The following is a 72,089-nucleotide window of genomic DNA, read 5'->3' as shown; positions in this document are numbered from 1 at the left end:
AACGCTCACGTATTAGAAATTTGCACATGAAAAAAACAAAAACACGTATTTTAACGCTGTAACTTTTGCGTGTGGCAGCTGCACACATCCATATAACCATTTGTGCCGCTCGTCTGTGATTTGTGTGCTTGCTGTCAATACTTAGTAAGGCGACTGAAAGTGTCATTCTCAACATTTTTCGCGTACGCCGCGTGCTTGTGCGAGTATTCACATGTGTGTGCAAGCACAACTACTCATGCAAACAGTTTATTTGCTTTTTTAGCTGACTTCTCTTTTTTCCTGATATTTGCCTACCAAATCACAATTGAATGGGATTATTTACGTGTCACCTATTACTAATTGGATTTGAAGCGTTTTAAATGCTTCAGTTTGCTGAAAGTGAATTTGTAGTTGTTGGTATTGGCAATTGCCACTGATGGGCTTTTTGCTGACATTACAGTAAATTGATTTCGCATGTACATACATTAGAGTGGCTTCACATTTTTTGCACGAATTTCCAAATTTCAAATCTAGAGATGCGAGTATATTGGCATAGATTTGGCGCAGAATGGGGGCAAAGTAGTGTTGATGAGAAATTTGTCCATCATCCCATCGTACATAGTAGTTGATAAATTTTAGTTTTGTGTTGTGATAATAGATATTTTTTACTGCACAAAATTTGTGCAGCTGTGTTGCAGAAAATGGCTAACAAAATATGGTAAATAAAAATGTGATGGTATTAAAATCCAAGCTTTTAAGTGACCATTAAATAATAGTTAGAAAAATAAAATATTTCGTAATAAAATTCATATTAACGGCCTTCCATGATTGGAATTTTGGGTTGTGTGAGTGATTGAGTTTGTATGGAAAAGCATGCTCAATATTGATAACTTCACGATTGTGAAAGGTAACAGACAAGCGAAGTATTTTGTTTCGGAAATCCAGAACACCATTTAAATAAATAAATAAATAATTGGCGTGTATATTTCTGGGAGGTTTTTGGCCGAGCTGCTTCTCCTATTTGTGGTGTGCGTCTTGATGTTGTTCCACAAATGGAGGGGCCTACAGTTTCAAGCCGACTCCGAACGCCAGATATTTTTTACCATATAAGGAGCTTTTTCATGGCAGGAATACAGTTGCAGGGTTGCCATTGTCTGCTAGGGTCGCCCATGTTCTATTATTGTATGTGCATGCATGGAGATTCGAACCTAGGTACTCTCGAATGGTAGTCACGCACAAATCCATTCAGTTCGGTGGCCGCAATATAAAACACCGCGCGTTCCCATAACAGTGGGTTCTATGCTATCTGAACGAACCGGATTTATATCCGGCCAAGAACTGTCACTCAATTTATGGGGAATGCTTGTGCCGTTACAACAACAACAAGAAATAGCGCCAGAGTAATCGCAGGCTATCTTTTTGGTAATTTCAAAGTATTGATGAAGCCGAGTGCAGATAGAGTCCAGTGCAGGTTTTATGCCGCAAAGCTAGAAGCAGCAGCGCACGTAATGGGTCGGCATGGAGCTCTTAGCAGGCCTAGCACCTACAGGAATAACCGGCCATACTTGGAAGCACTCGAACTGAATAACATCTCACAAAAGGTGCTTATGAGCTTCTTGAATGATGCGTGATTCAGTTAAGGTCTCTAATATAACCAGTAATAAATGTCGTTTTTTTCAATAATGTAATTCATATTTTTCCTTTTACAAGCGCACTTCATGTGTTGAGTGGCATCGCTTGATACTTTGATTTAGGATTCGCTCTTGAAATATCTCAATTTTTCTCTAAGTCTGAGTTCTATTACACTGCGCTACAAAATTGAACTTATTTTATTACACTTAAGGAAATCGTTATGCATGCGAGACTAAAACTCAAATATTATAAATTATTTCTCAGAATGTCTGAATTTTTTAAAAATACCTTAAAATTGTTCAACCTAATACTTGGTGGGAAAATCTTTCATCCTTATATATCTGGGAGTAATAAAGGAAGAGGGATGCAATTTTTGTGGGTATTAGTGCCTACAGCATTTCATAAAATATATTTTTGTTAAAGAATTTGAATGAAAATGGACGAAAGATGGAATGGATGGAAAGACATTCAAGAATAAAAAGTTTGGAAAACATTTTTGATGGCGTTTCTTAGGCTCGTGTGCACTGTGCTTTTTCGTTTGATACCTCCATATTTAATATTTCTATATTTTGTATAATTTTTAATTTATATAAATTTTTTATTGAACTTTGTTGAAAATTTAAGGTTCTTTAAATAAATTCTGATGTACTGTGAAAAAACTTTAATCCCAAATTGATTACATTTGAGCTTGGTTTCGTTCATATATCGATTTCTTTATCTATGATTCGGCCTTTCACCCTGTCTTGTAAGTAACTTTTCCATAAAACTTATTTTTCAGTCTGCAAGACTTATGTAAATATATAAAAGTTTATACGTGGAAAACGTAAATTAAAAGTTAATTCTAGTCGATCAGTGTAATCAATTAATTCGGAGCGACTGCGGATTATTTATGAAAAACGAGTACTTAAATCAAAATACACATTTTTCACGCAAAATAAAGTGTATTAATAGGCAAAATGTTGCGCTTGAAAATACGAAGCGAGCGCGAAGTGAACAGTGGGTAGTTGTGAACAAAACCACTGGCACAGCTGTAAGTAGTACTGATAAACTTTTTCTAGAAAAAAGTGAACAAATATTAAAAAATATCTACAGTTTGCATGGAATGTTGTAGTCGATGATACACCCGATTTGAAAGGGACACGCTTGTCGCTTAACCCGAGGTTCTCACTTTTGCCCAGAAGAAGTTATCGTTTGCCTGATACGAACTTTTCACTTTTGGCCAGAAAAAGTCAGAGCGTGTCTGATACGAGGTTCACATTTTAGGCACGGAAGTGGGATCACGTCTCCCACACGTTGTTTTAAGGCAAAGGGTTAAGGGAAAATCGAAAACCGAGCTTGCAACACAATGGGGAACTGTTCCTGAAACCGAGAACTCCACGGAAAGTAGAAAAGAAATAGTGTAAAAAAGTTATAAGACTTTTAAAATTTTTTCCAATACACACAAATCTTAGGGTGGTTTTTTTTTTAAAGAGATTAAAATTTTTATTTAAACATTAACATGTCTTTTTCAGTCCTAACATAGATATATAAAAAAATGTTAAAAAAATCAGAAAAAATATCAATCATCAAAAGCTTTTATTTCTGGTTAAAAGAAGCAAGTTGAATTAGATTATATGAGTTGTTATATGACTCCTAACACTTCTTGGCTTTTTTTCTAAATAGCTAAAATCAAAGCAATATGAAAAGCGCTCAATCTTACTTTATTGGTATTTGTGACGGATTTTTCTCATAATTTTTTCGTTTCAATTTTGTATATGACCCATATTACTATTCGAAATTTCTTTTTTACTTATTTACTTATTTATTATACTTGTGAAACAACAATACAATTGTTATTGCCAGTGCCTATGGCTGCTCGACAATTATACAACATATTTCAATTTAATTTCCCCCTCAACCTTCGGGCACTTTGTAAATGTCTCGTCAAAAGTAAATGCTCGCTTGCCTTTTGAGCCAATTTCTCACATTTTCATAAGCACCGCCGTGCTTCTTTGCAAGCGCGTGTCTTATCAGTGTAAACAAGTGCTAATCAGATGAAGCTACTTGCCCGCCCGATAAGCTTCTTGTACTCGTACAAGTTGCATGGGGCAGTGTCACTCAGCTAAGCGGATTTACCGTTTTCTTGGCACGCTTTGGTCGGGGAAATGGTGAATTTGTGAATTGGCATCAAAGAAAATCACGTCGTATTGCCGCTTTTTATATTTTGAACGTTTTTTGAACAAAGCACAGCTCAATTCGATTAATTGCTGCCAGATGTGTTGACTGTTGGCTTTGCATTACCATCACAAAAGGTTTGCTTATCGTGAAAGGGAGTAATTCTTTTATATTTATTTTAGAAAATATAAAAAATCGCTATGAAATTGGCAGGGAATGTCAGTCTATAATACTGCGGTAAGAGAAAGGAGGCTTCTATTGTTTGAGGGATATAATACTGCTAGTGTTCGTGGGTCGCAGACCAACGGGCCTCAACGCCCCCACGCGGATGAGCCACTCCAACTTTTTAATTTATAAGATGCATTTAATTAAATCAGAGGTAAACAGTCACTATTTGGCATTTTTTCACATATGTAGTTCACATTACACTATTTTTGTAGTTTTTAAAATGAGTGATTGACCTTTAGCCTTCGATAAAACAATATTTCGTAAATAGTGAAAATTTGGACTAAGAAATCGCGCGACTAATGGAAAGTTTAGACGTGTTGACTTGCAACACCTGATTATAGAAACTCAAAATGGATTAGTTTAAAGGCACACAATGTCTGTCACAGGAAATATTGCAAATTGTATGCTGTTTGCAGAGTTCAAAATCATAAAAAAATGTTCTTGATGCAGTTCGAAAGGTCGTACATTTGTAGCTGGCAACATTTATGCATAAATTCCGGTTTCATAGGTATTGTGTAGATAATACAAGCCCTAGATTATTGTCCTATTATCTACGCTATTTCGAATATAAGTTAAAAATTAAATTATAGAAATCTGATTTGCTCTCTACTTTCATTTGCCTTGCCTGACTGTTTGCTACTAGAAAATTGTGCGACTTTTCTGCTACTACCTTTTATGTTTTAACTAAACTGAAGTTTTCAGATAGCCAAGTAGCTCTGAAGGCACTTAACTGTATGTCCAAGCTGCGGCGGTTTTAGGCAGGCCACTCACAACCCTACACTTCAATATGAGTGTGTTAGCTGATTGCAGTGCTTCCTTAATAAGCTCTGAGTAATCAGTTAGCAGTAGTAGCCTAATTAGTCAAACCCCTTTAATTCATCATCCGCACTCTATTTTGCATAGTCTATTCACTGTATCTTTAATATCTTTTGATACAAATTTTTTTTTCCGATTTGTGGTTTCTCAGTTGTAGTGATTGAGCGACACCGCTGCTTGAAATGAACACCTCAACAAACCTCATCGCGATCCATTTTAGGCCCGTCGTTACTCGCGGCTTGTATTCCATACCTGAAAGTTCATATCAAATCCGAAGTTTACAACCTATAGTCCGTTATTTACAATCGATTCTTGTCAAAAAATAATAATCTCTTCATGTTTAGATCAATAGCAGTCAAGCGAAAGGTAATTATGAACACTTCTGTTGGTGTGGCTGTTAAATACCGAAACAGTTGCTAGGAGAAAAGTAATTACTCATGGGCCAAATACCAGTGACCACATATGTTATGGGAAGCCATTTCTTTCAAGCAAAACAATCCCTTCATTCGCATAGAACTGCGTTATTTTTTTGTGTTTGAACCTCCTGAAAAAGGCTTTGTGTAATAAATATAGAGTAATGAACTGTTGTGAAACTTCACATGAAACTGAAAATCAAAACAACACCACGATACGATACGAACAATACTCAACATTATTATTGTCAAGCCCCTGCTAAGCTAGGTGAAAGAGTAGGGATAAAAATTGTCATAATTTGTCCAAATCATGGGCTCCCTACTATGACAATACCCCAGTTCATTTCACATAGTCTGTCAAGAAGCTTTCAGCCAAGTACAGCATCCAATGTTAGATCATCCTCCAGATGCTGCGCCGTGAGACATATATTTTTTTGTAGTAAAATGCGCTGCAGTCTGCGCCCATTGAAGCTCTGCACCACGGCTGTCAGGTCATGCGTCCTAAAATAGTTTCGAACAATGGAAGTTTTGAGCAATCACACCTATGGTCGATTGCTGCTATTAGAGCCTTTCGGCAGAGATCTATTTGCCTTTGACTGCAAGATTCAATATCTTATTTTTATAATCGAGTTGCATCAAATGGCAACATGCCTATGAATATTACTTTCAATTCTACATACCTACAAAAGTATGAAAATGCAGTATATACTTAGAACTAATTTATAAAAACTTCAGCTGGAACTTTCATACTTTTTTAATAGGAGAATTTATTCGAATTTATTTGAACGCTTGAAGATATCAGACACGGGGTGTTCTTTGAGGGCAAAGCTATCTAATTTGATGTAATTTTTGATCAGCGTAAAGCAAAAATTCCAAAAGTAAACAAGAAAATGTATACAAAAACAAAGAAAACAACAACAAAAAGATTTGGGAGAATGGGGGAAAACAAATACATATATCACAGTGTTTAATCGCAATCAATCGACGTGCACTAACAAAAAACGAAACAAAAGAAATTTTCAACGATGCATGACATGAAAAATGACGCACTCAAAGTTTGAAAGTAAAAATCACTGGCAATCACAAATAAGCAGTCAGCCAGTCAACCAGTCAGTCAATAAACAATAGAAGAAAATTCTTCAAAAGTCAAATGAACGATTGATATGTGAACAACAGGGGCGGGAGCGGCGAGAGTGAAGTATTAAAAGAAGAGAGAGGCGGCGACGATGGATATAGGTATGTTTGAGCGGATGGTAAACAAATTTAGTTGCATAAATAAAACCGAATTGGTGTGAAGTGCCTGTTGGGAGTAGCAAGCCGGAGTAATAGCGCGACACCAGCAAAATCGACTAGTTATATATTGTATGTACATACGTATATACGTGTGTATGTAGCTCCACACCGGCGGGTGAAAATTCAAATTTTTCACATTCACCTTAATCAAGTGTAAAAAATTTCGATTTCTTGATTGCTTTGGCTCAACTGCAGACATGCAACATTCATATAATACAACGAATGAAGTTCGTGCACACATGAATGAATAATCGGATTTTCATCTGATTTTTTTGTGTGCTGCTGCTGCCACCGCTGCTGTTCACTGCCCCTTTATACCGCTCGCCTTCGCATCATTAATCATTTCTTCGTTATAAACAGAGGCGCTGGAATCAACAAAACTCAATTCCTTAGGAAAAACAGCTCCTGCCACTGAAAAAGTTCTAGCAATATATTCGCACGTGTGTGTGCATATCAAGCGGTAACTTCATAATTTTTTATGATTATTAATTTTATGCACACAGCTTTTGCCTCCATTTGATTTCCATTCGCTTTCAATTTCTTTGTGTGTTTTAGCAAGTTTGTTCATTTTTTGTTTTCCTACTTTTTTTGATCCTATTATTTTTGTGTGCTGGTTGCTGTTATCAAAAATTCATAACTAGTTTGCTACGCACGTATTCATGGTATCCCTACTATCATCCTCTGGGATCCTATGAGAGTAAAGAAGATTTATACACCATTTCTGTTATGTCTACATACAAATTTTGCTTTGTTGGTATTGTTGTTCTTGTATCAAATTTATTTGGCTTAAATTTCTTTCGACTGCATTGTTGGGAGGTGCATTGTGTGGCACGTTTACTTGTTTTGTTGGAAAGATATCGATCTGAAAATTGGCTCAACTGATTGCCGCCCCAACTGGTTGATACCGTGGCTGAGACTGGGTGATGTGTTGTGTTTGTTTGCTCGCTGGCTAGCTGATTGCCTCTTGTGGCAATGATTACGTACATACATGAGTATGTATGTGGATGCGTGTACACAGTGATGTCCACACAATTGGAAACTGCAACGTAGTGTAACTCTTTGGAAGAGATACCATGAATTTATCTTTACAGTTTTGTATACTCTAAGAATCTAGTAGAAGTTTTCTTCGAAGTCTGCGGCAGATCTCTTAACATCACAAGCAGACGAGCTTGCAAGAGCTACGCCCGAATCAATCTCATAGACTTAGAAGAGTTTAAGAATGCCGTTGTTTCGCTGTCAGCTGCTATTAGGACACTCTTCCTTTCAACGGTTAAAGTGTTGAAAATGAAAGCGGTTAGACAGGAAAACGAAAAAATCGCATCTCTTGTACGCACGAGCTATCCCGGGCCGTTGCGTTACTTACACGTCAGAATCTTGTCGAAAGATATGCAAGCCAATTAAGGATCCCTATAATTACTTCTGTAGAAGCTGTTTTGATGAAGAAAATCCAGCAATTTTTAAGGCACGTCTACATGCGTCTTTCACGTCGCGTTGGCGTTGCTTCGCTTTGAAGCAAAACGAGAGACTGGAGTACTTGCTACAATGAGTGCTGTGGCAACGAAGGTTAAAAAAGAGTAAATTATGCGTGATAAAGTTAGTCAAATTGATTATTTACAATAATAACTACATTTAAATTTAATTTAGGTTAAAAATATTTGAGATAATTTTATTTGTTTACATATGATGATAGTCGATGCATGCGGAGGGATGAGAGTTGCCCCTCTTTACTCAACTTTAGCTATGTGAACGACTTTATATTATTATTATTACAAAATAAAGCTTACAATTAAAATTATAAGCCTAGTTAAGACAGCTTGAGCGTTGCTTCGTCCCCAATGTTAATGCAATTCGAAATTTGTATGTAGACAGACCTTTAGGCATCTAAAGTTTAATTGACCTACACTGATAATTTTAATATTGATCTCATAAGCCTTATGATAATTGTAGAAAGTAAAGCAGAGTAATGAAAACTAAGCGCAGGATGTAGCTATTTTTTAATTATTCTTCCATGAAAAAGCTCTTCATACATATATCTGCCTTTCGGAGTCGGCTTGAAACTGTAGGCCCCTCCATTTGTGGAACAACATCAAGACGTACACCACAAACAGGAGGAGGAGCTCGGCCAAACACCCACAACGGGTGTACGCGCCAATTATATACATATATATATATATATATGCCGCCAGTGCTCTATGAACTTCGCGAAGTGATTCATTTTTTTTTTTTTTTTTTTTTTTTCAAAGTAAATTTTTATATTCATGATAACTTGCCAAACCTTACTGAACAGAAATTTCAACACAGTTTGGCATTCTCAGTTGTGAAACCACATTTATCGATATCGATAGTTCTCAGGCAGTAAATAGTATTTCTGTTTTTTATTACCATTTTAAGTTCAAAACACCCAGCATAGTTTTACCTTCCATTCCATACTGATTTCGCAAAACAAAATGTAAATATCCGGGATAGTATTCAACAAAAATTACGCTACTAACTACGTTGCCGCCACTGTACATTCAAGTTGAAATCTAAGTTTTCTTTAATATACTAAGTACTTTTACCCCCTCACACACAAGCTACGTTACTTCTTGTTGTACCCTTAGCTTGCTCTGCATTGTGTTTTTCAGCATCACTTGCCACACATAAACATCCGTATAATGTTGCATCAATACTCGTTTCAAATCATCTTGTCTCGTCTCGTTTGGTTGCTCTTGTGGTTCGCATCTTTGTCCTAACTCGCTGGAGTATCGTCACAAGTTACCACAAGCCACAGTATCTGTACATCAACAGTCACTTTGTAGTACGTCAAACAGTATATCCACATCACACAACACACGCATTTCGATATTTTCATGTAAAATGCATACATATATACAAACAAGTGTACGTAGCTATGCTTGTGCATATGTATGGATTGGACTACGATGTAGATTCATATATCCATCATATCCATATAAGTGGCATCAGCTTCGGCATCTCTTAGGTATTTTTACACAGCTTCATCACTTATCAGTTGAGCTTGTATCTAGCGCGCGTAGTACACGTCGGGGTATCTGAAGTGTCTGGTAAGCCTTTATATATTATGTGTGGTATGAATGTGTATCGAGTACATCCCCTGCAGGGCAAATCTGAAGCAGTGTGATACAATTTTAGTTAACACGTAAGATTCCTACTGTGGAATGAAAGTGGATCAATTTTGCTATGATAAATAAAATTGTACAGTTATATTTTTTAACCGGACACACTACATTGGAAATCCATCAACTACATTTCGAGTCCCTTCTGCGGCAAATGCTTAGAAATCGATGAGATGGAATCAACTGAGCTTCTACTCCTTAGCCGCTCACTGCTCACGTGAGGTTTGAATTAAAACGTCCTGGTTCCCACTACTTAACTACTACTGAGAAGCAGTCTATCAAATGTGTTTGCGAATATTTGCACTCTGTAAAGTTTTCTTAAAAATAAGCCGTGTTTTTTCATTTGTAATTCCTAATCACCATCGTTCAAGTATCTCCTATGTGCCTAACAGTTTTTTATGTCCAAGTGAGCCCGTTGCCTTGGGGGCAACCATGGTTATAAGCCTTAGAAAAAAAATGAGATCTACGCGAATTCAAGTATAATTCATGACATGAACTGCCATCTATAGAATTTTAATAAATAGGCGCGCTGCTACTTCGACGTTTGCGTTATTATTGTTCGACTTTAATTGGCCGCCTACACAACGCAACTTAATACCCCTAGAATTGTATCTTTAAGGCACCGCAACGGCGGTTATTCACTTGCTTCCGATTTAATACCCATTGTGGGTAGAATACATCAAATGCGAGCAAAAAGTCTTTTCTCACAGCTGTTGCCCGTCCGCAAGCAATCTGAAAACTCCGAGTGCATTTTTGCCTTAAAAAGGTTTCGCATTAAAATCATCTGGCTGAACTGTATGCCACACAATTGTATGTACATATGTCAATCCATTGTAGAATAATAGCCGTAGTAGCCGGAGCTCAATATGGATTAGCTGTGTGTCGTACGTGGCTTTCTTGTGACATCAACCCTGAAAATGTATATCCAGGTTCATATGGAAAAATGTCGACCATTGTGTTGAAGAAAATTTTGTAAAGAACGATTTTTGCTTTCAAATTTATATTTTTCTTCTTTAATCTTTAATCTATAAATTTAATGTAGTAAGCCACGGAGATAAAGACGCGGTCATCAGTTTGTACAAGTATGGACATAGCATAGTATAGGTTCGGCCATCCAATCATTGTTTTCACGTCAATGTGTTCGGTATTTCAAAAGTAGTTCAAAGTTACTATTGATATTTTACTTTACTATTGATAAATTTCTCTCTCTACCATATCTTTCATGGCTGCTAATGATATTGTCTCGCATACCGTTCATTTGCTGCAAGCGTGTCATAATCCAAAAGAAAGAATTGGGAAATTGGAAATGACCATCAGCACTTATTGTATGCCGTGTAAAAATGCATGGCCGTATAAATTAACTGTATTTCAAAAGATGAGAATATTTCTTTACTTTTACTTAGGCAGGCACGCTTTCAGCAAATGAGCCACATGTTAGCATAGAAATGTTGATAAGCCATCTCTGTCTTGCTGAAGGCCTCAACATAGCTTTAACAGCTGAACTGTAATTTCCTACTACGACAACTCACTTTGATGACTTTGAAGGCACATAAAACTTGTTCAACACTCTTATACGTGAATATTACGTAAAAAATCGTAAGCAAGCAAATTAACCCTTTGTGGTGCATGTACCATTTCTGCTCATGCTCAATGTCAATTGAAATGAAGGTGACTGTAAATATGAATTTTAAATATTTAATTAAAATTATCTTAAAACCAACTTCATTTTAGTAGTTATTTCATTTTTGTGTTATTGTACATAAGAGGGTCTTTTTAAATGTCCGTAAAGAAATAAAAACTACTTAATTGTTTGGCGTAAGCCTTTCTGTTCTGCTGTTCTTGTTTGTTGATCCCTTTCGAATAATAGGGACAATCCTAAGTGTGAAAAACAGGCAGTCGTTTCTGCAGTCACCTCCTCGTTTGAATAAAATATTTTTTCCGCCAGCCATCTCTTCAAATTGGGCAACAAATAGTAGTCCGAGGGATCAGAGGATGCCAAGTCTGAAGAATAGGGGGATGTGGACCACAACGCGTGAGTTGGTGCATTGATGGAAAAGGAAAATCACTCGACTTCCTCGATTCAAACGAATGTCAAATACAAAGAATGTGTATTCTTCCAAGAGATGCTATCAACCAAATACAACCTCAATACGCGCCAATAGTGCCATTTCTCTGACTTTGCACGGACTTTTCAAACGATCCTCGTATATGTGGAAGTGCATGCTTCTTCAATTTATTAACAATTGCCTCCATTTTTTATGTTCACAACGAGTTCTCACTTAAGTGGTTTTATCAGACCACAATTTGAAATTTTGCCTATCCACTTACTATGAGAAGAGACCCACACACAGCACCCCGTTCGTAATGCCTTTTCATTTAATTGTTTAAAAACAGACGCACAGCTTAAAATTCGAAATTTAATTAAAAAAATAAATAAAAATTATGAATTTGAAAGGGTTAAGAATTTACATTTCAGTTGCAGTTCAAATGAGAGGAATGTCGAAATCACTTCTACCTTGTTGAATGTGCCGTGGATGCCATTTGCATCTGAACTCGACACACTGATTTGCTTGGTAACATTTTGAAAATTAAGTCAGAAAACAGAATAAAGTTAAAACACGAAATTGACAGATGCGTTCATTGAAAAGTGAAGATGTGTTGTTAGCATCTGACAACATTTTAGTTGCCTTCCAACGCATTTCATTTTTAGCCATCGTTACAGTAATAGCTTCAACCATTTTTCTACTCCTAAGCTCAGTGTATTTTTCCCACAAATATTTTAGAGGTAGGCGTAGTGATTCTTCAACCTGAACTTGTAAGTAAAAACTCGATATTTGTTTCTGAGGCAAGTAGTTTTTTCTTCTTGATACTTGGTATCATCATTTTTTTGCAGTATTTGCTATACGGCAACGCTATACTCGTAATTATCATTCATCATAAATTTCATTCCATTATGTCAAAATGGCCCATGTAAATTTCAGTTTTGTTTCATGTTTCCTTTCTTTATTACTTTTCCGTGTGGGCTTTTGCAATGCTTCCAATATCGTCCAGAAGAAAAAGCTTCGAAACGTTGATTCCAGTAGCAGCGTCTAAAATGCGTATGTAATTACCAAGAGGTGTTTGGAGCTTTTTGTGCATAGTAATAAAAAATAATCTGAAGACCATCAATTATCACAATTTACTGAACAAAAACACGTATGTATATGCTATGCTGTGCTGGTTGTACATAACTTCGGCATTTAAAGCAACATACGAAGTGGAACAAATACTTGAAAATGCGCTGTGACTGAACTGTTTGAAATTTCGTAGCAAAGCAAAGCCACAAAACTTTTCAAACGAAGATTTTTTTCGAATATAGCAAACATTTAATAGATATAACAAATCAGATAAGTAATTCTTATTGATTGACTACAAATGTTACACTGTTAGCAGATCGCAAAACCAGTATTCGCACGCCATCGCTAAAATACTGATCGGTCAATGGAGCATGTAGTCGGGTTGAAATATTTAAACTGCCGGCTAAGGAAATTAGGTACCAATATTCTAACTGACTAACAGATCCTTTACTATTGTATGGAGTAATGGACGCTGAAACTTGCAGTAATAAGCAAAAATAGAAGGCTTCGAGATGTGTTGCTATCGTTGCTTACTTCAGATTCCCTGGACTGACAGTATCACAAATGAAGAAGTTCTAAGAGAAGATGTCAAAAAGGACGAAAGTTACTTCAAACTAACTTCTACAGGGTTCCAGCCCTTACTATTGAGGCGAATGAGATAGTAGACGATATAGCGAAAAATGGGGTTTCTCTATTTTCTGATTTCGTTCACGAAATAGCAAAGTCAATATGAAAATTATGTAACGAACTAAACGAAGAAGACAATCAGAAAATTCAGAACAAGATCGGAAAGTCTCTCCATTTGCAAGAATGCAAAGATCGCGTCTAAACAAGACGGTCATAGTCGCACTTGATTTATACTATCACTAACGCGAAGAGATTGTAGAACTTTGATGGGCGTGCTGATGGGACATGGTAATGGTAATGCTTGTACGGGTTGGACTAAGGCCTTTATGCACTGCGACCAGATTGATCTATTGTAAGTCTTCCTCCTCTAGTAGGTACGAGCCCAGGATTCTGGGTCTCCTGTGGCGTAATGCCTCATAGTTGGTGATGAAGTGTTCCATAGACGAGGAGTCACAGCAGAATCTGCATAATCTTGTACTAGATAATCTTATTGTGTTAAAGTGTTTATTATCGGCAGAGTGACCTGTAAGTGACCATTGAAGTTCAAAAACTTTTTGGAATCATTAAGGCCGCTTGTACCGTTCCAGAATTCCCTGATTTTAGTTTGGCCCCATTTTTTGGTTTCCTTTTTTATATTATTTTTGTTAAAGCCGAAAAATGGGGTTGGCCCAACAAATAGCTCTTCTGCCCCTTTTTTGGCATAAAAGTCTTCTCGTTTCCTTCGTGTCGCTCATGTCGTAGTACGCAAATCAGTGAGACCTGATTATGAGTGCCCAGTTTGTTGAGTGCATTGTTACACTCTATTAGGACTTTTGACTTGAATGTGAAGCTATTCAAGGTTTTGAGATCCGATTGGCTGTCCGAAAGTATTTTAATTTTTACTTTCTCGAATCCTCTTTTGGATATGATTTCCACTGTTTCCATTATGGCGAAGAGATCCGTATGGAATTGTGGTATCTGTACTTAGTGTTAGGGATTTGTGTGCTCTAGGGCCCAACTATTCCTGTTCCTGAAACTTGGAGCATTTTGGAACCATCTGTACCATTCTTGTGAGTCATCATTTATCCATGTTGGGTTAGTGTTCCACTCTTCCCTTGTATCTCTCGGATGGGACATAGCCCAGTAGCGGCGTGTGCTCATAAGATAGGAATCTCGGGCAGCGAAGAATGCTGGTAATGTAGGGAGCAAGGCTCAAGGGAAACTGTAAAGCACCTCCTTTGAGGATGTCCTATGTTACTCAAAATACGCTTAAAATTTTTGGGGCACCACAGTTTGACAGATTGGAAGACATCTCAGCAGTGGATTGGGGATGTCTTTTTTAATTTCGCAATGGAAACGGGCAGCATGCGGGTGGTCTATTTCAAAATGGATCACTAATGAATTCTACCTGGTATCGCTATGGACCAAATCGGCCCATACGTGACTGCAAACCAGGTTAACCTAACCTAACCTTACCTTTGTTATTAATGTGCATAGGTTTATGTAGGTTCATTTAAATGTAAAACCAGTGTAGGTAAGTCAAATGGTGGAAGTACCACTCTGGTACTCCCCAAGTAGAACTAAAGCACCGTTTTCATACCATTATGAGACCCCCAACAGGAAGACACCTACAGCTAGCTACAGAGCTATTGATATAATAGAAAATATTGATGGGACTTAGGCTAGAGCATTGCCCCAGGCTTTCAAACAACCACTGACCTTAATCGTCTAGTTGCCCCACCCGGAAATTCACAGCTTCTGTAAGGGGGGTTAAATGGTAAACCTAGCTTTTCCGCGTGCATTCCTTCGTCCAATGACCGGTAAACACAGCTATGAGTGTGGAAATTGAATGGCGTGGAGTCCCCAGAACTTTCTGAGTCCTCCTTCTATTGTACTGGGACCAAGTGGTTTTCGAAATAGCACGTAAAGAAATGGGGCTCCATCTTTTTGCGCTTTCCTAAGAAATAAGTGATGCAATTCCCTTAAACGAGAGTATGTATTTAAATTAATAAATGTACCTGCCAACATCTAGTAACGGATAAGCAATTCAGGAAATAGAAGATAGCAACAGCAGATTTTTTTGCTCTTGGTTTTATGTTAGAGGTTTTTCAAACGCAGATGAAATAATATGTCTCTTGCAAAAGACTTTTCGCGAAAGTAGGAACATATATTGAATGCTCTATTATAACTCAGTTAGTGAGCACTCCAAATCATGACTGAAGTGGCTATTTCATTCTTTAAAGAGTGAAACCCTCGCCTATCATAATTCGTGTGACAGAAAGTGTCCATAAGCAATTTACTACCAATTTTATTACTCTAAATGATCACAAACAAAGGTTATTTGCAATTCAAATTCTCAAATAATAATTTCTACTTGTTATTTCAACATACATACATACATGCCTAGTTATTATAATATTCCTCCTCTATTTGCGTAAATTCGTGCGTATGTAAATTTGTAAATGTCGATGAAAATTCCATTGCCTTGACATGGCATCATCTCAAGCCACTAACTTAGGCTAATTGTTTTCAAAATATGCGCCAAAGAAAAGCATTCTAAACTTTGAAGTAACCTCCAACGCGCACTCAAGTGTAGACATTTAGGTGTAGGTGCCACAAAAATGTTTCAGCAAAAGCCATACACGACCATATTACGACATAAAGATAACTAACACGCAATTTTTGTTTCCAATCCCACAGTTTCATTCATTAAAACAAAAAGTTCTGTTTTGGATGCAAAAGTTTTAGTTGTTTGCGTGTAGAAGTTGAAAGTTGCCTTTTCACTTTTTCACCTACCTAATCACCTACAAACAAACATTTTTAGTACGACATTGTGGCATATTTACATATATTTACATAAGCTGTTGACTTTGTGTACTTTGTTTTGTTCCTTTGTTGGTATTGCCGAAATGTGGCATGTGGCAAGTGAAAAAAGTTACAAATTAGACATGCACACATACATATACAAGTACATGCTACTCAAATTCTTTGGGTCTTAGTAATAGCAAGTAACTTTTAAGCTTACCGCCTTTCTGCAACAACAGCAACAACAAACAGCTCTCGTTTGTTTCGCTGACCAAAGTAGCTGATTGACACCGACCTTTTTTGTTTTTTGATGTCCTTACTCATGCAACAAATTTTCTTCTGCTTTAAATGGTCTTTACTGGTTTTAGATTATTAAAGAATTTTTCTTCGCAATAGTCTTTTTAAAGTTTCACCTCGCTTGGTGTAGTATTTAGTGTATTTAGAGTATTTAGTTAGTTTTGCTACATTTAGAATTTATGTTTTGTTGGAAATTGATTTTTAAGTGCTCAACCCTAGAAAACTAATGTTAGTCGAAGCGACTCCAAGATGATAGATTACCGGGTTTGGCCACCTGAAGTAAAGTTCTGAGTTACTCTCAGTCATCGGGGATTCGGTAGCAAAATACTGCCCGCTCATTGCACACGTTCGTCGCATTCATCCACTGGTCGTTCAGAAGGCAAAAATTACATGAACAAGGGCTAGGTACATGACCAACACAATCTCAGTTTTTGTCGACCTCTGTTATAAATGGATCGCTGCCATATCCCTCACTAGGTCAGAAACTCAGCTGATTCTTCAAAATGGTTGAGAGCAGGTTAAAGGTATGATGTTGGCCCCACCTCTGTGGCCTTCTGTGCAACGTGGATTTGGCTAACATCGCTTATACTTTATAGCACAGTTCTTCTCTAACTTTGCCGATCGGTTTCAAACTTCGGCTAGTCTCAGTGGCTAACGTTCTTTTGGTATGAGTAGCACCATTTTACCATGATTTTACCATGACTAGGATCCTTGTGGCACTCCTCCAGAGACTTTCTATTATTTGACGCTTTCCCTCCCATTGTAACCATCACCCTCTCATCCAAGTAGCTGCTTATAATAAAGAACTTCGGCAATTTCTTTCCAAATCAGTTATATCTGAAATTTATCAAAGCAGGATAACTTGGCTGAGACAGAATTGATTGTTCAAGTGACAAGTTACCGTGGTATAATATTTTTTTATCTCAGCGTTCCCAAGGGAAATTTTCAGATCAGAATATCTCGAAAACTGGAGCCAGGCTGACAAAACAGGAGACGTTAATTAATTTAGAAGATCCCAAGTAAGTAAGATCAACTATCAAAACCATTGCCCTCATTTTGGACTTGCAGAGTGTTGTTCTATTAGAATTTTATAAATATTTTATTAAGCAAGTTTTAAATTTTAAATACAAACTTTTGTGTTATTTTGAGTTCAAAATGTTTTTAAAAACTTGTAAGGCTTAAACAAAGTTACACAAGAATTAAGAGAGCAGTGACGAGACTGTATCATCAACATCATTTGTCGCTACAGCTTTGTGTGAGATTTAGTCTGCTGCACCACATGCCTCCATTTGAGCCGATCCCTGGCTGATTTCTTCCAGTTGTTGACATTGATATTTCTTATATCGTCTGCTAGTTCGTCAATCCATCTTGGTCTTGGCAGTCCAACTGCCTTTTGCTTTTTTTGCAAATGTTTTGGCGTCAACCATTATTTGTTGAGCCTTCGTGGGGTCAATACTCATGGTAGCCATCTTAGTCTTTGAGCTTTGATGAATCGTACAAGATTTCTCTTCTATAAGTTGGTCCAGTTCGTACTTCCATCTAATAAGCCATCCGCCGTTGTCTTCGACTGCACCAAAGATTTGCCTCAAAATTTGTCTTTCAAATACTTGCATTATGTTTTTGTCTTTTTCACTTATTGTCCACGACTGCGATGCGCTGGACGGACTAGAGATTTATATAGCGTAGTTTTGCAAAGTCTGTTCAACAGCTTTGATTTAAAAAAGTGATGAGTGAGTAGAAGGCTCTGTATTCTCGTCGATTGTAATACTCATCGCGTTATCGTGGCTAAATTTAAACCTGAAGTACGTGAAAGTTTTCACCGCTCAAATTCATATGTCTCGATTTTGATTGTGCCAAAATGGTTGAGGATCGCTTGTCGTCTTGTCTAACTCCGATGTGTATTGTAAAGGTCTTGGACTAGAATATATACTTTATAATAGACTTGACCAATGCCTAGTTACTAGCAACCAATGACTAGTGCCTGGTGCCTGCTGTCTGCTGTCTGAATCCCAGCAAAATATTCTGAAATTATCCAATACAAACAGACATTCCTGCCAATCTTTTTTTTCTTTGCCTTTTAAATTAACTTTTGTTGCTTATCCCGAAAGTCTTCGGGCAGTATACAAATTCGCTTTGGGTATCCCCTGCGTGTCATTCACGAAATTTGTGTTGCCTATAAAAATTTGTCTTCCACCATTCTTATGCATGCACACGCACACGCACACACATACACACAAAACTTCTACCACATAAATTTACTAGTGCCATGCGCTTTTATCACCGCCTCTGCAACGCATTTACTTTGACAAAGTTTCCTATTCATTTTACTTTTCATCTTATTCGCATTTCTCTGTTTCTTTTGTGTATTTGGTATGAATGTCATGACCTTTTGTTAAAGAAGCGTAAAAATACATATTTTTCCGAGCATTTTCGCAAACGATTCTACAAATATTTTTATAAGACACCCACAAACACCGCAAATACAAACTCATTCTTCGAATATGGCATAGTAAATATATATGTATATATAAATTTTTTTTTTTCGTTATGTGGCACCATAGTATGGTGATGTATGTATATTTCTTGGCTCACAATTCTCTTGAATGCTTCTCAACATCCACTTGCTGATTGTGTTATCTCCCAGGTATTCTGCCATAGCGGTGCTGCTGCTCTTGCTCCTGCAGCTTCAATGCTGACTTGTAATAAACATAATCGTAAATTTAGTAAACAGTTTCATCGTCACTACCACAACAACCACAACAATGGTACGACGCACAGTAAAAACAACAAGAAGTTGTACATCTCCAATGCACATCGGTACTTGCGGCACAACACCTTTGGGGCATTATATAAATTTCCCTGCTATTCATTCGTTTTATATCGCAACCATTGCCAGGAATATGGTATGGTAACTAATATTTCGTACTTCTCCACTCAGCTCTATGCCAACAAAGCTATTTACGTATTATAAACTTGTTTAATAAACCGAGGTATATAAGTATATGTGGCATGCAGCTGAATATTTCATTACGGCAGTGTGGGCGTTTCCAGCTAAGCCCACAAAGATTACTTTGTAACACCTACACGCTTACAAAAATAGTCCTTAGAAATTTGCGCATGTATTAAGATTTTCATATTTGGTTTGATTTGATTTGAAATGTAATAATTTTTTCCTTGAAATGCTCCACAATTTTGTGTAGGTCGCAAAAATTGCGATTAAATTTTTCGATAGTCCTTCAAGTTTGAGATTTTTTCAAGGGTTACTAGGAAATAAGAGGATAACAGGAAATAAACAATTTTTAACTGTGGAGTCATAACATTAAATATGGAAACAAATTAGAAAAACGTCTGAGGTGCGCACGTCTTTCTGGATCATCGATTTTCGATTACTCTTTCAATTATTTTTCCCCTTCACAAATACTGAGCTTTGATTGGTAGGTACAAATTGAAATTGGTAGGCAAAAAAATAGCCGTTTAAACAAGATGCAATATTTTGAAAACAAATGGTATATAAAGGGTGGTTAAGTTTCAAGGGCGGGTGTTGATTTTGAATAAAATACAATTTTTTTAGGAATTTATTATCATTTCTCTTTATTACGATAATACTGGTATTGTTCAATTACATATGGAACAAAATATCGGCCAAATGGCCGCCGCGGCTTCGGCGGCACACCTCCATCCGATGGTCCAAATTTTCGATGACGCTGAGGCATAATTGAGGTTCTATGCCGTTAATGTGCCGAATTATCTAATCCTTTAACTCTTGAATTGTAGCTGGCCTATTGACGTACACCTTTTCTTTCAAATAACGCCAAAGAAAAAAGTCCTACGGTGTCAAATCACATGATCTTGGCGACCAATTGACATCGCCGCGACCATCAAATTTTTCGCGCAAAAGAGCCATTGTTTCGTTAGCTGTGTGAAAAGTGGCACCATCCTGTTGAAACCACATATCGTCCACATCCATACCTTCCAATTCGGGCCATAAGAAGTTCGTTATCATCTCACGATAGCGAACACTATTCACAGTAACTGCCTGACCGGCCTCATTTTGGAAAATAATGCGCCGACCCATAAACCGCACCAAAAGCCACTCTTTGCATTGGTGCATTGGTTTTTCGGCAATCACTCTTGGATTATCATTCGCCCAAATGCGGCGATTCTGCTTATTGACGAGTCCACTGAGGTGAAAATGTGGCTCACCACTTAAGATGATTTTCTTCGAATATGCATTTTGAGTTGAACGCCCGTTTTCATGACAAGCTTGAATAACTTTAACGCGTTGCTTAATTGCGTCTCTTTCCATGGTTCATATTGAATTAGTCTGAAATTGAAAAATGTCAAACGAAGTGCAGGAAAAAGCTTGACGTTTAGGTGTGGTTCACATTCAACATCGGCCCTTGAAATTTAACCACCCTTTATTATATACTATTCTACTGCAGTTTGTTTTATAGCTATCCCTACTACCCAAAAATGTTGTCATTACATTGCATTCTACTTTTTTCGTGTTCGCATCTGAATTGAGTGTAGTGCAGTGTAAGAAAATGTACTGTTAACTAAAGCGAACTTGTTCCCTTGAGAAGGTTTTTTAAGGGGGTCCGTTGCCCTGAAAGTCAGCAGACCACATAAAACGTTAATATTAAGAAATTCGTGTGCCAAAAAAAGAGGTACTAGCCCACAGTGTTATGCGCCCTTTCCTGAGTAGTTAAAAACATGCCGTTTTACAGGATTGAGTGCAAAATTGAACAACTGATATACCGTGCAATGGCGAAATCTTTCCATAGAAATGAAAACACCATTAGTTTCCGAAAAGTTTTTGGTTTACTCCCGAAGACACAAAGTTTTCAGTATTCACACTCAAAAAATAGTCAGTAGGCGTCAAATCAGGAGAGCTCTTGGAATTGTACAGATCTATTTTTGAAGATAATTTTATTTTGTTTGAATAAGTCGGTAGTTAAGTGCACAGTATTGCCCGTTCTACCGTCCTGCTAAAACGAATCGTATTCAATGCCCTAGACGAGCTTTTGGGAGCAAAAATTCGTTAAGCAGTTGTCACCGAAGGTTGAGAGCCCGATTTTTTTCATGGCAGAAATACAGGGTTGCCCATATTCGACGGACCCGACGGTTTTCGATGACTCTTTGGGCCCATTCCAATCGACGAGGCTTGTCCGCAGGCAACAATCTTTGCGTCAATTGAAACTTATACGGGAAGAAATGCAAATCAATGCGGATAATTCGTTGTAAAGTGGTCCGAGCAATGCCCAACTGCTGAAAACGGCGATTTTGGGATGTCCTTGGCAACGCCTCGGTCGGTTTTGACTTGGCCTCTTTTGAAAGAGCATCCAGTCGAAAACCTTTCGTACAAACGTTTAATGGTAGCCAAGCCCCAACCTATTCAGCTACGGTGGCCGCACATGCCTTACCTGCTGCTAATTAAAGTGACACTGCAGTTCGCTTTCTTTTTTCTGCTTTTTCTTTTCTGTGCATTACAAATTCCCGATCGTTGACAGTTTTTTTATTTTCTCCTTTTAGACTATTCAACTAAGGGCTGCTTTTGGAATTTTTGGGATAATCGTAATTTTACAGGACTAACAAGGGTGCAACCAAATGAATGTCAGCTGCTGAATTTCATTATATAACCAAATGATCAGTAAATTATTTGACCAACTCTTTAATTTGAATATTTGGGAATAAGAACATCAAAGGCTATTAGTGAGTCAAATGCTTCAGTTATGCCCTGTTACATATTTATACATACACATATTGTTTATATGTATTATCATCAACATTCCGGCAGTTGATATTTACGATATAATGGATTTTGAGGTCACTGAGCCATTTAATGAAACTTCGAGTTGTATTTATTTTTTTAACACGCATGTGGGCACTAGCCAACATTAGCGTTGGTATTTAGCCAAAAGTCAATTATCTATATGACTACCTAGAATAGCTTTTAAAAAGTCTAAATAAACCCTACGAGCTGAAAATTTTGGCTTTATTCAGCTGCTGGTTTCGCATTTATGTGCCTTAGAGTGCCTCACCAAAAATATTACGGATTCTAAGACTTTCGGATGCGAAAATAATACATGACTTGGACCGATTTTAAAATACCTCTAAAAGCGCAGTAAATTATAAATAATAAAATGGGATTTTTATATAATGCTCTTTTTGACTATTTTTTGAAGATATATTTAAGGAAAACTAAATTTTGAACGATTTATAAAGGGTCTTCCAAAAAATGCGCCAAGATGTTGTTTTAAAATAAAACATACACATATTTAGATTCCTTTAGGTATCACAATTTTTTTATTCAAAATACGGCTCTTAACAGTTATAATTGAAAAATGGGATCATTTGAATGCCCACCGCCTACATGTAAAATCCGCCAAACCAAATCCAAAAACAGCCAATCCATTAATGCCTGATTGTTGAGAACAGCGCCGTATCGATGTTTAGTGATGTTAAGTAACACTTTGCGCAGTTTGTGGTCTACCAGTCCTTTATCTATTTTCTACAGAACCAATTTTTTGAATTTTTTTCATCAAGCCTCGATTTTCCGACTCATTTGGACGATTATTTTTACCAAACGAACCACGAATTTTTTGTTCTGTCGTGTAAGTACCCATGGTTAAAGTTGTACGTCTCGCAAATGTCAGGTGGAAACGTTGGAGTACCACTCTAGCACTGCCCGAGTAGGACAAACGTCAGAGATAGCAGAAAAGATTGGCACCGTCTAGGAATTATTTGCCACTGACTTCTAAGTGTTATTCTATGTATTGTGTATTGCTTCTAGAATGTTAATATTGAAAGACCTTTTACTTCTAGGACATAATTGGAAAAGTATTTGCTCACCACTGTGAATTCTAGAAAATTCAATTAATTCATGGGCCATTTTTTCGCAAATGCCACTATTTTGATTCTGTTGATAAGAAAGCTTAAACTCTTCCATCATCTAAAACAATTTTTTGGAAAAAATATTTTTAAAAACTACATTAATATAATGGAATACATTAAATATAATATAATATACATTAAAATAATTATCAACTTTTTTTATTACATAACGAATAGCACCAACACGAAGAAAGAGGCTGAGGTGTAATGATTGAAATAAAGTATGAGAACCACCTTATTTCAATCATTACACCTCATTGGTGCTCAGAGCGGGTAGAGGAGCTCATGGGGCAACGGAAAATTGGGTACTTCTACGCCAAGATGGTTTAAAAGGCGATCGTTAAGGCCATATATCATTTGGTGTTACCCAGGGTGCACTGTGCGGATACGAACTGCCCAAATCCAAAGCCCCTTCAACCTTTTTCTTTCTGTTTATCCCTTTCTCTAAATGGTATCGCAATGGACGAGTTTGAGTTTTTGTCCAAATGGACAATGGTTCACACATGAATAGCCATTCTACCCTATGCTAAGATGCCAGAAAATCACTCCCAGCTGGGAGGTGTAAGTCAAATAGCAAACTTTCTGTTAAAGTTGAATTTCTTTAAATTTTTGCAATTTCACGAACAAGAACGAATTTCACTAGGGGTTTTTGCAAAACCAATCCACGGTGTACGGATTGCATGAACTGCAAAGTCTTGCACATCATGCAAAGACCCAACAACAAAATGCTAGCAGGAATATACTTTCAGAATCTGTAAAAAGTGTGCGACAGCCAAACACAGGCATATTTTCAGGCTGTGAATTGACCTCTGACTGACCCTCTGCCAGTTGTTAGTTGTTATTTTTGATTGTAACTTTGAGATGTGCAATGTGAGAACTCGCGTATTCTTGCATATTTAAGCACAGGCATTTGCATTTCATGCTACAGTGCAAAGCATACACGATCCTTCTAATATATTTCTAGCTATGAAATGAAAATTAAGTGAGCTTAATTGAGTGTCTATGTGAACAACAAAGTAGATAACTCAATTTTAAATTTACTTTTATGAAAATAGTAGAATATTCTGCCAGAAGAGTCGTGAATTAAACGCCCTCACAAGGAGAAATGCAGAAAGAAGTTTTTTTTTAATTTTTTTCTTGGTTGGCTTCACACACTTATCGTCGAAAAATCTTTTTGGAGTCATCACCTTAAGCGGAATTTTCTGTTATTCGCCTTCCAAATGCTGACTGGGCAAGAAAACCTAAGGAAGACGGAAATTGTTTCTAAATAAACAAATAAATTATTAAAGAAAAGATTACCCCAAAGAACGTGGGCAAAAGTAATTTAATATACTGCTAATGTCACATAAACACGGCGCTCTCGCCGTCTTGCGCTCCACCCACTTGATGTTTTTGATCATAAGTAACACCTCACTAAATTTTTAACGCGCAAATGACAGGCGTATCCTCTTTCAACTGAAAAGTATACCAGTTTATGATATGCTGATGAGTATGTGTGGCTGTGTGTGTGTGTGTGGGTTCGAATAATGCGGAAATGGAATGTCAGGAGCGTAGAAGCGCACACTTTAACTTAAGAGGCAAGTAAGGCCATATGACATTTAGTACGTTATACGCAGCATAAATGCAAATAAATTTAAACGCTTGATTAATAAAATGCCGTTGACAAGCATACATGCAGACACGCTCGTGTACGTTTATGTAAATACAGACGTAAAACTGGTGAGTGCTATTTGATATGACACAGCACGCATGGCAGAAAGCGGCCAAGAGTAAACCCTCAACAGTTACACACACAGGCGCATGTCTGCATGTGGCATACTAGGTACGATGCTCATATTACACACACACGTATGCATGTATGTGCATATGTAGGCATATTGATGCATATGCATGTATGTATGTAGATGTTCTGTGTCCGCCACATAATGGGGCATACGGATTTAACTCAATTTAAAATAACCCTAAATCGCTTATCCTTGCGGGTCTGCTGGCGGTATTGTTGTGCATTAATCTGAGAGGCTTTCGCTTTCGTTTGGGTATTTTGAATTCTGTTTTTTGTTTGCTTTCTTTCTTTTTCATCATGTTTCTGCCTTTTCGTTGTTGGCTGCGTGCTGATTCTCGGTTTTAAAAGCTCACTGCGCAGCGCAGATGCCAAGTGGAAATACCAGTTTAACCCTCTGATCATTAGGCCATTGTGACTTGTCCAAAGGATGAACAAAAAAAGAAGTATGGCTAAAGCCATAACCACTCGCAATGCGCCATTCATACCAATCCAGCGACTAACCAAGCTGGCATGCCACATTTGCATGCATACATACACACATACATACATACTTAAGTTCATACAAATGCACATTTATTATTAAAATGTGTGATCATATTTATGCGGCGCATGTATTTGCTGGTGTTACTTGTTTTCCGATTAGTTTTGCGTACCCATTGTGTGGTTTAAGTTCATTCTAGTTCCTGACGCTCCTTGACACACTCCTTGAAGGAAATTTTTTTCCTTTTGTTTGTCTTGTTTGGTATTTTTGTTTTTTGCTCTTTCAATCTGCGACATGCACACATATCAGCTCATACACCAGTGTTCACAATAATAGCAGCAAACATATTTGTACATATATATATATATATTTTTTGATATACATAGTTTATGCTGTAACAAAACCCATTTAACTTCAAATTTCAAAGTTAGTATAAAATGAAAAAAAAAAATCTGAAAATTATCATCAAATGCTTAAGTTGTTTTTTAACTGAAACTTTAGAAAAATTTCCTGTATGCAATTTTATAGCTCATTGAATTTAAGTTAAGCCCAAAATAAAGTGGCTCAAATATCGCGTTGATTTTTGACAATTTATTTTACTTACGGTCTTGTGCAGTTTTTCAAAAAAATTCAGAACACCGTCAACAAAAAAAAAAGTATCAACGCCAAACTCGAGCCACTTTGAGCTGACCAAATACTATACCAAAACATAATTCATAAGCAAATATTATATCCATATTTTTTTTTCAAAACTCTGACTAAAAAATTGAAATTTTATTGAAGTTTTTTTTAAGTTGAAACTTTGAGTTATACGGTTTTTGTTGTCGCATGAACTAAATATATTAAAAAAGACGAAATAAGTAATCAAATATGTGCAATATGTCGCGCTGCTTTTATTGTGCGCACTGGTGTACATATACATACTCAGTTACACACAGACATACCAAAGCATCAGCACAACCGACAAAAACAGAAACTTTTTGTTGTTGGTCACATGTGGCGGTATTGGGTTTCAGTCACGTCAACACTTGCTTTCAGCTACACTAACTGCCAGCTCACATCAAAAACAAAAACTCAAAGGCAAAACAGCCATAGCTAAATAATAAAATACCCAAAGCTGCACAAACCTCTGAAAGGGGTGTGAGTGCGCCAAAAATTTAACCATCCATTTACACACGTACATATGTATGTATATGACGATTGCATACTTGTATGTATGTGTGTGTACGCTTTCCGTGTGAGATGTGTGAAAAATATATTCCAATGAATTTGAAACCTCACAAAAGATCTGTCCGTAAGACAATACCAGCAGTAAAAGAATATGTCCATTTCATTTACATATCCACAAATATTTCACACATATCATTTGCTTTTGTCTCGTTGCACATTGTTGTTATTCATTTTTGTTTTGCCGTTGGCTATCGAATTATACGCATTTTTATACCACAATTCTAAATATGGAATATTCAGGCCATAAGCAGCTGGTATTCCTTTTTTGTTTTTTTGTTTTATTATTATTATTTTTTTTTTTTGTTTTTTTGGAAAAGCGAGCATTGTGAACATCTGTAAGCCAGATATATTAATATTAGATATTTAGTGCGTTTCTAGGCGCAAAAGCTTTGGAAATTGACTAAAAGTTACGGATTTGATGGCTACCAGCTTCATAGGTTACATGCATACACACATGCTTATATCACTAAATGAATGTACTTAATATATACAGTGAGCAAAAATCTCATAAATTATTCAAAAGGAGTTGTATCGCACTTCTTACTTTTCAAAGCTGTTGTATTTAAAGGGTGGGTCAAATACAAGTTCTTTTAAGGAAAGTAAAAGTAAAGTGAATTATAAATCATTTCCTGTCTGCAATAGTTCCGCTGCAGAAACTATCTTGGCTTGCTTCGCAGCAGCACTTCCTGACAACTCAATTAATAACGACCTCGTTAGCGGCTTCTCAATCTCAAGAACGGCTCGAACTAGTATATATTCATTTCAATTTGATACCAATTTTGAATTATTTGCGTAATATTTCTTTTGGATTAAATTATAGGTAAAAATGTATGGATATGGATTATTGGAGCCTTTCTGCGAAATTAAATCGCAGCATCAAGATAGACCATAGGGATCGCCATTACGGCTGATTATAGCCTAGACGGACGGCCGCGTTAATCCGAATTACTGGCGCAGTTAAGGGGTAGAGGTAGTCAGAATTTTCAAAAAACTATTTTTTTGCATATTCTTAAAGTATAATATCTTAAAAATATTGTGTGAAAATTTGAAGTGAATCCGTCAAATACTTTTCCAGTTATTCAACAATTAACCAAGGGCGCTCGAGCTCTCGCTAGAGAGCAAGTACAGGGTTGCCCATACTCGACGGACCCGACGGATTTCGATGACTCTTTGGGCCCATTCCAATCGACGAGGCTTGTCCGCAGGCAAGAATCTTTGCGTCAATTGAATCTTATACGGGAATAAATGCAAATCAATGCGGATAATTCGTTGTAACGTGGTCCGAGCAATGCCCAACTGCTGAGAACGGCGATTTTGGGATGTCCTTGGCGACGCCTTGATTGGTTTTGATTTGGCCTCTTTGGATTAAAAAGAGCATCCATCACCAGTCGAAAACCTTTCGTACAAACGTTTTTACAATTGACTTCTTTTGTTGAATGTAAATTTCAACAATTTGGGAGCGCTCGCGTGGCGTGTACTGTTCCATGGTAAAAATCTGCCTGGACTGAAGCTTCCAACGCGGTATGTCATTAAGCGATCTGACGTCTCTGTCAAAAGATACAGGGTTGCCAGATGGGTCCGTCGAATATTGGCAACCCTGTAGCTAACTTTAAATGCGTTTTTCTCAAAACTATGTTTTTTGAATTGGTGATCACTGTCACTTAAGGGGTTACATGGGTTTCAAACATTTTTCTGTCTTATAGATACATATTTAAAGTATAATTTCTGAAATAATTAAAAAAAAAACAACTCCTCCATTGTGACGTCATTTCCGGTGACCCCTCGAAAAAAAGGAACGTCCGCGTTATCAGCATAACTCCTGGCAGGCTCATCAAAAATTAAAAAACAAAAATAAGTGTTTTACTTAAGACCATTAACCAGTGCTTGAACGAAGGAAAGAAAAAAAGTAAAAATTGGAATTTTGGCAGACATTTTTCCAAAGAAATGAAAATGTCGGTAAAATTTGCTTGACATTTTGTTTTTTTTTTTAAATAGTTGTAATTGAAAAAAAAAAAACAAAATCCTTCGTTCAAGCACGAGTAAATTGTATTTCGAAACCTGTGTAAAATTTCATAAAGATCGGTTGAGTAGTTTTCGAGAACATTTAACAACCGACTTTAAAAACACGGTTCCGAGAAAAACGCGTTTAAAGTTTTGAGTAACAATAAAAGTGACTTGGAGCGCACACATTCCCAAGGCTTATTCGGATCGACTTGAAAATTTAGGATAATATTCCTGAGATGTTGGAGAAATTAATAAGCCAAAAAAACCTAACTCGATTTTTTTAACCAACGAAACCCATGTAACCCCTTAAAAATCGCTTGGTAGATTTCAATAAAATTTATATTGCTTTTGAAAAAAATAAAAATATCGTGCCTGATCAAAGGCTTTTTTTCAAAAATTTCAATTTTTTAATCAATAAATTGTCGGTTTTTCCCCCGAAAATCTGAAAAATATTACCTGAGGCCGCCATATTGTTAATTTTGAAAAAAAAACTTCGATCTGGCACAAGTTTATCTATTAATAAAACTAATTGCCCCTGTCCGATAGTTTTATCAATAAAGGCAACAAATAGGAGTATTAGCCCAATTTTTCTTGTTCTTCTTTTTAAAAGTTTCATTATTTTTCATTCACAATAGATTCTAACTGTCATTTTCCGGCAATGTTGTCATCGAAAATTCCCCTAATTAGCTTAAATTTTGAGAATTAAGTCTAGTTGTCAATCCCCGTGAGTTGCATTTAATTATTGAGATAATTCTGAATTAATTCGCTAATCCCAATTAACGCCACCGTCTGTCTTATAGTCTAGATAGTGTACTACATATTTGATGAGTTGTGTGGCATGGCGCGCCAACTCGCTGAAATCGAAGATTACCCAAGCCCATGCCTTCCACTTTAGTTCGCAAAAAAGGTGAACATGGCTCTAAAGTTCTGAAAGATGATCGAAATAGCATTTCCAAGCAGACCTGTGATATGTGAAAAACCAGTCGGGAAGAAAAAATATTGGAGGTTGAATTAGTTTTAAAGGTGACACACAGATGGCGCTATTTATCACTTTATCGCGTTGGCAATACTGAATATATATTCATGACAAAGCCTCATCCCTAGGCTTTGTTTATCAGTATCTGTCATTTCGCTGAAGTATAAACAACGCAGTGTTTTCGTGCTCCGAGTATGTCAGCTTTCGTGCCGTCGAAACGCAATTTGCGGGAAGCTTTGCTTTTCTGCTTCAATTTGAAAAAAAATACAGCCCAAGCCCGTGAATTGCTGCAGGAGGCCTACCCAGACCATACTCCGTCGATTTCAACATGTGAGTACTGGTTTCGACGATTCAAAAGTGGTGATTTTCACACCGAAGACAAGGAGCGTCTTGGCCAGCCCAAAAAGTTCGAGGACGCGGAATTGGGGGAATTGGTAAACGAGGACTCGTGCCAAACCCAAGAAGAGCTTGCTGAATCATTGGGCGTTGATAAATCAACCGTTTGCTAGCGCGACGTCGAACGGCGATTTTTTACGTGCGAATTGCTGATCGAGCGACAAAATCGGAAGGGTTTTTTGCATCGGGTGGTGACTGGCGACGAAAAATGGATCCACTACGATAACCCAAAACGCAAAAAATCATGGGGTTTGCCCGGCCACGCATCAACGTCGACGGCCAAGCAGAATATTCACGGCAAGAAAATCATGCTCTGCATTTGGTGGGATCAGGTCGGCGTCGTATATTTTGAGCTGCTCCAACCGGGCGAAACAATCACGGGGGATCGTTACCGACTGCAATTGATGCGTTTAAGCCGGGCATTGAAAGAAAAACGGCCGGAAACGGTAAAAAGGCACGACAAGGTTATTTTGCAACATGACAACGCTCGGCCGCATGTTGCTCAACCTGTCAAAAAATACCTTGGAACGCTTGGCTGGGAAGTGTTACCCCACCCGCCGTATAGTCCAGACATAGCTCCCTCCGATTATCATTTGTTCCGGCATATGAGTCTCGATTTGGCGGACCAGCGGTTCTCCTCGTACGAGGCTACCAAAATATGGGTTGAGTCATGGATAGCCAAGCAGCGGCCAGAATTTTGGAGAAACGGCATCCGGAAATTGCCCGAAAGATGGGCGAAAGTTGTAGCTAGCGATGTCCAATACTTCAAATAAAATATTTTGTACCGTTTTTTCACAATAAAGCCCCAAATCTTCGAAAAAAACCTTTAAAACTAATTCAACCTCAAAACAAACGGCAAATAATAAAAAAAGCCAAGAAGGAAATATTTTATTTAGCAAAAATCAATGAACTGAATAAATGTTGCCCTTAAACCTGGTAAATTCTACAGTCAAATTGGTAAGAAACACCTGGATCAAAGTCGATAGCCACCCCTAAAGTTAAGAAGAAAAATGGCTAAAGGAGAGAAACAGAAGGACAAAGTGTACTTACATTTCTATGGGAACTGAGTGCTGAAAACGTCGAGCTTCCATACTCGTAAATTCTGTGCTGCTTATAGGGCATCAGCTCAATACAATTTCCACCGCTTGGATTTGCGGATCGAACTCTCGCTCTCTGCGAATGCATTGACTTTTCAAATCGAAGCCAACCCACAAGGTCATAGTTATAATTGTTTTTTTGTTTGTCTTTTTTTTTTGGTCTGTGCGCAGTCTCATTGACACTGATTATCTTGAAAAGGGTAACACAATCACCGCCGTGGGAATTCGTATTCTTTGGAGAGTACCACAAATTTGCAAGAGTATCTATGAAGATTATTACTCTTTTTATCGACGAAGTTTACTGAGCTGCAAGAGCCCGTGTTGAAATAGAAAGCATTTGTTTTCCGAGCGTTCCTTATTTAAGTGTTCAGGCACTTATTGACCCACCATCCTTCTGCATGCATGAAGGAAGAATAATCTGAACCAGAGCGGGAAATCCAAAATGTGAAACGGAAATAAATCAATAAATCATTTCCTCCTAACTGAATGAACTTCGAGGTAGAGTGAGCGTATAAATACTTGAATATAATACGCACTCTACCCTGTGGCATTCACATTGCAGAAATACAAATACACGTGCATTGTATGTATGTGTGTATGTATACGCACCCCGGTTATGGTTTTTTTTTTTGCAGCATTGACACCACCATGCATATCATTTTTACGCGGAGAGGTGAGTAGAATCGGCACTTAAATAAAAAATGCAATGAGCCATGTACAAACACACCATGCCACACATGCCACACTACGGTATAGGAACTTTTGCTGCTGCTGCTTGTGCTAAGTATGTGTGTGTGTGTGTATGCGCATGCATATGTATACTGCCCCAAAATTACTGTCTCCTATTGCAGCAAATGTTGTTGTAGTCGTTGTTTTTATTGTTGAAGTTAAAGTGTCTGTTGTACATGTAGCTGGCGCTTGCCGGTACGCCGCTGCCAACTTAAAGCAATGTGATAGAAATGTTAGACTCACTGGCAGGTGAGGTTTGCCGCGCCAAATGGACGATGGCAGCGTGGCGAAATGTAACAGCAGTCGCAACCGCAACGAACACTGTTGGCACTGCAATGGCGCATGCCGCACAAACACATTTCAACTGCAAAAATGTTGGTACGTGTGGCATGAGAGAGCAAAAAAAAAATGCGCACAATTTTTTTACGGCTAGTTTTTTTTGCAATTTTTTTGTTTGTTGAAAACTGGGAGTGTTTCCGTGAACACGGAATGGGCACTATATACGCAGCATGTCACGAAAATGGGAAAAAGTAGACAATTTTAATACATTTGTAAATTTACATACACACGTATGTATGTATGCAGATGCATATTTTTATGCTGGTGTAATTAAATTCTGCATACTTACATACATATATGGAATATATGTGCATGTGTATGTGTGAATGTATTAATGTGCGCAAACAAACAAATTTGAATTTATATTGCCACAGTCGCATCAGCATTGCCTGACTCACCAGCAGCAGACACTCTCGCCATTCACCATTCATCGCTTTCCACTTGCCACTTGCCGTTTACTAATGTGCCACGCTAGTAATTAAATCAGTCTGGAATTTTAATTTTTAATGGCATTCAAAAAGAAATTGCTGCTAATGCTTCGCGACATGTTGGAGACGGGAAAAGAAGTGGAACGCGAACGAGAAGAGACAGTCAGTCAGCACAGTCACAATACTGTGGTCGAAATGTACGATCGCAAGAACTCGCAGACCCTTACAAAATGCTTTTAATTTTCACCTACTAAACTTAAGAATAATAATAATAAAAGTCTTCCAAAATTTATTTGCGGCAATAATATGCTATTTTATCGCATAGCGCCACTGTGAAGCTCCAACTGGAAAACAAACAAAAAAAAAAAAACACAAATACCAAACAAATATTCGTACACTACAATTTGGTGCAGACGAAAAGAGCAAAATTTAAAAACAAAAAATTTAAAACAATAACCAAAAAAAGGCCACGTGAAACGGGCACGAAAAATGAGGAAGACATGAAAAAGCTTTTATCTATAAGATGTCTGTATTAAACAGAACTTAACTACCGTGGGCCAAATGCAGACCGACAAGCAAGCAACTGGCACATAAGTATGCACATACATACGTACAGAAGATATAGGCGACTAAACTTGGTACAGTAGTTGCTGTAGCGTAGCGGATGGATGCTCACTGTTAGCACCCAGACAACCAGCTTGCGCAGCCATCGCAACCGTCTCTGCCCGCCCAGTAAGCTACAATATACGAGTGGCAAGCCTTTTATCTATACACATACCTACATTCATATATATGTACTCATACATACATACTTTGATACATATTTGCCAACTAACTTGTGCTGCTAGTCTTTAGCTGCTTCTCTGATTCGGCTTCTAGCGTCAAGGGTAAGTCTAGGGAGGCGAGCTTGGGTGCTGAATACCCTATTCGCTATTGTTTGAGGTAGTGACAAGTTCCAAACTTCCAAGCTTTACGCTCGCATACATCTAAGGGCTCGTTGCTGTTATTAAGAAGAGTTTGCATATAATGGATTTTCATTAATATCACTTTTTCTGCCATTGATACCTCGTTGTTGTTGCTCAGCTCTAATATGTGAACATTTCGGTTTAATTGATGATAATCGTATGGCAGGACAGATCATAGAAATTGTGAAAGTTCACAATCAAAATCGTGAATTATTGTGGTTCGTAAAATGTCATGCCTATTTTTCGAAAGAACCAACAACTAGTTGGCTAGGTTAAACTTAAAATGGCCGAAACTTCGTCTTAAAATGCTTAACTACCTACTTGGTTACAACAGATCCACTACCAGCGTCCTCACAGTGTTGTAATGAGTCACTGCACTATTGGCACCCCAGGCAGTAGAATGGGCGTACCTCACAATGGCTTCTGCAGAAGTTGAGGAGATGAAGAAGAATTCGAGTAGGGTACAAAATCGCCTGTGTGAATGCCCTGCACTTGAAAGAAGCTGCGCCAAATATCTTAGTGATTATTTCTTTGAAGACCTGGGAAATTTGCAAGATATCTCACTGGAGGGACTAACGTAGTTAACTCCTAAAAAATGTCTAAGTGTTTTGAGCAACTTAGTTAGGGGATGGATAGCAAATGTATCTCAAATGTATCACAAGGGCCTTAGGGCAGGCACCACAATGTCATAGACTAGCAACCTGGCTAATTTAACCTAACAAGTAGATAAATATTAACGAGGATTGCAAGGGGTACGATATAAAACCACGCATCCAAATCAAAACAGTAGAAGTCAGCGACCTGATTTTTTTTAACTCTTTCAATTAGACCAGATTTTGTTATGAACTCAGCGTATGTGTTAGATTACCTTAATTCTAGATACTGGGCAGAACTGCATTCACATATGTACATAGTATCGGATAGTTGCTCAGCTTTCGTATGTGACTCATATTTAATCGCCAGTTACCTTCCGTTTCAAAAGTTGGTCAGCTTCGTAACTTCCAAGCAACACGTTAACTTTCGTTCGTTTGTTCTTAACGTTCGTAAACGTAAATTCGATCCCATATATTATTTTGTGCCAGTTTCTGTGCGTTCAAGTCCGAGTTCGAGTCCAAGGAGTTTTCTTTCCAATCTTCGTTACGGAACAATGTATCCGTGCTCTCATAACGGTCCGATTGGAGGGACGTTTCATATCCCACTGGAACATAAACAACACACATCATATTGGCCGCGGTGGTACTGAATAATGTATGGAATTTTCTGTTTTTCTTTGCCTCCAATTTGGAAAAAATACTTGAAGGATGTATAATACGGTTAATTTCAAGACGAAACGCAACTGAAAGGTGGGCCCAACTCGAACGCCATAGGAATGGCAACCATTCAACTTCATTTGATTTTATAGAAATGACACAGTCTTAGAAAATATTGAAAAAAATTGACTATGTTTGTTCGGTAAGGAAGGGAGCTGATGTTGAATTGGTCAACTCTGCGCAGTGTATGATAATTACTTTATTCCCAAGCCAGGTCTGAATCAGGTCGGTCTACATAGCGTAGGTCAATGGATTGTAAAGGTTTGGTTTTGAAGGTGTGAACATAGAACTTGGTCTCTCATCAATTTACACCCCCCAACAATTAGTAAAGTAGTTAGCATCATCAGTCGGCACTGCCTCGTCCGAGCGCATGAGATGCGCATGGGGTTTCCTTCTGATGTGAAGAGTATGGAGTGGGGAGCGTTGGACATTCTTTCTGCCACTATTCAGCTCTTGTTTTAAACGCGACATCGCCGTGTAAACTCTTACTTCTTGCGATACCTGGCAGACTTGGAATCAGCAACCAACCACAATATTCCATCGTTTATTAGGGAGACAAAATGTCGCATCACATCGAATATTAGAGGGAGCAGGAGGGACTTGTTCCCAAAACAAGTAGAGTCATAACGGACCTCCAGGCCATGCACCATGTAGGTCTCTCACAACTTCATGCGGAGTGGCTACCACCGTCTCTTAACCTAACCTAGACCAAATTTCAAGTGAGAAATAGCAATTACTTATTTAAAATTTTGCTCAGTGATTACTTTCCACACAAAATTTATGTGATTCTGATCAAGTTTGTTAAGAGCGAATTTATTCTGTTAACAAAAATATGCTTATGCCTATCATTCTATTTTTTATCCCACTCTTTTCACGTAGGTGTAGCCAATAAAATTCTTCGCTAGATACATAGACGAAATTGTACCAGAACTCAATTAGAAGTAGATTAATTTACAATTTAATTAAAAGAATACCTGGCCGGACTCCTTTGCCACTCAGAGGGTTAATAAAAATGCACCTTAATCTTATACATAAAAAAATAGAAAGTCGTAAAAATATCATCAAAAACTGAACTCATCCCCCACATAAACAGTTTTTTTATACGCCAATGCGCGTGACTAAAGGCATACATACATAGCCACATCTGATCTTACTTTGGTGGTAGCGATAGCTATTAGCCATCTTATTGTTGTTGGCGCTGTTACTAATGTTAATGCTGTTCAAGCGGTTGTTACCATTTTTGCCGCTACGCTATCGCTGCGTTAGGCATGCTTGCATACCCACACACATACATATATACATACATCTTTGGATGGGGATGTATATAGCTGATGACGACTAATTAGTTTTAAGTTCTTTAGTGCCTTCGAACAAAGAACCTGTAAAGGCCGACACTCATCGCTAACTGTCTGCCACAGCTGGTGCTGTTCGCTGTTCGCTGTTCGTTGCTGGTTGTTGACTGTTGATGTTGCTGCTGCTGTTGCCACAAATGGAGCGTTTTTATAGTGGCTGCATAAAAAGTAGTACACACGTACATACAAACATTTGGAAGAACATTAGTATGTAGCGCATGCCGTTCCTTTTTTAACTCTTTTGTTTCTTCTTCTTATTATTATTCTTATGCTTCTTTTTTTCATTATTATTATGTCAGCTATAATAATTGTTGCCTCCCCATAATTGAAAATCTCTTGAATTATGCGCCAAGTAAGTTTCCTAAATAGACGCCTCTTTGCTTTGTTGTATGAAATTTAAGGAGGGAAAAAATGTATAAATGTTAAAAACATGTGAAAATAAATATAAAACAAGTAAAACCACAACACTCGCTATAAAATAAAATTTTTTTTGTGCACTACAAAACAAACCTTAGATTACTTATCTGCAGTAAAAACTAATGCCACAGCCGTTAGTTCCGAGTGAGCAGTGACCACAGCAACAACAAGTACAAACAGAAAAGGTACAACTAAAAACGGCAGCAATTTTGGGTTAGTGCCATTCTTGTTGTTGCTCTTCTGCAATATCGCCACTAGTATTGTGGTCCAAAAGTTGTCTCACATTTATTGTTTAGTTTTCACATTTTATGTACATATTTGTTGCCTTCATTTCTCAGGTATTGATGTGGCCGCATTTTTGGCTAGTGAAAATTGGTTAAAATTATTTTGGGCGTAAAGTTAATGTGCTGCGCTGGCAATTTCGTTGATGCGCCCGACAAATAGGTTGCTTGCTAGTTGCCGACAACTTTTTGTATGATCTCACAAGCTGTATATGTATGTATATGAGTATGTGTGTGTGTATGTTTGTTAGAATGAATTAGTATTCCTTGCTTGGTTGAAGGTTACATTTTGGGTTTAATTGAGTTGGATGTTTAAGGTCGCATGCATGCCGACAAATGTAGTCAGTTGAATATGTATAAGTATGTATATATGCACATGTTAACACACATATAAATATACGTACGTATGTTTATGTATTGTCAAAATCTCACACTAATATAAGTACTCTAAAGTAGATTTTTCCACGTCCCGACTTTAAATTTCGGGGGTTTTCAAATAATAGGTGTTATTTTGAATAGCCCGCTATTCCGGTAGATGCAACTTTTGAAGCAGTCACTTTTTGATATTTGATATTTTTGAAGCAGTCACTTTTTGATATTTGACAAGTAGAAACTACGCCATTAATAACAATTTAACAATGAACACTTAAATAACGCATTGAAATTATTAAATGTCTCTATAAAAACGATGAAAATTTGTCAGAGACGGTTCGCAGAACTCGAACATTTTTGAGTCATCGTGAAGCACCTTGTCTGACCGCAATACAGAAATTGGTGAACAAATTCGAGATGTTCGGACAAGTTAGTGATGTGAAGAATTAAACCCGTGCACATCGCTCAAGAACAGCCGAAAATATTGATTTTGTAGCCGAATGTGCTGAAGAAAACCAAGGTTTGTCCATTCCTCGTCGTCTTTTGGAATTAGGCATTCCTCCAACGTCATTACACCTTATTTTGCATAAAGATCTGGGTCTTAAAGCTTATAAAGTCCAGTTAACACAAGAACGATCATCAACAACGTCGTGTCTTTGCTGATGGGGTCGTTGAAATGCACGAAAATGATCCGGAATTCCATCGAAAAATCATTTTAAGTGATGAGGCCCATTTCCACCTCGGGGGCTTCGTCAACAAGCAAAATTGTCGGATCTGAGGCTCAGAAAATCCAAGAGTTATTGTTGAAAAGCCTCTCAATCCTCAACGTGTGACTGTTTGGTGCGGTTTATGATCCGGCGGAGCCATTGGACCTTACTTTTTCGAAAATGAAGCTGGAGCAACAGTTATGGTGAATGAATTGCGCTATCGAGGGATGATAAACGATGTTTTTTGGCCGGAATTGGATGATATTGATCTGGACAACGTTTATTTTCAACAAGACGGCGCTACGTGCCACACAAGGAACGAAACCATTGATTGAATATCAATATAACACCTCTTATTGGGAAACTCTTTATGTATTTCAAATGTCACTTAACAAAACTCTCAGCAAAACCTTAATTCCACAAATTGCTAATTTTGCGTAATTTAGTAGTCAGACATACGCAAAATGCATTCAACAGATTTTTATCTGATAGTTTAAATTGTATGCGAATCAGATTCTAAACCCTTCTGTCATCCACGCGGTTCTATTATAAAACCAGGCCTCTCCAAAGTTTAGTTGTGGTGCAATGCAAACTTTTAATGAAAATTCTTGTATTCATCAGGTTTTAAAAATGGGCAATTTGCATACAAACGCACGCTCTTTTAAGATTTAAGTCAAAATTATTGAAAATTAGTACTACCCACAGAGTCGCAGTACTATATTCAATATTGAACGTGCCGGTGCCTATGAGAAAAGTACATCTAAGTACAGAAAGTATGCCTTAGACTATATTCATGCACCTAATTGGCAATTGAGAACATTTCAGCACTTTAAATTTTAGTTATAATCCAACTAGTCATATAAAATTAACAATTATTAATGGACAGCAAAAATTGTGTCAGATTCTACATGCAATCTTGTGAAGTCAGTTTAAGGGGAAGAGCAAAACGAAATGGCATTAAAATCAATTAGCGAAATAAGAAAACAGGGAACTATTATCTAAAATATATTTTAAAAATTCTTCTGATATTAATAAGCATTAGAGAATCAAAACGCAACTGGAATGTTGTGAGTGGGGGGGAAGTCACTGTTCTGACTTACGGAAAGAACAAGTGGAGGAGCTCCGTCAATTGATCTCCATTAAAAAGAGAAATAACCGATTCTATCATAAAATAAACATAATTGTTTGGAGCAAAAGTCCTTTTAATTTCATTTACCAGCTTCCGCAACGAATTTTAAACCGCATTTTCTTCTAACGTTGCAAAAAGTATGAATAATAGCTGCTACCTTTGTTAATTTTGAAGATTTAGCAAATTATGTTTCCCTTTTTACTGAACAATCAAGACTCAAATGCATTGACTGAACAACTTTCATTGTGTCGAGTTTTTTAAGGCCTGAACAACTTAAAATGATAATACAAAACAGAAATAATGTTGCAATGGTAGATAATTTCATGGCATTTATTTTTTGAATATGAAATTCAGCATATACTCGTACATAGCTCATAAGATCTGAAACATTTTTAGGTTGATCAAAATTGCAATATAAATTTATAGTTAAGGACATATTTTATTTAATTATTTCTTCATTAAATTCTTGAATTGCGAATGTAACAGAAAATAACAAGATTCCTCACTTCATTGCAGTAGCATGCAGGCAAAGCAACCAAAAGGTCTGCTGCGGTCAGTTTTAAAACATTTGGAGCAAGCTTTTAAAAATCTTCCCTGTTTTCTCAGTTGTGATTTTCATCCATTTTGCCCGAGTAGCACTTCGCCGAATTCTTTTTTCTAACAGACCCTACAGATATTCAATAGTATTGAGACCGAGGTTGTTTCGAGCTGTTTTGGAGCGTTTTACAGGAACTAAAGCTTAACTATATCGCCTGTGTGTTTTAGGTTGTTATCTTGTTGGAATCAAAACGTTTTTATAAGCAAACATTTTCGCCACTCTGTTTCAGATTACTTTTTAATATGTTCAAATACCCCCATTTGTTCATCGTCAGTTGAATGAATTCTAACTGACCCATACCACTTGCCGCCATACTACACCAAACCATAAATACACCACCGCCGTGTTTGACTGGACCAACAAGATGAACTTCGCGATCAGATTTTTAATTTTTTTTTCGAAGTAAATTACCGCAATTTGAAAGAGTTATAGCGTTAAGCTTTTCATGATGACTTGCCAAACCTTACTAAACAGAAATATCAAAACAGTTTGCCAATCTGAGCTGTTACCGATAGTTCTCATGCAGAAATAAAGCACCCGATATATGTATATTATAAACTAATAAAATTCGTTCAAGATTGCCTCCGTTTTTCCCACACCGAATTTTTCTCAAATAAAATTCAAAAAACTTCAGCTCTCAAATAAGCATGATAGTGTAAGCTAAATTGCGTGTGTATGTGTGTGTACACCAAACTCAGTGACGCAATTTAAAGCTTAAGTACATACCTCAGCAAATATGTCTGAGTGAATATAGTCTAAAGTGCTTTCATTCATTGCATTGTGAATGTCTGAGTTCACCTTATGATGATTTTTTTTTAAATACATAAGTACGTATAATAACCTGTAGCTTTACAAAATTAAATTAACTTAAGCACTGATTTTTTAAGCACCTACATAAGTATCTCCAATCAGTCCTGTCGAAAATTGGTTTCCGAGTTATTATCAGACAAGCACATTTTTAAAATGCTGAAATAAATCTCCATTGATTAAGTAATTTTACAGTATCGGTGTTCAACAAAAGTTACTGAAGACAGGTGTATGAATTCCAACACTTCTTCTTCTTCTTAATTGGCGCGATAACCGCTTACGCGATTTTGGCCGAGATTAACAAAGCGCGCCAGTCGTTTCTTTCTCGTGCTAACCGGCGCCAATTGGACACACCAAGTGAAGCCAAGTCCTTCTCCACCTGATCTTTCCAACGCAGAGGAGGCCTTCCTCTTCCTCTGCTACCACCAGCTGGTACCGCATCGAATACTTTCAAAGCCGGAGCGTTTGTATCCATTCGGACGACATGACCCAACCAACGAAGCCGCTGGATCTTTATTCGCTGCGCTATGCCTATGTCGTCGTAAAGCTCATACAGCTCATCGTTCCATCGTCTGCGATATTCGCCGTTGCCAACGTGCAAAGGTCCAAAAATCTTACGCAGAATCTTTCTCTCGAACACTCCAAGCGTCGCTTCATCGGATGTTGTCATCGTCCAAGCTTCTGCGCCATACGTTAGGACGGGCATGATGAGAGTCTTGTAGAGTGTTAATTTTGTTCGTCGAGAGAGGACTTTACTGCTCAATTGCCTACTTAGTCCAAAGTAGCACTTGTTGGCAAGAGAGATTCTACGTTGGATTTCAAGGCTGACATTGTTATCGGTGTTAATGCTGGTTAATAAATAAACGAAGTCTTTTACAACCTCAAAATTATAACTGTCAACAGTGACGTGGGTGCCGATACGCGAGTGCGCCGACTGTTTGTTTGAAGACAGGAGGTACTTCGTTTTGTCCTCGTTCACCACCAAACCCATTCGCTTTGCCTCTTTATCCAGTTTGGAGAAAGCAGAACTAACAGCGCGGTTGTTAAGGCCGATGATGTCAATATCATCGGCATACGCCAGCAATTGTACGCTCTTATAAAAAAATTGTGCCTGAGCGATTAAGTTCTGCGGCTCGTACGATGCTCTCCAACATCAGGTTAAAGAAGTCACACGACAGCGAATCCCTCTGTCTGAAACCTCGCTTGGTATCAAACGGCTCGGAGAGGTCCTTCCCAATTCTGACGGCGCTGCTGGTGTTGAGCAACGTCATCTTACATAGCCGTATTAGTTTTGCGGGGATACCAAATTCAGACATAGCGGCATACAGGTAACTCCTTTCCGTACTGTCGAATGCAGCTTTGAAGTCGACGAAAAGATGGTGTGTGTCGATTCTCCTTTCATGGGTCTTTTCCAAGATTTGGCGTATTGTGAATAGTTGGTCGATGGTAGACTTTCCAGGTCTGAAGCCACACTGCTAAGGTCCAATCAGTTGGTTGATGGTGGGCTTCAGCCTTTCACACAATACGCTCGCTAGAACCTTATAGGCGATATTTAGAAGACTAATCCCGCGGTAATTGGCACAGATTGCAGGATCACCCTTCTTATGGATTGGGCAGAGCACACTTAAATTCCAATCGGCAGGCATGCTTTCATCCGACCATATTCTGCATAGGAGCTGATGCATGCACCTTACCAGCTCCTTGCCGCCATGTTTGAATAGCTCAGCCGGCAGTCCGTCGGCGCCCGCGGCTTTGTTGTTCTTTAGCCGCGTTATCGCTATTCTCACCTCGTCATGGTCGGGTAACGGAACGACAACTCCGTCGTCAACGATTGGGGTATCGGGATCTTCACATTCTCTATGACATGCGCAGCTGTCACCGTTTAACAGGTTCGAGAAGTGTTCCCTCCATAATTTAAGATTGCTCTGTACGTCAGTCACCAGATCGCCGTCTTTGTTCTTACAGGACAACGCCCCGGTCTTAAAACCCTCTGTAAGCCGCCGAACTTTCTGGTAAAATTTTCGGGCGTTGTTCCTATTGGCCAGCATCTCAAGCTCCTCGCACTCACGTATTTCGGCCTCTCGTTTCTTCTGTCGGATAATACGTCTCTCTTCCTTTTTTAGCTCTCTGTAGCGATCCCACATGGCTCGCGTTGCGCCCGATCGCAGCGTGGCTCTATAGGCGGCATCTTTTCTTTCGGCGGCAGCATGACATTCCTCGTCGTACCAATTGTTTTTTCGGGCTCGCCGGAATCCGATTTCTTCTTCGGCGGCGGTACGTAGGGAACGAGAAATGTTGCTCCATTGCTCGCGCATGCCGGTGTGTTGGGCAGTGCTCTCCGAGAGCAGGAGTGAGAGTCGAGTGGCGAATCTTCTGGCTGTCTGTTGTGATTGCAGCTTTTCGATGTCGAACATTCTTTGCGTAGGTAGATGTACGTTTTTTGCTGCACAGAGGCGTGTGCGCAGTTTGGCTGCAACAAGGTAATGATCCGAGTCGATATTGGGTCCTCGGATCGTACGTACATCTAATACACTAGAAGCGTGTCTTCCATCTATCACAACATGATCGATCTGGTTTCGCGTTTTTCGATCTGGAGACAGCCAGGTAGCTTGGTGAATCTTCTTATGCTGGAATCTGGTGCTACAGACTACCATGTTTCGGGCCCCGGCGAAGTCGATCAGCCTCTGTCCGTTACCGGATGTTTCGTTGTGCAGGCTGAATTTTCCGACTGTGGGACCAAAAATTCCCTCCTTGCCCACCCTGGCGTTGAAGTCGCCAAGCACGATTTTTATGTCGTGGCGGGGGCAGCGCTCATAGGAACGTTCCAAGCGCTCATAGAAAGAATCCTTGGTCGCATCGTCCTTCTCTTCCGTCGGGGCGTGGGCGCAAATTAGCGAGATGTTGAAAAATCGCGCTTTGATGCGGATTGTTGCGAGACGCTCGTCCACCGGAGTGAACGACAGTACTTGGCGACGAAGTCTCTCTCCCACAACAAATCCGACACCGAATTTGCGCTCCTTTACATGGCAGCTGTAGTAGACGTCGCAAGGTCCTATGTTTTTCTTACCTTGCCCCGTCCATCGCATCTCTTGGATGGCAGTGATGTCAGCCTTTACTCTCACGAGGACATCAACCAGCCGGGCAGAGGCACCTTCCCCATTAAGGGACCGGACATGCCCTCAAATCGTATTCCTTATTTCGTTTGCAGGGGTCGTCATCAGTGTTGGAAGTTCTCATCCGAGGCTTTGTTGCTGTTTTCATTGGGGGGGCTTTTTAAGTGGCGGGTCCCAAACCCAGCGCACAACCAGCTATGCTGGGATGCTTCGCCTTCTCACTTTAGCTCACTCCCGAACGGGTGTTCGGAAGCTAACCAGAGGATACGTGGGCTAATCCCGGACGTTGTGAGCTGCTTGAACCATATGTAGAAGAATCGTCCTGGCCACTCCCAAGTGAATGGCGATCAGTAACTTTCCCCACTTGCGTGGACTTCTACACATGGAACCATCCTCCTGAATTCCAACACTAGTCGTCGTAATTTAACTTCTGTAGTAGTGGGTAGTGAGCTACTCGTCCTGCTCTTGACGCGCAGCTGCTATGGAAATTATCTGTCTCTAGTGGAGCGACAGGCAGCCTAGTATTACTTAAAATGCTCTGTTTTGAGTCATTTTTATGGTACATCTGCTAACTATAGGTAAGTCTTTAGCATTTTCGGTTCAACTGATAATAAGTTGAATGACTGCAATAACGTGCTGCGAAGGTAGGAATCACAATGACTTCGAAAGGCCACAAACTTCCTATCAGCAATTTTTTTGTGTGAGTAAGGCATTAAAAATCGCTTTGCTTTGTCCATTACTGTCACCGGAATACGTAAGCATAGGTATATGAGCATGTACATATGTATATGAAATATTATTATTTTTTCATGGAAACCTCAGTTTTACACACATTGCACTAAGTTGAACCATTTTCAATAACACAACTTTTTGACCCAAATTATCGGGCGGTCAGTGTTCGGCAACTAAAATTTCATAGCCATTAAACATGCTGCCATAATTTATGTATGTATGTACTAAGTATGTATGTATATGTATGTATATTTGTTGATAAGTATGCGCCTACCTCCTGGTCCTTTAATCGCTTTCAATGAAATTTACGATGTTAATAGCTGTAAAATTGTTACGACTAAACTTAAAATTTCCAATTTCCTATGAAAATCAAATGCTTACGACCCACAAAAGTGTTTTTGCTTTTTTCTGGAAATACCCGCCCCCTATTTTTCTATATGAACAAGCACATAAACAAAGGCGAGACGGTGACCGTCATGAAGGACGGTGAACTGTTGAAAAAGCGATTTCGATGACAACATTGAAGCAACTGCTACTAACTGGCGTAAATACATAGCGACTGCTGCCCGTAAACGGTGTGATGTGTTCTTGTTGTTGTTCATACGGCTAGCGGAACTATTATATTAGAATTGGTGGTGCTGCTATTGTGCTGTTGTTGATGCTGCCGCCGATAGCGTATTGTCAATATAGCTGCTTATAAAGTAAAGTAAAGTAAATTGCTTGGAGAATTCCCCAAATTCCCTGGGGCTTGGCCCGCCCCACAATAGAAACAGCAACTGAAACTGTATTCTTTGTTATTATTTATTTGCGAGTGTGAGTGTTGAAGCGCACATTAGGCGCATTAGACCATTGTGTGAGTCTCACAAGTAAAGTGCAGTGGAGCACAGCGAGTGGAGGCTACGCCTTTGAACATCTTCACTCCACCCTCAACCGCCTAGGGATATTTACTGTGCGTTTTGTCGGCCAGCACGACGGGAATTTATCTTTATTACCAGCATGATGAGTATCTATGCTGTGCAGGGAAGAAACTTTATTGATGTGCGTTTATGTACCCTTTAGGAAAAATGTGCAGTACAAAGAAATGTTGACAACCTCTATCATCCTCACAGCTGATGGAACTATAAATTGAGTAATAAAACCATGCAAAATTTAAACGGACACTCTTCCCTAATCTAAGTGCGTCCAAACTTCGAACGATCCATACTTTGATGCCGTCTCAGATGGCGGTTCGTTCTTATGTGCAGCTTTTTATTAGAAAAAGTTACTTAGATTATATATACATATATATATAATTGGCGTGTACACCCTTTTTGGGTGTTTGGCCGAGCTGATCCTCCTATTTGTGGTGTGCGTCTTGATGTTGTTCCAAAAATGGAGGGACCTACAGTTTCAAGCCGACTCCGAACTGCAGATATTTTTATGAGGAGCTTTTTCATGGCAGAAATACACTCAGAGGTTTGCCGGCCGTTATTAGAAAAATGTTTTTCTTAATTTTGGTGTTTTCACCAAGATTCGAACCGGCGTTCTCTCTCTGAATTCCGAATGGTAGTCACGCACCAAGTCATTCGGCCACGGCGGCCGACGTGTTACTTAGGTTAGTTTAGGATAAATGGCTGCCCTTGCGAAGGGCCCACTTGGGCAAATATTCAAAATTCGTGCGTTGTGACACCATACAGACTGAGGGGTAGATGAAGAAGGAAAGGCACCAGACAAGTGGAAGAAGAGGAAGAAGGGGCTTAAAGGCTTGTTATTGCCTATTGAGGGGTGGCTGTTGGTAGGTAAAACAGTTTTCTAATTATCTTTTAACATTTTCAACAGAGAAAATGTGGCACGCTATATTATTGCAATCAGTTACGAAATATTTAATCTAACTTAAGTAAATAAAATCGAAGAAAAAATAATTTGCATTAGTCAAAGTTTATGCGTGAAAAATCGCATATAAACGTGAAATTATAAATTGAATAAAATTTAATTTTTTAAACCAAATTTTTTTATGCAAAAATTTAATTTTTCAAAGCCTCGAAGGACACAATTTTTAATAAACAGTTTTAAATATTTATATTCATTCTATGATATTACCAAAGTGTCAAACGAACGAAAATATATCCACCTATTAAGTAAAAAATGTTGTTTACTTTTCAACTGCGAAAAAAAGTTCAACTTCTCTGTAAAAAGTTTTATAGTTTTAACTCTCCTCTTATGAAATGAAATACTCGTATACGCAATGATTATTAAAAAAATATGTATTTACACTGGCGAAAAGTAAACCTTTTTTTTTTAAAGCTGGATATATCGTTTTTCGTGCTTATGAAATTTATATATTGTATTTAACAAGAAAAAAATTATTTTGGTCGCACAGTATGCTCAGAATGTTGCATAGTTAAATCGTAGAAAATACCAACATTAATTTTCTTATCACGTCTTCTTCTTATTTTTCTTAGAAACCCGTAAAGGGATATGCAGTATTCTCTGGAATAAGCTCATTTAGGAATTAGTGTAATTATCACAACAGTACGATGAATGGGCCACAATAGTGGACGAATACTCAACTAATACAGAGAGAGGTATCGAAAGGTATCAACGTATAGATCCAAACACACCTTTGGTCCACTTTAATAGGCACAGATTTTGCGGTGTACTGACAGCGTACTCATAGACACATAACCTGGTTGAAAGATTTGGTAATCTTCCCTAATAGCATGTGAAACACAGAAAGCCTCCTAGTAGCTTACCTGGAAGCCAACCTATTATATGAAAAGTCCTTTAGATTAAGCGGATAAGCTACTTTTTGGCATGGATGTATTTAAATGGGAGACGGTTTTTTCATGAGAATCATTATCATGTCAAAAACAACTTTTTCTGTCATTTTGTATTTCATGCTCGGAGATTCGAACACTGTGGAATAGTAGTCTCGCTTCAACCCATTAAGCTACGCCGGCCGGCTGGGGTTATCTGGAAAGTTATGAGAATACTAGTTTAGTTGTTTAGCCAAGAACGGCGAAAATCTCTGCCCGCCAAACATTAGTTTGCTAATTATAATCAGAGCTGTCATAGGTATTGGCAGATACATTTTTTCGACAGCGAAACGGTGTTAAAAAACATATCCACAGGGTCATACACTACTAAAATTGCACCATGATCAATTAGCGGTAAGTTAGTTTCGTAGATGAGTTCAAGTTTAAACTTTTTGGTTCGAAGGAGAGTCGATGAACGTAGTGTGAAGACTTTATCCGATTACTCTGGTAGTGCTCTTCTTGTATTTATATTATGTAGCCGACCCTATTAGATGCAATATCAAACGGCTAATATTATTTACAAAATTAAAATATTTCTTCTGGATCCGACCGCGAAAGAGACTGTTGAACACTAGCGTGGTCCAAAAATGCATGGGAAAAAATTTATATTAAAATTTTTATGCTGCCGCCCCCTATAATGGTAAAGAATGAAAAATAAAAATACCCGTATTTTTTTTTTTTTTTAATCAGACCATATTTAATGGTGCCGCCGGGGCTTTGAAATATCCCATGTATTTTGCATGGGAAAAAAATACTTTTTCGTAGATTTCATGTAAAAACCTGGAAAATGAATATATTTTAACCGGATACCTCAGTTTCTCTTCATAATTGGTCAGGGAATAACAACCAATTATGAAATAATTAATTTTTTTGTATTAACTATTTTTTATAGAACCCCAAAAAGCCCCCATAAAACGAAAATCTAAGAAAAAATCGAAAAACAATATTTTATATTACTTTTATGAAAATAGTTAATACAAAAAAAATTAATTATTTCATAATTGGTTGTTATTCCCTGACCAATTATGAAGAGAAACTGAGTTATCCGGTTAAAATATATTCATTTTCCAGGTTTTTACATGAAATCTACGAAAAAGTATTTTTTTCCCATGCAAAATACATGGGATATTTCAAAGCCCCGGCGGCACCATTAAATATGGTCTGATTAAAAAAAAAAAAAAATACGGGTCTTTTTATTTTTCATTCTTTACTATTTTGGGGGGCGGCAGCATACAAATTTTTTTGGACCACCCTATTGAACACTCTCTTTGCAAATGTCGCGGTCTAGCGGCTGGACGCTTGATGTTCGCACTAAGCCTTTCGGGGGTAGCCTAAGGTACTTCTCCACCCTAGATCCCGTTTCTCTCCTCCATTACATCAACAGCACTAGGGGGCTCTAACTGGCTATTTAGGAAAATCCAATGTGTGAGAGGGTCCAAAAAATTACTGCCTGGGGAAGTCACGTACGTGAATCAATTTTTAAACTGATATTTGGTGAAATTATTAAAAATTATTCCCGGTGCAGAGATGGAAGATTTTTAAGTATAAAAATATTGAATTTCTCAATTGTTTTAAATTACGAAAAATGGGAATGGTCATTGAACTTGTGACTAAAATATGAGTAATAAAAATAATATGTAAGCCTATAAAATTTATTAAGGTTCAATCAATTTAAAAAATTTTTTTATTTAAACGTTATAATAATTATTATTTAATTGGATGATATCAAATATCACTTACTTACTTACGTAATTGGCTGTAACTACCCGCTGCCGAGTTACAGCCTGCCAAATAATACCTCACCGTGTTTTGCGCGCACCTTTTCCAGTTTCTTAAGCCAGATTATCTTCAATTTGGTCCTTCCACCGGACACGAGGACGTCCTCTTCGCCGTTGACCGCCAATTACCGTCTCAAACACCTTCTTGGTCGGAGCAACTCATTCTATACATACATACATATGTATGTTCCTTCCACCTTAGTCGCTGTAGGGTGACTAGTTTGACTGTGTCCGTAACTCCGTTAAGTTCATATAGCTCGTGGTTCATTAGAATGCGATAACCGTCATCTACGCGAGCAGGGCCGAAGATATTACGAAGTACTTTCCTCTCGAAAACTCTAAGAGTGGCTGCATTTGATTGTTTGGTTGTCCAGGCTTCAGCGCCAGAGAGAAGCACCAGGATGATGAGCGCCTTGTAGAGTGTTGTTTTCCTTCGTCGAAAGAGGACTTTACTACTCAACTGCGTACTTAGGTCAAAGTAGCGCCTGTTGGCAAGGGGTGTACTTCGTGACCTACGATGCTTATTAAACCAATTGCTTTCCCATTCGCAACTGACCACTGACTGACATTTCATAGAATGCTTCTATACCGTCATACTATTCAAGAAATGTGTTCTACTCTTTGTTTAATCAAAGATGACAGATTACCAGGTTTGGTCAACCGAAGCAAATTGTGAGAGTAACTTCGTCTACCACGTTATAGGACATTCGGCTGCATTATTATGAGCTCGCTCAATTCACATGCATTCTTTCGCTTTTCCAATTGGTCGTTGCTCAGACGGCACGAAGTTTTCTTATATCGTCAACACAATCTCAGTTTTTGCCACCCCCTGTCACATCCCCTGTTTCGTCACAAAATCGGCTGATTCCTTCAAAATCGTTAAGACTCAGTTAACGGCCCGATGTTCCTTTCTCCCCGCCATGGCTAAAAATGTTTCATTGGGTAAGCAAAACGCATTGTAAGTATGTATATGAAATTCTTCTCCCAATCATCTTTGTTTGCATTAGAAAAAATGGTGATGACATTTTCAATGGCGGTCCATTATGCTGGCTATAAACACGCAATAAATCATAACAATCGGTTGAAATTCGTCTCAACACACACTGTGAAACGGTTCAGAATTTTCATTTCATGTTTTTCGCCGCCAAGTAAGCGTCGACCGTGGAAAGAAAATAATTGCCATATATGGTGGTGTTTATTATGAATGTTGCCATTGTTCCACTCATGGATATATGTACATATGTATGTGTGTACTTTGAAATCTCAAAGCAAATTAAAAAAATCGGTAACTGCACCACACACACGCAATCGACTGCAAAATCCGAAGAAAAACAAAAATTGTTTTCAACTTTCTATCTCTTGCCGTGCGCATGTCGATCTGTTGAATTTCAATCAATTCTTATAATTTGTTGCGTGTTTGCGGTCTGCTTTGGTTTAAAACTAATGGATTTCCCTGCAGGGAAACTTGTGTTTTGTTATTGACTTTGAGCAGCGTGGGGTGTTTTAACGACAACTGCCGGCAGATGCCCGCCAAGTTTTTGAACCTGTTGTCAGTTTTACGCAAATATGCATAATCTATGTAAACGCGCCGCGAAGCGTTGCTGACAGAAATGTCAGATTAAAAAACTTTGCGTGTATAGACACTTGCACACATACATACATATGTACGTATATTTCGTCATTGCACAAGATTGATGTGTCTTGTCAACGCCCAATGCTTAACTTCAAATATTTATCCATTCAAGTGTAAAAAAAAACTCAAATTAAAAAAAGCAGATCCCCAAAACAATGCAGCTCACTACGTATAAACACATTTTTTTAATTTGTTTGTTTTCATGCTGCTTTTATTTGTTTGTGCATTGCGTATTTTTACCATCTCAAATGACAAAAACGATAAAAATAAAAATACTATCCAGTGAAAAATGGGCGCACATGCTGACACAAAAACAAAAACAAAATGCTCTGCACTTTTTTCTATTTATCTTCTGCCAACCAATGTATGCGTTTCCCAGGATCTTATAGCGCACCCTGGATATCCTTTCTGTGCTGTGCTGCGTACAGCCGTCGCTATGCGACACGCTGATCGATCTGTCAACGCTATTATTGAATGCTTGCTGCTGATATTTTACTCATTGTGCTGTCCTATGTCTTCTCGCCTTCTTCATGTCATTTGTTTTATCAGTAGTTCGCTCATGGCATAGCAAGTATTTCTTGTTGGTTTCTTTTTTTTGTGAGTGTTTTTCTTGCTTTGTCGAGTCTAAGTGGAATTGTGCGCTTATTTCTACTTCACTTCATTTGCTTGACAATTTATTACGGAACAGCAAATATTTTTTATCGTCTTTTCAAAATTATTTTTATTTCTCCAGTAATTTTATATTATTTGGCTGATGAAAATTACTTTTAAATTCACTTTTCCTTTATTGCTGTATTTTTTTTGCTTTCTGCTTTTGTGCGAATTCTCTTTTCCTTTAGATAGCAAGCGGTTTCTTCGTCATCCCCTTTAAAATATAATATGTACGTATATATGTATGTGTGTATGTATGCATCTACTTGAATACAATTTTTTGCTATCAACTTGCTTTGCTTCCTTGCCAATTTGCTCGCATTCACTTCTACCCCCATCCTCATTCCATAGTCTATCGAAGCTACTTAATATCTTATTTTCACCTGAATTCACATGAATTTCACGGGAGTATCATTTGAGCGCCTCGAAGCGTATTACATTTCTATGCATACATTGATTTAAATTATGTAAATTCGCAAAGAAAAGCTCTGCCCCAAACAACCTCACAGGCCCCTCCTCCTTTTTATGCGTTATATACCTACATATGTACATACAGCTTAGTCTATATTACTTGTTCTAGCTGTAACTGATAGGAAAATCTCCTCACTTTTTTACGAATTTTTGATTCGCTTTTCGATTTGCGTTGCTTTGAAGTACATGCATATGCATATACCTATGTATGTATGTGTGTTCATAATACCTACAGTTTTGCTTCTTAACGGAGAAGGTTGAAGGTGGTAGTGCTCCCTTAGTAGCATTATGCTGTGTCACTTTCAGCATTCCCAATGGTATTTTTATTAATTCTGATATGATTCGCGTTGCTCTTTGTAAAATACTTCAGTTTATTTCAGAATTTTATGAAAATTATGCAAAATAAAAAAAAATACTATCGGAATAGTTGATGGTGAATGAATGAAGGAAATGGAGGAATTAATTTTTGGAGTGTTTGGCCTTTGAAATCAATTTCGAGTCTAATTAGGAAGGTTTGCATCGCAGATGGCAATGGATGTTCAAATTGCTTGAAAATAACTTCGAATGTCGCTAGCTTGCCGAGCTAATAAATTCTGTCTTAATTGTAAAGTCAATAAACTACCCCTGACACATCTAAATTTTGAATTCCTTATGCTTAACAGCAACAGCATTTTTTATAGGGAAACTGTTAATATCAAAGGTGGCGTAAAACTAATCACCCCATCGGAAGATTTATAATTTTTGTGAATGGCGTCGCACGTCAATCCTATTTGGCACTTGAGAACTAGACAACTGACACATTTTTTTTTTTTTTTAATTTAGTAAAGAAGTTATTCAACAACGAAATTGAATGATTAGTTTTGCCTTACCTTGTACATACACATACATACATCCTCCGACTAGGTATTTAATTTTTTTTGTTTTTTTTTCTAGTGAAATTTTAAATTTAAAAATAAATTTCAAAATTTATCTACGAACTTGTATACGATACTGCGATATTTGTATAAATAATTATAAACCGAAAATTTTTGAAAAAATTTGATATTTTTTACAGAGTTATTTAAACTGAAATATCTTCGGTATTTTAGCAGTATTATAGCTCTTTAAATTTCTTAGGATCACCTATCTTTAATTAGAATATTAATATCTTTTTTTTTTAATTATGAGTGGCTGCCAATGCCAAGGCGGCTTGCCTTTGATTACCGAGGGCAACCGTTATTGGAAAAATGTGTTTTATTATCATTTGGTGTCTCATCTCCTCTGTAGGTTTCGAACACGGGCAATCGTTTAGTAATCACGTAACAACTCATTTGGACAACAACAAAATTTGCAACTTCAAGAAACCTGATGGAAGCTTCAACATCAGTCGAATTATATTTTGTAATAAGACATTTTTAATATTTTTCCAAGCGAAGAAGAACTTTGAAATATGAGCTCAGCAAAAATCACCCGTGAATGCTCACCTGATGGGTAATGCTAAAAATCATGCCTGAGGCTCCCAGGGCTTGTTAATGTTCAACATATTAACAAACTATAGTTTATAAAGGGTAGAATAAGTGCTTGTACTAAAGAAACAACCAATGGTTTCATCTGTGATTCAGTGCTAATGCGTACTGACGGGCTACCTCAACGCCATATTACTAAAGAGTGATTCAAAAAGAATGCAGATCTTCTTTTCTAAATAAAGCACAACAAAGCATGTTGAAATTGTTTTTTTTATTTCATTACATATATATTTTAGTTGATGGTCTAGTCTATTGTCCGTTAACTATACCCCACGACTACTCGGGGTAACACAGGATGCACTTGATACATTTTTCCATAACTTTTTGGCATAGTTCGCATGATTTCGACCTCTAGTTTTGCAACATTTTCAAGTTTATTGGAATATACCACAATTTGGTCGTACACCCGGAGAAAGAAGTCCAAAACGTAAGATCTCGGCGTCCATTCGACCTCGTTGTTTCGTGAGAAAATGCGTACTGGAAATTTCGTACGCAATGGAGCCATTGTTTTATGCGCTATGTGGCAAGTATCACTGCCCTGTTGAAACCACATATTGTTTAAGTCCATGCCATCTCATTCAGGCTATAAAATGTTCATCGTTCATCGTTCGCCATCCACCGTAGCAGTATTACCGGCATCATTTTCCGTTCCATCCATTTGGTGTGACTTCGCCAGTTCAAAAATTATACCAAACAGTCACTAGTTGTGGGTTCATAGGTTTTTTGAATGGCTTACGGACTTGCAGTATCGCAAACGGCTGATTGTTGACTCAGACGAACTCCTCAGACCATTTTCATAAAACATGTGGAGCAGTTTTACGAGTTTTTCAACTGAATATCGTTACATGACTAAGTTTGCCAAAGACTTTACCAATTGCCTGGAATAATAGTAATCCCACATATGTACATATGTATGTAAATACACCATCTGCATCACTCTTGAAATACCCTACACCATATTTGCTTATTCTTTATAGGTTATCTTCTTTATGTGTATACTCAGCTTTCGCGTCATTGTCTTTCTCGGAACATAAACGTAAATAAAACTATAAATTAAAAACGAAAGAGTAAAATGCTACAAAAATTATAGCCTATTACTACTAAATTTTGATTTAAGTTCCTTCGTATGTATAAACATATGTATGTCGATACACGTGCTATGGAAGTTTATGTGTGTAAATTTTTATCTGTTCTAGCCGCCAACAAAGTCCTGTCAAACAACCTAAAATTTATTATTATTGTTTTATGTATTAATGTTTTAACATATAAACATTAACGCGAACCTTTACTCACATACGGGGTAATAAAAAAAAAATATGCATAGTGAAAAAAGAAAAATAAACAAGCAACAACAAATACACGCTTGTACAAATATCCATGCACTTTTATTGATATTTGCTTGCCGGCTTTTCTCGGACACAAAACACTTGTTGTTAAGCAAATAAACAGCTAGGGATAAATGCATCAAGTAAAGAGAAAAACCTAAAGCGGCGGTTTTTATAACAGTATAAAAAGAAAGAAAAACACTTGAAGAAGTGAAGTGCCACAAAGGACTTTCTTGATTTTGATAATAAACTGTGGTAATAAAGGTGCCTATGCAAGGTGTAAATATGTACCTAAGTATTTATGCATAAATGTACATATGTAGAAGCATACATATGTATGTAAGTACGAAAAAATATAAAAAATGTAGATAATAGGCTTGTATAAAGTATACTCGTATATGCATATGTATGTACATACTAAGGGAGCAGGTAAAGGAAAAATTTTGAAATATACTTTATGTTACTTTTAAGAAAATCATCCAGCTCTTAATAGTGAATTTCTGACGAACTTGCAATTATGAATATTTAATGTTTTCATTTTGACAACTAGTGAATTTAGCGCCGATACGATTCAACACAACTCAGTTGTAGTATTTCCCATGGTACTCAGCCAATTCTAAAGTAAATTCCAACTATGTAGCTATTCACTTTTAATTCTAAGTAAATCTTTATTGACATATTATATGCTTATGTTTGCATATGTTCATGTGTATGCTTTCCTCCCCAATTCAAATTATATACAAAGCTATGCTGTAGACAGTGTGTGCACAGAGTAAAAAGTAGAAGTACATCTTAAGGGAGACTAACAAAAGTTCGCTCTGCCTGCAGCTATCAGCGGCCTGGAGAGGCTTAGCGATGTTAGTGTTAATTTAATCCCCTGATTACCATACTGATATGGGCAAAAGTTCAACACTAAACAGTCAGGCAGAGTTCCCCTGATGGGAATTGTGGAGTTGAGAGGGTGAATACAACTCAAGCACGTTGCGCGGCTAAGCTGTCACTTGGGTATTTATTTATTGAGTTTTCTTGTTGGTTCGGCGATTTGCGAACGAGGAATTGGAGAATTAGTAAATATTTTATAAAATATGTTATATATTTTTCAAAAATAAAATAAAATGTATTTTGAAAAATGTGGAGCCTGTGTTTCATATTGAGAATATTACATAGTTTTCGTTAGGCGTGTAAAAACATGACATTCAAGCATTGGATTATCAATTTTTGTGCGAATTGTGAATTGCAAGAGAGTTGTAAAAGATGTTGGTATATAGTTATAAGTATAGTAGAAAATATAGGGGAAGAAGTAAACGATCCTCGAGGTTTCATATAATTAAACGTCTTTTATCTTGAAAGTGGGCTTGTACACGCATAGAAAATTAAAATATACATATGTACATATGTATATGAAAATTTACACATGAATAAGGAATAAATAGGGTAGGATATTAGTGTTCTCCAGGGGTGCTATATAAGTTCAAAAACATGCAAAATATTCAACTTGACTTAGAATGCTGAGGATAGTGATATACCTATATATAGCAGGTACCGATGAAAAATAAACATCTTGGTAAAAAATTTTATTTGGAAGTTTTTTGTAGAGAATGAAGAATTTTCATGAAGAACTTTCTGCTTTAATTGGTCTTTGACAAGAGTATATAGTCACAAAGTTCTTCTTTTTGTTTGGCACGATAACCGCTTACGCGATTTTGATGAAGTTTAACCCCTTGCCGTGCCATTTAGATCGACTAAACTTGGACGCAAGTGTTACGCGTCAACGCGTGGTAAACAGATCAGAATAATATAAACTACTTTGTAACAGCACTTATGAGACTCGTGACTAATTTTGGGGGCGTACATATAGAAACTTACATTCAATCACGACCCAGGCTCGTAATATTTACGTTTGGCTCGACGATCTGTTCACGAGCCTGGCTCGTCATATTCATGTTTGCACCAATATTTTCATCACGAGTCAGACTCTTTAAAGCACGGCAAGAGCTTAACATAGCGCACTGGTCGTTTCTTTCTCGTGCTAACCGGTGCCAGTTGGGCACACCAAGTGAAGACAAGTCCATCTCTACCTGATCTGCTCAACGCAGAGGAGGCTACCGCCTCTACCTTTGCTACCACCAACTGGTACCGCATCAAATACTTTCAAAGCCGGAGCGTTCATATCTATTCCGACGACATGACCCAGCCAGACGTTATTCGCTGCGCTATGTTGTTGTAAAGCTCATACAGCTCATTGTTCCATCGCCAATATTTGAGCCATTTACGGTGAAAAAAGCTTTAAACATTTTCAAGACCTCTATTTTAAATTTTTTGTTTTTTGGAAACAGTTGAAAACATAGAAGTCTGTTCGGCAAATCCTATGATACTACTTACAAACCTATTTTCGAGATTTCTTCAAAAAGGCAAACATTTCACTCTACACCATTGGATATATAGCGTACTCTCTCTCAAGCGTACACATAAGAGGCTGAAAAATTTGTCCGCTTATGGGATGCTTTTGATTATGTTAGTGAAAGTTAGAAAAGTGTAAGTGCTATAGGAGGGTTAAAATGCTATGGGAGGACTGTCCGCTCAAGAAAAAAAATCAAAAAATGTTTAAGGAGTCGTAGTATGTTCTGAAAAAAGTATCCGCTTATGGGAGGTAATTTCTAGCAGTTTCCACTTCAATATTTCATTATGAATCTTCAAGTCATACATATCTTTTGCAGAGCCTGCGACAAGAAGAAATTAAAAGATATTTAAAAGCTTTTTAGTGATTAGGAATATTTTATTCCCAAAAGTAATTGAAACCATTTTTGGCACATTCAAAACAATTGATTTGAAGATTACTTTGGATTTTGTGCTAAATTTATGGTACCTTTCGGAAATTTTTTGCCTCTACTCCTAACGTGGTTTGACAGAGTGGTCACAGGGATTTGCACACAATCACTTTTAAATACCTTCTCCATCATTACTTCAAGATTTGCGCACTTTCATTGCTACCTATGATTAAAATAAAACGCCGAAAGAGCCCAACAAAACCACTAACATCTTCGCATTTTTTTCTTTTGTTCCAAAAACTAATAGTAATACAAATTCTGCCGAGTAAATCGTCGTTCGTCTCCTCCATTGACCAGCTATTGTACTTGAGCATGTCTTACGATAATCCTGCGGTTGGTTGTGTGTGCTCTCCGTAAAAGCGAATAGATGAATAGATAAAAATAAAGAAAATAAAAAAATAATAGTTTTGCTGGAATGTGTTGAAATCACCAACCTTTAATGGGTAATGCCCTCAAAAGGCTGGAAGCATAATGAACTCGAGAAGTAATAATGAAAATGGCGCACTCAGCCACAACCACAGACACGCCTGTAACCTGATGCCTTGCAAGGAGCCGTTTATCCCTACAACGTTACAGAAAATGTTTAAATATCATCCTGCGCACATTAACAAGTCGAATGGTTTATGATGTTGTTCTATTATCTACTTTCACACGCATGCAGCAAAAATTTGTTTCGACGTACACATAGAATAACCATACATACAAACAAAAAAATATTTTTCTTCTTAAACATCAGCTTGCTTCACAAAATGTTTGCTCAAATCCCATAAGGATAATAATGATTGATATTTGACAGCTAAGGCTTTTGTTGGAATATTTTTGGTACTTCATGTATCAGTTCCCAATGTTAATTAATTTTTTTCTTGTGTTTTTTTGTTCCTTCTTGCAGTTCGAATATCATATGAATTTGGTTTCACTTGCACGCGCACGGTGTGTGGTAAGTAAATAAATTCTGAATATATTAGTATAAACTTGTTAACACTTTAATAGGTTTGTTCAATAATCTTTAACATGAATATAAAGTCATTATCGGATTAGCATCGACATGTAGAGAAAATGGAAAAGCATCTGAATTGCATACACTTTCCCACATACATACATTTATATATATGTATATGAAGTGTTATGGTTGGTATGTATGTATGTTCATATGTATGTGTGTACAGTCCCTGCAGGGAAAAATCCTAGTTCTGAACTAGAGCACTACCAGTTCACTTTTTAGCTCAGCCAGTTCGTAGCTAAAATCGCGGAAGCGGTTATCAAGAAGAAGTTCGTGGCCTATCTTTTTTCCATCTTAGCAAGTGACATTTTTAACACGACGATGCCCTACAATGCCAGTTCACATTAGCCAAAAAAATTCTAGTGCAATCAGCATCATCATCCATCAGCATTACAGCTGGAGGTGAGCTTTGGCATTCTCAACGATATTCTTAAATTTAACTCAGTCAAGAGCTTCCATCTTCCAGTTTTTTAATTTTAATTTCTTCAGGTCTTAGGTGATGTTTTGAAGCCATGCCTTTGCCTCACACGATGTTTGCGTTATAGCTTATTATTTTTTTGGGTGATGACGATTCCTCCAATTTAGTTTCGTTGTTATACCGTTTTCGGTACTCGCCATTGTCATCTCGTATGCGACCAAAATTTTTTCTCAAAATAATGTGTTCGAAGATCTGAGGTCTTTCTCCTTCAGCCAACATCACTGACTAAATCTCAGCACCGTATGTAAGCACTGGCTTGATAAATGGTAAGCTAAGATTTTCTGGAGAGAGGTTTCGATTTGAGCAATTTAATATTAGCATAATAGGTACGGCAGGCTGTTATCAGCCTCCCCTTGATGGTGACACTCATATCGTTGCTGTTGCTCATCAACACATCAAGGCAGTCGAAATTTAACACATTTTCAAAGTTGTATACACCGATTGAGATATTCGACAGTTTTCTTCTTATATGCCAATATGTTCCCGAAGTAACCAGTATTAGACCAGTTAAAGTCTGTATAATAGAAGCGTTCCAACTTAAAGTACCTTTATATAAAATTTAAATGCTGTTGAATAGGCGTATCTTTTTCGCAATGCGCGTTGTGCAATTTGTTAGTTTTGTGAGAAATTTAGAAAGCGAATGTTGAACTATTTGAACCAGATTTCCCATATATAAATCCTAGAGATCACGTGCATCTTCAGCAAAATAGTTGAAGAAGTCGAAGACTAAATGTATGCAACAGTATGCCAACTTCCCCGCACGATGCCTATAGAAAAATATTACTCTGAGGAAACATCAGAAGATCATTTGTTTGTGACAAAGCCGAAACTATGAAGCTAAAGCAATTTTGAAGAAAAATGATCTTAATGTGTCTAAAGACACAAAGACAAGATTCTAGGACGTTAACATGCAGAAGACCTCAAATTCCGGAGCAAATTGGAAAACCGCTGCTCTCATTATTAAACATGAAAAATAGACTTGCATGGACTAAGGCAAATTCAGAACGGCATTGAACAAACGTAATATTCACGAATGAATCTTCCTGTTGAGCGAGTAGTTGCATACGCCGGTCTTGGTGTATTGCTGTTAATCAACAAGTTCAGCGAACTGTTAGGCATCGAGTTAACGTTCATGTTTTGGGCTACTTCTCCGAAAAAATATTTGGCCGTTTATTTGTGTTTACCGTCAACTTAAATCTAGTTTTGATGATTAAAATTTACCAATAAACATTATTACCGTCAGCTGCGAAGATATTTGGCTAGAACTAGCCCACCATGGATTTTGCATGAAAGCAACGATCCCAAGCATCGAGCCGAAGTTGTCTAGTGTGAAAACAGCAAAATGGGAGTGAAATGTTAGATTGCCCTTCACACTCACCGTATGTCAACTTTATCCGGAAATAGTTAGGCAAAACTCAAAGAAAAAGAAATGTGAACGATCAAACATTTATCAATGCAAATTCGATTGGTTTGGAGGCGACTACTTCCACCACTTGCGCAGAAATTAACGCAAAATATGACTCGAAGATGTGAAGCCAGTATAGCTAATGATGGTGACTATTAATCGTGTTTATTATATTGTGTATAAGAAATATTATAAGCCTATGAAATGCGGTTTTTAGATTCAAATTGGTCAAATAGTTTCTAAGTTATGCCAGTAACGCCTTTTTTATACAGACTGTAAAATGCTAAACCAAAAATCTCTTCCAACGGTTCAAAATATTCAGTTTCATATTAAAAATATATACAGAAAATATATTTTTTTAATTAAATCAAACTTCTATACGTGAATAGTTTGCGGCAAAACATTAGAAAATTGGTTCAAACTTGCACTAAACATAAGCAAATCTTAAAGAAATTATAACAATTTTTTTTAAAAAGCCAAAAAATAAGTACAATTTAGGTATTCACTTTAGGAACATAAATAAAATTAATACCAATTAAATTTCGGATTCATATTTTATGTGCGAGTATTTTTTTGAAAATAAGTAGAGAATAAGATTTGTGGTGCTAAGCTACATATAAAGTGAATAGATTTCAAGCAAATATTAACTACATAATTGTGATCTTTAATTGATAGAATGGGATGCAGTTTTCTTCAAATAAATTCATGCGTCAGTATCTGCATACACAAAACCCTCAGGGCGCAGCATTGGTAGGTCCATAGATGAGCATTAAATTTTCTTATAAAAAAAAGATCAACCGATTTTCATACAAATTGATCACTCTACTACTGGTATTATTCTTATTATTATTGGCGGCCGCCATATCCGAATGGGTTGGTACGTGACTACCAATGGCAAACCTCCGAGTGTATTTCTGCCATTTAACAGTTTTTATAAAAAATATCATATCTGCCGTTCGGAGTCGGCTTGAAACTGTAGGCCCCTCCATTTTGTGGAACAACATCAAGACGCACACCACAAATAGGAGGAGGAGCTCGACCAAACACCCAAAATGGGTGTACGTGTCATATATATAAGGGGTGGTTAAGTTTGAAGGGACGGTATTGATTTTGAATAAAATACAATCTTTTAAAAAATTATTTTCATTTCTCTTTATTATGATAATACTGGTATGGTTCAATTACATAGGGAATAAAATATCGGTCAATCAACCGCCGCGGCCTCGGCGGCACACCTCCATCCGATGGTCCAAATTTTCGATGACGCTGAGGCATAATTCAGGTTCGATGCCGCGAATTAGCTCATCCTTTAGCTCTCGAATTGTTGCTGGCTTATCGACGTACACCTTTTCTTTCATAACCCCAAAGAAAGAAGTCCAACGGTGTCAATTCACATGATCTTGGCGGCCAATTCACATCGCCAGGACGTGAGATTATTCGGCCATCAAATGTTTCGCGCAAAAGAGCCATTGTTTCGTTAGCTGTGTGACAAGTGGGACCGTTCTGTTGAAACCACATATCGTCCACATCCATATCTTCCAATTCGGGCCATAAAAAGTTTGTTATCATCTCACGATAGCGAACACTATTTACAGTAACTGCCTGACCGGCCTCATTTTGGAAAAAATACGGCCCAATGATGCCGCCGGCCCATAAACCGCTCCAAACCGTCACTCTTTGTGGGTGCATGGGTTTTTCGGTAATCACTCTTAGACTATCATTCGCCCAAATGCAGCAATTCTGCTGATTGACGAATCCACTGAGGTGAAAATGTGCCTCATCACTGAAGATGCATATTGATTTGAACGCCCGTTTTCATAATAAGCCTGAATAACTTTAACGCGTTGCTAGATTGTATATCTTTTTCTGGTTCAAATTGAGCTAGTCTGAAATTGAAAAATGTCAAATGAAATTCAGAAAAAAATTTGTTGTTTATCTGTGCTTCACATTCAACATCGGCCCTTGAAATTTAACCACCCTTTATATATATATATATATGTAAATACATATATATAAATTCTGTATTATTTTACACATTTTCCAATTAGTATGATTTCTTCTATTAAATACCAGTATCTGCACGTGAATGTTTCCATACTAGTTTGGGTTTTCCCTGCTGGGGCATACTTGCTGTTGCAGCTAGGAAATGAAGCGATTTGCTTTTGTTGCATTCGTTGCTTGTAAAACTATTAATGAGACGAAATTTCTTTTTCATACTTTTTCATATCTTCCCATAGTTTGAAAATCTCTATAAAAATAATTAGGACACTTTTATTGATGATATTATTTTGCAAAAAAAGTTTATATTTTTTTATAAATATTTTTTTTTTTTTTGTAAGATAATGTCATTTATTGAAATCACCACAAACAAGCGCTTATGGCAATTAACGCTTTTCAATGCAGAGCCAAAACATTTTAAGCATGAAAATTAATAAAATAACTAAAAAAATGACATTGCAAAAATATTGGGGAAAAAATTTAGTTATGTATATTTTCCATCGCTAGCTATAAATTATATCCATCTCTAAGACAATACTCGGATCCCTTCCAGCAAAACTGCTGGCAGATCGCGGTCGAGCTTTAAAATAAAGCAATCGTTCCTCGTATCCTATCCTCGGTTCCTTTTCAGGTGTCTGTGATCGCTCGGTATAAACTATCAGTGGGAATCGGTATCTATCCGCAGTATTGGTTCCATTGAGTAAATGGATCAAGTTTTCATTGGTTTGACTGGGACGTTCTTTATAACCCGCACATTCTCAAGTTTTTTTTATTATTCTCGATAGCTCAGTAATCCCTGCAACTTTCGTGATGGGATTCTCAAAACAAATTCTATACTATATTTGTAAAGCTCATAAGAATACATCTGCTCCATCAGAAACAACAATAGAGTCATGGTTTGCTGACGTCAAACGTGGTCGTAGAGACACTGATGATACCCAACAGAAAACATCAAAAAAGTCCACAAAATCGTTTTGAGTGATCAAAAAGTGAAGTTGCATGATTTAGCTGATATCGCAAAGATATCCAAACAAAATGTTGACTTTATATTGTTTGAGTATTTGACTTTAAGAAAGCTCTGTACACAGTGGATGCTGCGTTTGCTCACTGTTGACTAAAACCAAGAATATGTTGATGATTCTGACCAGTGTTTGGCGATGTGTAAACGTAATCAACCGGAGTATTTGCGTCGATGTGGGACTATGGAGGAGACATGGATCCATCTCTTTACTCCGGAATCAAAATGATCGTCATCTGAGTGGACAGCAACTGTCGAACCTCGTACAAAGTGTCAGAAAGTACAAAAATCGCCTGGAAAGGTTGCGGCCTGGATATTTTGGGAAGTGCGTGGTGTAATATTCATATTTAAAAAAGGAAATACAACAGTGAATGGTCTTATTGAAGCATTTAAAGGCCAAAATTGCAAAGTAACGTCCGGATATGTCACAAGCCAATCAAAACTACATCATTTAAACTTAGAATTGCTCCCACATCGACCTAAAAAATGCTCGCCAGTAAGAAATTTTGCTCGAGTGCAGTTATCGCTGAAACTGAGGCCTATTATGAGGCAAAAGATTAATTGTTCTACAAAAGTGGTATTGAAATATTTGAGCGACGCTGGATTGATTGCTTTGTTCTTGATGGAAATTATGTTGCTGAGTGAAGCTAATTTTGAACAAAATACTAAATAGAAAAATGATTTTGGGTAATTGAGATCTTTATTTTGGCCTTTACGCGCTTCACGCATCATGTGCCGGTTTGTATACTACAGCTGTCTAGTTCACAAATGTCAAATATGATGGACGTACAAAAGGCATTTGCAATAATTATAAATCTTCCAATGAGGTGATTAATTTTGCGCCACCTTGTATGACCTTACTTTAGAAAAATACAAATTGTTTGATCTTCAAGTTGAAGTTGCATTTGAAGCCACTAAATCGTATCCGATTAGCCTAATATTCGATGTTTAGTATGTTTTTGGGTAGCCTCATTTTTCTAGAGTATATCCCGAACAATATCAACAATTTCAGAAATAGCCCTCATTCTTGTGTGCATCATGGTTGCTCAATGTATAACTTAGGTTTTTGAGGACTATTGAATGTTCTTCAATTATATAAATTGCTCATATAGGCTAGGCTACTTAACTTGTTGCTTAATCCCTCTAATCAAATAAATAAAGCCATGCGGAAGGATTAAGGGCCAAGTCAGCTTGTCTAATTAATATACGTATGTATGTATGAATAATTAATTTCACATTGATTACAAAAAAATTCACAAAAAGCGTTTTAAAATCCAATCATTACTAAGCTATATTTTAAATAAAAACTCTTGTATCTGTTAACTAATACATCAATAATATTTATTCAGGATTTAAATTATATAAACACGATAAAAAGGTTAGTAAATTATTAATAGCGAACACGTGAGCAAACTTCCGTTTTTTCGGACACATTTACGAATGCAAATTCGAAGCACAAAAAAAAAAATACTGCAAATTTATTTTCACAAATATTTGTATTGATGTTCAAACACGACACTTGATTACAGCTAAATAAATAATGTAAAAATAATAACAACACGTAAGGAAGTGCTAAATTCGGCTCGCAGCGCACTTTTTATACCCACGCACATTTTGTAAAATTTAATTTAGGCTGGTTGTTTATTTTTGGAATAAAATAAACTCACTCACAATGAGAGTTGTAGTTTGAAACATCAGCTGGCTGGAAGAAAAAATTCAGGCTTAAGATGTGAACAAACAGACAAGGTTTTCTGTCTAATCTAATGAATATTTATGTTGTATCTAAATGAGCTGAGCAATAACTGTGCATCAACTTTGGGCGATTTTTATTAAGTCATTATCAAGATGCATGCATTTCATTTGCATGGACTCGCTTACAATTTGAAAATTTTAAACTTCTAAACTATCTAAATCCACTTCTCTCATCATTCTAAGCATTTTACATACATACGTACATATGTCTACATTTACCTCGATTTTTTCATGCTGTTACATACAACAGTGAACAAAATTAGAATACCCTGGTGCACAAGTGCGTGGGTATAAAATTGTATTGCAATCACAAGTGCAGAATAAATAGTACGGCAATAAAATGCAAATTAATTATTTCTGACCATTAAACAATTAATTTAGCGAAGTTTGTGAAAAACAGGCATTTAATAATAATAATAATAAAATCGTAGCAATCACAGCGTGTGATCAAAAATGCAGAGATGAGCAAATTTGCATAATATTTACATAACGAAATGTTGTTTATTGGAAAATATGAAAGGATACAAGCAAAATAAATTGAAAGCGCAAAAAATTAATCGCAATAAAAATACGTGTTTTTATCTGTTTTGAAGTAAAACAAACGAAAGTGCGCAGAATTATGCTGATCATGAATAAATTTATTTTGTCACTGTATTAGTAAATATGCATACATATGTATGTGTGTGTGCAATTGCGTCAGTTGCAGCCGCGTGGCTACCACAACCAGCAATCAGTGATGATATTGCGGATTTGAAAATTGAAGTAAAAATTAAAAAAAAAACTTTTTTTAGCCGAATTGTGCTTTTCCTTGTGTGTGACACAAATATCACCCAATTAGCCTGATAACCCCATAGTTGACTGATTTCATGCCGAAAACAAGTGAATGTCGAGTTTTTCTTTTATTATTCGCAGCAAAATCTCAAATGCTCCATTGCATTGGTTTGTTTTTCCTTTTGCAAATTGGTATTTTTCTCACTGGAATTAACTTACTTTTGAGCTTATTATTGAACTTTGCTTTTGAAAGCCTCAATTTTATTTTAACTTTCACCAAACTTTTTGTAAAATTGCGAAATATTCATTTTAAATCGAAGAAAATCTCACATAACGAAGCAAACCACCTAAATCGCACTAAGAAAGTTTGTTGCTTAAATTGTACTATAAATCGAAAAAACTGTACACATTTCTTAAAATTAACCGTAGAGTACTAACATAACTGAACAGTGTTAAATATCTGTTAGCCGAATAGACTAAGAATTGGTATTAGTATTTCCACATGAAAAATAGCATTGGTACTCTATTATACTACTCTACTATACTTAAAAATGCACAATTGCATTTAAAACATCATCACGTCCAACCATCGGTTTATATTGGATTTGTTGCTTGGGTTTTCTAATAGCGGTCGTCTCTCGCCAACTCAACGCTTCCAGTGAATGTCCACTATGAACAGTCTTCTCACGGGAACTATAAAACTGTTGGAGGAGAAGCTTTGCTAAGTATGATACTTAGCAGAATTGATGTTCGCGACAGCTACTTATATAGTCAGATGATTATACAGCCGTTTGCATATAGGTATGTTTGATTGTAATCCCTGTACCCTGTTGCGCCGCTAGTTGCATTATGAGGTAGTCGTCGGTTATGAAGCATAAGAGCAGTAGGGGTTTTGTAAAAAATGCTCTCAAAAAGTTATTGCAAAAAACATTTTTGTAATAAAACAAATCGCGATGGATCAAAGAAAGATATTTAGTGTAAAAAAATATAATTTAATTTCAAACTCGTGACTTGTTTTTAACAACATTTTTCAATATTATTGATTGCTAAAACATTCTCTTCTCTCAATCTTAGTTAGAAATTCAAATGTGGAATTAAAATATTTTGAGATTAAAATATGTTTTGGTTCTAAACTATTATTTTTTTTATTTAATGATGCGCATGACCATCATTCTTTTCAATTACTTCAAAAATTCTGTACCCCAGCTATAAAATGATTTAAGTAGTCTACAGCAATCGTGAGTCAATCTGCTTTAATCAGCAATTTTATCTCCAAATGGTATTCCATCGTCATAAACTTTTTTTTGCATTCTAGGAAGTTCTTAGTTAACTTCATTAGAACTTTTTCAAAACCTCCTATCACTATAAAAATATGGTTTTTGAAAATATGAGGGAGAGAGAGTTGGGTATTTGTGGATGACAACCGAGTTACGTTGTGTTAACCGAGAGTGTTAAGAGAGCCAAGATGTCTAAATCTTAGCCCTGCGAGTGCAGCTAAGAAGATGAGATGATTCCACCTCATCCTCCAAACAGCTGACGCAAAAAGGATAAATAGTGTTCTTATGCAACGGAGAATTTCGAGAGCTGAGAATTTATAAACTTCATAAGAGACCTCGAATGCTGCCGATCCACTCGTGACCAGGAGGAATTCCCAATCTTACAAGTTTGTTCATTTGCCCAGCCCTCGTTAAGTAGACGCGAAGCCCACTCTTCCAGAAGCAGACCGGATGTAGTCAAGGTCTCTTGTGTAGCCAGCTTATCCAGCTCGCAGTTTCCTGCATTGTCGATGAGAGCGCGATTGAAAGTGAAGTCAGGCTTTCCCCGACCATTTTCGAGTCCACTGTCATCGAGTGCAGTAGATATTTACTTACTTGACAGTTTTTAGATAAGAGAACAGCCGATCAGCTGCTTCTTTGATTGCTTGGAACACGCTGTAGTGATTCGGTAACCTGAACTTGAGTCTGATGGAGAGCTCCTCTCAAAATACTCCTCGATTCAACTTCGACCCATCCGCGAACAGGTTCAGCAGGCACTGTCTCCAAGTGCTGCATACCGCCCGCTCCTCCCTTGATAAAATGTAATTGGAGAATAATCCTCTTGGACTAAGAGAGGATGTACATTGATCAGTCGCCAAAGGGAGTGAACCTAAAGTTCCTAAAAATTCTTGAGTGTGCGTAAGCGAATCGAGCCTCTCATGCTTCAACGATGCACGCTGGTTCTTAATTGGTGCATTGTACCTATCAACAAGAACAGCCAGCAACATAAAGAAAGCGTTTCGGTAGATACACAAAAGCCTTGTTATTGTTGTATATTTACTAAGCTTTGCTGAGGTCTGGTAAACTGTTAAGTTTTGCCTTCGAATTTATCCAGCAGAAGTATCACCAAACGACAGAATTCAGTTGGGTTGAACTCACGGAAGAGAAGTTGTTGAATCAGTTAATTTATGTGGGCATGTGGAGAACTCGGTGATATATGGGAAATGCATTTGACTAATTGCTTGCCCCAAAGTATTAAGAACAAAGTGGTGCTAGTAATAAATATGTGCTTATCAAAAGAATGTGATTATGGAGAATTTCAATGAGGGAATACACAGAATATAGGTGCTGATTATATGATATTGAATAACCTTCAAAACTTGTCCGCAGATCATCAACTATAAGGAATATTGGTCGCTTATTTTGACCCCATAAGTCCTTTGTTCGTTTCGGCCTCAAGCACGCGTCTGTTGGGGACCAATATTTGTAGTACCCCAGTAAAAATTGCTGACAAACCCCATAACTGGAAGTATGTGCCTCAGTATGGAAACGATGGTAGCACTTCGTGGCAAATCTGATTGCAATGCATACATTATAAGAATATTTTAAGCCAAATTTATTTGGTTTAACGACAATGCGAATACTTTGTCACTTAGAAAAATCTATAGACTTTCATATAGAAGAAAAAAGTTTACAAAAATTTGTAAACTTTTAACCTTTTCCCCTGCAAAAATAAACTAAACTAGCAATTTTGTACTACGCAATTTCTTTATAAAAAATAAAATTAAATCTGTAGTGAATATCAATTTCTTAGAACTAGTAAGCCTAAAGAGAAGGTGTATACATACATGTACACCTTTCATGCGGAATTTCATTATCCTTAATTTACTAAACCTGCTAGATGGCGCCTCACCACACTAGAATAAATTATAAATACCAACCCTCGTATTAAAACTGTTCAACTGGTTCGTAAGACAGACGTAATTAAGTAGAACTTCTTTTGGTTTTTGGTTGAATAACAGTACATTGCAAATACGAGCATATCTCGAAAACTTGTCCAAAAAAAATAGCTCTATTTTCGGAAAGAGCGAACGATTCTACATATGAACCGGATTTCGATTATTTCCAGAAATCCTGGGAGACTTAATAGAAAACCAAGAAGAGCACTATAGGGATGGGATTTTTATTGGTTAGGGGAAATAAGAGAAAATTCAAATTGCTTTTAGTGAAAAGAATTTTTTCACATACATCTGACATTTCCTCAATAAGAGCCGATCAAAGAAGAAACTAATTACTGCTTGGGAGAACATCTTCAGGTGTCTCAAAGGGAAAGAATGTGCAACGAGATGGCAGATCGAAAGAAATGAAGCCTTTCACCTCTTTTTTTCCAATCCCCTTACATCGCCTTCACGTGGTGACACTGTTAACCTAGTGCAGAGATCAAGTAGCTATCTTTTTACAAGAAAGAACAAACCTTGGTGGATGCTCTAGGAACGGAAGACGTAAGGTGAGCACCCCCGAAAGGGGACTGGCCTTTAGGCTGACAACCTAATGTCAGTATAAAAAGAAACTTGTCTCGACACATCAACAACAGCCTCGGATAAGAAATGGACATCAATACCGACCCCTGCAACGTTTAAAGGACTATGATTTGACACTTGGAACATGGAATGTATTGACTATGCTGCAACCTGGAAAAATGGCGGAAATTGCAGACGAACTAATGAAATATCGGACAAATATTTGTGCACTACAAGAAATAAGGTGGAAAGGTGATGGTGAAGTGAGAAAGAAAGCTTACTCGATTTTTTTTAGTGGTTCTGAAACTCAAGGCTTACGCGGAACAGGATTCTATGTAGACAGTAAAACCAGAAAAAGCATATTGAATTTTTCTCCCGTGAACGATCGTATATGTTATTTAAGACTACAAGGTAAATTTCAAAATATAACTATTATAAGTATATATGCACCTACAAACGATAGCACTGATGCTATAAAAGATAAATTCTATGACGACCTTAGTGACGTAACTAACAATATTTGCAAACACGACATTTTATTGATTGTAGGCGATTATAATGCAAAAGTAGGAAAGGAAGAAGGCATCATCGATAAAATTGCGGGAAAATTCTCTATACACAACCACACAAATGACAATGGTATGCGAATGTGTAGCTTTGCGAGTGCCCACGGGTTAGTTGTCAGTAGTACAGCCTTCAAGCACAAACGAATTCATCTTCAAACTTGGAAAATGCCGGGCCGCAATATGGCTAATCAGATCGATCATATACTTGCTGACAAAAGACATGCTACATCAGTCATAGATGTGAGATCATATAGAGGCGCTTGCTGCGACACAGATCACTATCTCGTGGTAGCTAAGTTACGACAACGAATTTCAATAGTAAATGACAACAAAGGCTATAAAAAATTAAAGTGGAATACAGATGAACTTATAAATAATGAAGATATGAAAGCAAAGTACAAATATGCGATTGAAAACATTTTATTTAATGAAAATAGCACAAATAATGACTCAACTGAATTAGATATTGAAGATCAATGGAATAAACTGAAAGCTACAATCATAAAATCCGCAAAGAATACTATTGGAGAGAAGAGATCAGTAATGAACGAATGGTATGATGAGGAATGCAGAGTAGCTAATTATGCGAAAAAGGAAGCTAGAATAAAATATATGGAAAGAAACACACGAACAAATAGATTATATTATGTTAACAAAAGAAAAGAAGCTAAGAAAATAATGCGAAAAAAGAAAAAAACCTACATGAAGCGGCAAATTGAACAAATTGAAAGCGATTTTAGAAACAAAAATGTCAGAGCTATGTATCAGAACATCAAAAAACAGACTAAAACATTTCAACCTCGAACAAATATATGCAAAGCAAAGGATGGTTCCATAATCAGCGAAAAACAGCAAGTAATAGATAGATGGAAAGAATATTTCAACGAACTACTTAACAAAGAAAACTACGATAATACAAGTAAGGAGGAACAAGTAGTACATACGGCCGAAATCTATGTTGAAGAACCTAGCTTTGACGAAGTACTATTGGCTATAAGAAAACTTAAAAACCATAAAAGCTGTGGTGAAGATGGAATACCCGCAGAACTTCTGAAATATGGCGGACATGAACTACATAAACAAATATTTACCTTAGTAAGCCAAATATGGCATTCAAATGAAATACCCACTGGATGGGCATCAAGCATAATAATACCTATACACAAAAAAGGACATAAAACTGAATGCCAAAATTACAGAGGCATATCTTTACTTAATACAGGTTATAAAGTATTTACAAACATTCTATTTGAAAGGCTGAATATTTATGCTGAGAACATCCTAGACGATTACCAATGTGGTTTTAGAAACAACCGCTCAACGATTGATCAAGGTTTTACTGTCCACCAGATATTCGAAAAGTTTTACGAATATAAAATTGATATATTTTGCCTCTTTGTTGACTTCAAACAGGCATTTGACAGTATAAATAGAAAACGGATAAAATACTGCTTTCAGAAAATTGGAATACCTCTGAAGTTAATTAATTTGATTCTCTGTACATTGTCGAACACAACAAGTAAAGTACTGGTGCAAGGAAGCCTGTCAGACCCATTCGAAATCATATCCGGAGTAAAACAAGGAGACGCATTGTCATGTTTAGTATTCAATTTAATGCTACACACGACTGTTAAAGAAATAAACACGAATGGAACATTATTTAATAATGATTTTCAGATATGTGCCTACGCAGATGATATTCTTATTATGGCTAAAGATAGAAACAC

The sequence above is a fragment of the Anastrepha obliqua genome, chromosome 3 (genome assembly GCF_027943255.1).
Source record: "Anastrepha obliqua isolate idAnaObli1 chromosome 3, idAnaObli1_1.0, whole genome shotgun sequence".
NCBI classification, from domain to species: Eukaryota; Metazoa; Arthropoda; class Insecta; order Diptera; family Tephritidae; genus Anastrepha; species Anastrepha obliqua.
The sequence above is the reverse complement of the archived record's forward strand: the minus strand, read 5'-3'. Positions refer to the sequence as shown.